At 41.6% G+C, this 72,089-nt stretch overlaps 1 protein-coding gene across 2 annotated transcripts; it reads right to left on the bottom strand.

Moving 5' to 3' along the window:
• Nucleotides 1–17,633: 17,633 nt before the first annotated feature.
• pik3r3b (phosphoinositide-3-kinase, regulatory subunit 3b (gamma)) lies at nucleotides 17,634–35,595 on the bottom strand. Of its 2 annotated transcripts, none has more exons than XM_085775239.1 (9): nucleotides 35,321–35,595; nucleotides 26,312–26,489; nucleotides 25,008–25,106; nucleotides 23,394–23,574; nucleotides 22,291–22,416; nucleotides 21,019–21,338; nucleotides 19,692–19,766; nucleotides 19,406–19,576; nucleotides 17,634–18,265 (listed from the first exon to the last, which is right to left on the bottom strand). In XM_085775239.1, exons 1-9 carry the CDS (start codon nucleotides 35,439–35,441, stop codon nucleotides 18,058–18,060), a joined length of 1,479 nt encoding a protein of 492 aa, XP_085631365.1. In that variant the 5' UTR covers nucleotides 35,442–35,595; the 3' UTR covers nucleotides 17,634–18,057. The 2 variants fall into 2 exon arrangements, with proteins under 2 accessions (XP_085631365.1, XP_085631366.1); XM_085775240.1 differs by lacking the exon at nucleotides 35,321–35,595 and adding an exon at nucleotides 31,014–31,207.
• Nucleotides 35,596–72,089: the final 36,494 nt, after the last annotated feature.

Genomic DNA, 72,089 nt, shown 5'->3' with positions numbered 1-72,089 from the left:
AAACATTTAAAAAGAACAACACAAAACAGCATAAAAACAAAAAAAAAATTTAAAATGAAAAAAATTGTAAACATTAAACATATAGACGCTTTCTAATAAAGCTGGGTTTTTAATTGCTGTTTCAATCAGTTTTTTTTTATTACTACTACTCTCCTGCATCTTTTACTGACTTATTCTCTCTTTCTTTGGCCTTGAAGATGCTTTTTTAATAACGCTGGATTTTTACTGTAAAATGCTGCTTATTTCAGGGTGTCACATCCCACTCCGAGTTTGACCAATCAGCGCCGGGAGTTTTTCAGGGCTGATCTGAGTACCTACCCCGAGGCGGGGACTCCTTTCAGCCCTGTAAAAGTTACAAATCTCTCTTCCCTGGTTCTTCAGGGGAAGTTCCTGCAGTGGAAACGCAGCTATAGTGAACAGTTCATCAAGAGGAAGATGAAATGATCTCCAAAAGACATAAAGTTACAGATGACACATTCCCTTTACATTTTAAACAATATCTATATTTTATTTCCATCTTGTCCATGTTCAAACTGACAGGAAAGGAAAAGGTCCCTCAGCAAAGGTCTGGGCCCCCTGCTATTAAGTAGCTAGTAGTGTAAATAGTAAATATCTTGTCTGATACCTTGGTCAAAGTTCTCTGAGAGCTCAAGTCTCCTGGGTTTCCCATTATTTTGCAGGCTGCTGCTTTGTTTCCCTTTTTCACTAATAATACACTGATATTGATTAAAATATTGAAATAAAAGAGTGTTTCATGTTTAACTTTATGTCTTTTGGAGATAGTAAATGGACTTGCACTTATATAGCGCTTTTCTAGTCACTTGGACCACTCAAAGATCATTTCATCTTCCACTTGATGAACTGTTAAACACATTAACACATTTTAAACCAGGAATGCCCAAACTGTTGCATCATGCCACTGTGCATCTGTCAGATCAATGAGATCGATTAGTAATGAAGCAGAATATCATGGAGTGTTTTCAAGCTCAGAGTCTGAGAGTGAAACAGTCAACACCTGGTTTCTATACAGATGTAAATGTGTTGTTGTTTGACCCTTTGACCCTCAGCTCCACTGAGGAGGAGGAGGTTGTTTTGTCTTGTTTTTGTTTTGCCTTTTGTTCCTTTTTTAATTTATTTCTGGGAATTTCGGGGGGTTTAAATAACGTTTGGGGGATTTTTAAAACCCTAACTATCAGGTTTCTGAGGCTCAGGGTTGCAGTATTTTTAGTTGTAGTATTTTTCCACTATGACTCAGGAGAATTTAATTCCTGGCAGCGTGGAGAGAAGGCTCGATTTAGATCTCATGTTGGGAAATAAAACAGCAACTCTTGACTCACAATTTACTTTTGCTGGAGAATAAAGTTCTGTTGTTTAAGTTTGTGTTTGGTTCAGATGAGTCGACGTGACTCAAACACAAACACAAAAGAAAGGAAAGTCACATAATACGGCATTGAAACGATTTGATGTATCTCAGGTTTGTCCATTAATGACACAGCAATTTAGAGAATTTCAAACTGGCTCATTCTACGGTGGCCCTGAGGGGTCAACTCACCGCAGCTCCACAAAACAACTTCATCAGTTTGACAGAAACTCTCAACACAACAACAGAACATGTGAATCATGTGATATTGACGTTGTATTAAACCAAACAAACTCAGCTTATTGTCAAACAACTAACAGGAAGCTGTCGCACAACTTCTAAAGTCAAGAAGAGGAACAACTAAAGGGCCCAGACCGGTCCCTCACTTTATTGACCCTTTGCAGACATGTCACAATTATCACGTGACACGAGAGGCGACGCCATGACAGACGGCAGAAAGTGCTCAGTGATAATGTACTGTCTATGGGTGCCGTCCAACAATGTGGCTCGATCACTTCACACTACAACCTCACAGCATGATCACTTATTTAAAATAGAATATCTACTCATCCGTTGCAATATTCTGTTTGTTTTTTTGTTATTTGCCGTAGAATATCTCAGTTTTCTGTGCTTTTTCCACTGCTAAGGAGTTAACGTCAAGTCAGAGCCACACTCCCCATACAGCAGCTGCTGCTAACTACAGTTAACGGACCTGGAAATTAAAACCTGGTCCGATCCGTGGGTGTTGAAGACCTGACCTGACGTCTGTATAATTAGTGATCATTCTCTGATTAAACCCGGCTGAAAAATAAAAGAAAACAGGCAAGGCAAGGCAATTTTATTTGTATAGCCCGTTTTTACAAACAGTTTGTCTCAAAGGGCTTCACATGGCATCATAACAACACCCTCTGTCCTTAGACCCTCACATCCACTGAGGAAAAACTCCATGGAAAACCCTTTTAACAGGGAAAACCAGGAGAAACCTCAGGGTGAGCAACAGAAGCTGTCTTCGTTGTAATCGCCGCGATCCGCCGGCGGCAACTACGTTGTGACGGTGCTATGTTTAATAGGAGCGTTAGCTGTTGTTAGCCACAGCATGTAGCTCAGCTAGTTAGCTTCAACTGTGTTTACATCGACTACACACTGTAGATAAACTAACTTATAATGGCATCGATAACGTGTCTGTATATCTTCACACTGGTCCTGTTGCTCATGTAACCCCGCCGCCAGTGGCCAGCCCCCAGCCCCCGGTTCTTAGCTCTAGACCAGCAAGGAGTTGGTGCTTGGGACCAGTTTTAAGAACCAATAACCGGTTCTTAAGCGGTGGAAAAGCAAAGAACCGGTGCTAGTCAGGCTCTGGCTCCGAACCAGCACTCGAACCAGCTCAGTGGAAAAGGAGGGGAAACCCTACAACCACGGTATGTTCTTTTGCCGTCCATCATGGCGTCCGTAGCTACCGCGAGTGGAACGTGACGTCACGTGCAAGGGGTCAATTGTGACTGGTCCCTCACTTTATTGTGTCCCCAGAAACACTCTCTCTGCCTTGTGAGTTGTCTTTAGCTCTCTGAGCTGCCGTTCTGAAAGCCAAGCTTGGCCCTGAACAGCCTCTACATTAGACATTAACTGCCGTAATTAAGGGAGTCATTAGGATGTTAATTAACAGCTCTTTAAACACACACAGTGAACTCGGTGTTAACAGTGTGAGACTCTGGGAGGAAAAACGTGTCAGACAGACAGACAGACAGACAGACAGACAGACAGACAGACAGACAGACAGAAAGCCGTCACAGTCGTCTCCACGGTGAGAGAGAGAAACAAGGAACAAGGAACAAAGCCCCGGCAGCCGCAGATGAAGAGCAGAGTTGGTTGTTGGAGGTATGTGGAGGTCTGAGTGCAGCAGATAACAAGGTTCAGCTGGTGGAGGAGCAGCGGGAGGCCACTCCAGCCGAGCCGGGAAGGATCCAGGGAGCAGGAATAATGAGCTGGAAACTTTTATTAAGTGGTGCGACGACGTGCGCTCCGGCTAAACAGAGAGCTGCAGAGCTGAGGGAGTTATTTTAGTTCAGGCTGCTGCTGCTGCTGCTGCTGAAGCCTGAGTCATCAGCACAAAGACATGAACCAGTGTGTTAGTTAGAGAAGATCTGGAGCTGCATGTGATCAACTCAACTCAAAGGCTGCAGAGGGAACTCCCAGGGTGCATTTCACCATTTCAACAACAGCCGTCACCAACCTCACGAGCTGTAAATGTGCAGAGCTGTTACCAACAAGGTGAAGCTGGGTTTAAAAATACACTGCAAAAACTCAAAATCTTTCCAAGAGTATTGGTCGTATTTCTTGTCAAAATGTCTCATTTCTAGTCAAAACTAATCTCTTTCCACTTAAAATAAGACTCATCACCTAAAAATGAACTTGTTTTTAGATCATTTTCATTTGTTTCAAACAAATTTTCACTTGAAATAAGTAGAAAAATCTGCCATTGAAAGCAAGTTTTTTGTGCTTGTAATAAGAAAGAAAAACTTGATCCCCTATCAGATTTTTCTACTTAATTCAAGTAAAAATATGCTTGAAATGAGTAAAAAAAAAAAAAAAAGTGTCTAAAAACAAGCTACTTTTTATGTGATGAGTCTTATTTTAAGTATAATGAGATTTGTTTTGACTAGAAATTGCATTTTGACTAGAAATAGGATAAATATTCTTGGTAAGATTTTGTATATGTGGCAGCTGCTACAGAGAAGAGAAGAACTCAGACTAACAACAAAATATTTCACAAGTAATGATTAAAAAAAAGAAATACTGGTACAGAGCTCTCAGAGATACGAGAGTGTTTGTTAGAATAACTCAGCAGGTAACGGTGCATCAGGAGGAATCAAGTCAAACACTTGGCAGAAATCTTCCCTTTGTAATAAATAAAACACGTTAGCTGCTTAAATATTAAAGATGGCCGCCATTTATTTCTTGGAAAGAAAGTTACGCTCACCCACATTATTCTCCTGTAGTTATCTGTGCAATATCTATTTATTTTATTCAGTCCCTGGTTTATTCATCACGTACCTGAGTTGTTAGTTTGATCATTTATTATTTTTCTATCACTGAGAGGAGCTGCACTAAAAGCTCTCTGACTAATGTAGTTCACCTTGTTTACACTTAATCTACATTTTTCAAATTAAAAGTCCTGCTGATGTTGGACAAAAAATTGCAGGTGACTGACCAAAAACCTCATCAGCATAAAGATAATTGTAATAAATCTCATCAATCTTAAAGTGCAGACCATGCACTTTAATTATTACATTATTTATCAGTATTAACTGCATGCCTTTTAAAATGTCTTTCTGGTGTTTGTATCTATCTATCTATCTATCTATCTATCTATCTATCTATCTATCTATCTATCTATCTATCTATCTATCTATCTATCTATCTATCTATCTATCTATGTTGTAATAGAGTCTGATACTTTGCTAACTTTTGCAGACTTTTGACATGACGAGTGAACGACATGAGAAAAATTGAATGAATCCAAAGCGTGTTTGTCTTTGCGGACATTATTGCTGCAGGTTTGATGTGGACGTGCAGTGATTTACTAATTCAGCCTTGTGGATTTTTTTTTCATCTCCACTTCACATTATGACAGAGATCTGGAGCTCACAGATGGAGGGTGGAAATTAACGGCTGCACATCTTTGTCTGCTCGTCTCTTCACGGAGCTGCAGACGTCTTGATGAGGCTCTATTGTTCTCTGCCAGCTGTCCTGGACCAGATCTGTAGATTACACTCATTAATCTCATCAAACAACGTAGCCTACTACCTGCAGATATCTCACTCTGGTGATGCTGCGGATGAAGTGTCTGTCTGCAGCGGCTCCCGATCCCTCTGAAGCCCCAGATAAAGCTCCGTTAATTGACATGCTAATTGGATGTGTGTCTGTGGTTTCAGTGTGATCAGTGCAGGATGAGGCTGAGAGACGTGATTAACTTCTGCGACGCTGCAGACTGGAGACAAAAGGAGTCGGTGACCGGGTCTCGGACCGTGTGCGATGACATTCACGCACGGTTTGGCAGTGAAACGCTTTGTTTGTTTATAAAGATGATGAACGACACGATTCCACTTCCTCCATCTGCACAAAAACAAAGCCAAAATGTCGGAAGCAAGTCTGCACCAGAGAAGTGACCACTGGCCACTGGGATAGTTCACCCAAAATTGAAATGTCCCTCATTATCTCCTCCCCCTCATGTGGACTAAGGGCTGGGAGAAGTTTCAGAGTCCTCCGTGGCTTCTCTGAGTTACAGGGGGTCTCGGTGTAGCAGTGCATGTCCATGCAAATGGATAGCCTACTAACTGTCTTCGTAACAAAAAGACACACCAAAAAACATCCAAATACCTCCATGCTGCTCGTATGTAATGTCCGTCTTGTATTGAAGCCCTGAAAAAAATTAAATAAGTCTATTTTTCAAGCTTGTTTGTAGTGGAAGCTCCTTTTCCCGGTTCGTCCAAGAGGAGCTTCGAGAAGCTTCCGCTACAAAACAAGCTTGAAATATAGACTCATTTAATTTTTTCGGGACAATTTTGCATTTCGGGGCTTCAATACAAGACGGACATTACATACGAGCAGCATGGAGGTATTTGGATGTTTTTTGGTGTGTCTTTTGTTACGAAGACAGTTGGTATCCATTTGCAACCGTTATATGGACATGCACTGCTACGCCGAGACCCCCTGTAACTCAGAGAAGGCACGGAGGACTCTGAAACTTCTCCCAGCCCTTAGTCCACATGAGGGGGAGGAGATAATGAGTGAGCAATTTCAATTTTGGGTGAACTATCCCTTTAAAATCAGACATATCAATTAAAGTCCCAGAATGTAACTAATTTGTCTTTTTATGATCAAAAGTCAAACCTGTCTTTCATAAATCCGTATTTGACTGAAGGTGAATCACAGCTGCTACAAAGTAAAGCTTTCTGGTTCCTTAGAATGAGTTGTTACAAGTCGTTACAAATACATAAGTGGGCGACGCACCGAACCGAGGCGGCCATGTTGCATCGTGACCGTAGGTAACCACGGAAACGGCCTGTTAAAACTGTCACCACTGTGTAGTGTGAGGAAGGACGGAGGCACCGGTGTTGCATTCAGGTGCAGTCAGGCAGACGGCCGTCGGCAAACCAACCGGATGTCATTTTACTCCACCAGAGAAAGACGGTAAAAAACAATACCACATCACCATGACAACATGTTGTCACGCCTGTATTGTTTAGCTTCGTGCTGGCGGACCACTTGTTTACATAGACGCTTGTTTATCCTGTTACATGCAGCGTCTGTTGTCTGTCTGACGTCTGCCCCATTTCACCTGAATGCAACATCAAAAATTCGTTCAGATATGCAACCGCACCGCTAGATGGGGGGAATTCCTACGTACTATACCTTTAAATGAACGCTCGAACAACCTGAAACAACAGGACTTTGTCCCATTTATTACAGTAACATGGAGAAGCCTGTACTGCTGCAGTCGGCCACCAGGGGGCACCGGAGACACTTTGGCTTTAATTTACGGAAGATGTCGTCCATCTTTACTTACAGCTATCGGTTTTTATTATTATCGTTATCATTATGATTATCGTTATTCTTCCGACAGGGTCTGATTTTGTACGATTATATAACTGGTGATTCTCAGTGTAACTTCATTGTCATAGATGTTAATGGGGATTTAGAAAAACTGGCATATTTTACATTAGACTAGGCTAGGCAAGGCAATTTTATTTGTATAGCCCATTTTTTACAAACAGTTTATTATTAACAGAATATGGAAAAAACATGGAAATGGTTAACAAAATGGTTAACATTAAACAGAATAAAGACAGAATTTATTTATTTATTTGAAGGAACAAATAACAACAGTCACATCTTCTGCTTGTTGTTTCCGCCACAGACATTTTTCTTTTCTTTTTCACTTTTACTCAACAGTTGTTTGGGTTCTGTTCAGTTTTTATATTTTATTTTTTACAGGATACAGCATCAATAGCAAATTAAAGAGCATACGATTTGAAAACAGGGAGATGTCCTGTTGGGAAAATGATGTAATACATTTAAAACAGTGTGTGTGTTATGATGTTTGTGACAGTGAAGCTTCCTGTTCCTCCACTTTTAACAATGTGAATATGGTTAAATGATAATAATCTAATAAGAGAACGTTCTGTAATAGAGAGCATCTGTAATTTCAGTGTTTTATTATTAATTTGACTTGACTAAAAGATTTTATCAATGCATCCAACAGCACTAATGTAAATTAAAATAATTCATCTTCAGAGGGAGTGTCTGCTGTTGAATCTGCAGTAATACTCAGTATATTGCTCACAACTCTTTGTATGAGTGTGTGTGTGTGTCTGTGTGCGCTGGAGTGATTTGATTGACACGTGTCTCACTCGTCCGTCATCGAGAAGAATAAGAAGAAAAAGGAACATTTACAGCGTGGCGATCCATGGCCTGCCGCTCTGTTTAATGTCTCACCGAGATCTAATTACGGCCACTCCGACTCTCACTCACTGCTTTTAATTAACACGACCCCCCCACCCCCTCCCCAAAAAAAAGAAAGAAAAAAGAGAAAGAAAGAAAAAAAGAAAGGGAAATGGAGCAAAATGTAAAATTAATTGAATGGAATTTGTAATTCAAAGAGCGAGAGTGAGAGAAGAAGGAGAGCAGATCAAATATGAGTCCAGACTTTTAAGAGTCGGCTCCCGCGGGGTTTCCTCCTCCTCGTCCTGTGTTCTGTGTTATGAGTGTGTGTGTGTGTGTGTGTGTGTGTGTGTGTGTGTGTGTGAGTGTGTGCGTCGCGGCCACGGCAGCAGAATGAAGCTTTATATAGAGCAGAATATTGATGTGGACTCCTGCTGAGAGAAATAGTCTTTTAATAAGAGCGGGCCACTCCACAGGCTGCACAGGCTGGATTAATGCAGCAGGCACCAATCATTTATAGAGGAATCACTCAGCCTCACACACTATTGATTCTACCGAAAGGCTTCACACACACACACACACACATGCACACACACACACACACACACATGCATTTACACACAAGTAAAGCACTTCATTCCACTGCCTGCTGAAAGAAAAGTCAGTTTGGAAAAGAAAAGACTTTCTACCAGAGTTATAACAAACTGACCTGAACAAAAGAGTTCACAGACTCACACACACTAAAACAGCTACAGTGTGTTTGAAACATGAACATCTGGTTGTGCAAAAAAGAAACAAAGCATGTATGTATGTGTAAATATATATGTATGTATGTATCTGTAAGTACTTATGTATGTATGTATATTAACGGATGATTTATGATCTGTTTTTCTCTTTTCGATGTAAGTTCCTTGGAACCCAGGAAGATTAGCTTGTGCCATTGGCATCAGCTAATGGGGATCCTTTTAAAGAGATAGTTCAACATTTTGGCAAATTGGCCCATTGCCATAATCCCTATAGTCATAGCAGTAGGTTCATTACCTTTAATTGTCGGTGCAAGCTACTTTTAGAACGGCGGAGCAGAGCCGTGAGCTGCTCAGAGCTACGCTACGGAGGCTCATTATGGGATTTCTTGGTTTACCTCATCAAACTCATCAAATACACAATCCAACAACTCCACAACGCTCTGGTGGACAAGTTGTTACCTGCACATGTCCCTGAAGGCAACGCGCATCAGCGGTTTTGCATGAATTTCCCTCTACAACAACTCTGTGTGGTAACGTTGTGTTATTATCTCATAGTGTGGTGAATGTGCAGGTCACAACTTGTCCACCAGAGCGTTGTGGAGTTGTTGGATTGTGTATTTGATGAGTTTGATGAGGGAAACTAAGAAATTCCCTTAGCCTCCGTAGCGTAGCTCTGAGCAGCTCACGGCTCTGCTCCGCCGTTCTAAAAATAGCTTGCACCGACAATTAAACTGCTATGACTATAGGGATTATGGCAATGGGCCAATCTGCCAAAATGTTGAACTATCCCTTTAAATAAATGAATAAACGGAGGTCCGCGGGTATAGCCACAGTCACGAGGTACCAGTACTAAGGAGAAGTGTCAACGTGTGGCGGTTAGCGGTACTGAAGTTAAACTCACTCGCCCATTAAAAGATGTGCTAACCCACTTGCCAAGTGGTCATTGACCTCTTGGCGAAAACGGTTAGCATCGTCGCCCACGGTGTGGGAGAACCCACTCAGGGCAGGTCGGACAACATCGGTCACATATGTGTAAGTATATATGTACATATGTACTGTATGTATGTATGTATGTATGAGTTGTGTATGCATCTGTAAGTATATATATACTGTATATATAACATTCACTTCAACTGGTAGCAGTCTGGTAGCTCTTAGTTTTTACTCAACCATTGCTTTATTTTTGTTATGTATTTTAATGATTGCTATTGCTTGTGCTGTTTTTCCCTGCTTGCCATTGCATACTGTATATAAGTCTATATATATATATATATCAGGGGTGGAAAGTAACGAGTTACATTTACTCAAGTTACTGTAATTAAGTAGCTTTTATGTGTACTTGTACTTTTTTGAGTAATTTTTAAAATCAGTACTTTTACTTTTACTTGAGTACATATTGTTGGAAGAAATTTACTTAGTTACATTTTAAATAGCTTAAGTTACAAAGTAAAAAATATATAACTCTGTGTGGGTTGTCAAAAGTAGCTACGCTGCTGCCGCCTCTCTCTCTCTCTCTCTGTCCCTTCACAGACGCACACAGCAGCAGCAGGTACACACCTCTTTCCCCCTCCCTGCTACGGGAGTTTGTGCATAACAGGGCTCGTCGCTATGTTGTCGTCTTAATATTAGCCATTAGCCACAGCTAGCGGTTAAAAGCTGACGTTAATGATTAAAGACAACGTTATCAGGCATGTCCATGTATTCGGCTACGTTTATGGTGACCGTGCCAGACACACCGGGGCTGAAGGCCGGACCGGCGGTCCGTTGAGTTAAATGTAGGAGCCCAGTCAGATCCATGGCCATGCTCAGAGGAACAGACAAGCAGCCCACTGCTTCAGAGCAGTTACAGTAAAGAGGCAAGAGAGAGAGAACCTACAGTAACCCCCCCCCTCCTCCTCCTCCTCCTTGAGAGCAGACAGGAAAGACAGTAAAAAAAAAACAGGTGTGTGTGAGTGAAAGAGGGAGAGAGAGATTTTTCTTTTCTTTTTTTTATCCATACTGAAAATGGTATTGAGTATCGGATATTTTCCTTAATATCGATATTGAGTTGAAAATGTTAGTATCATGATCATGATCGTGACAACCTTAGTGCCAGTAACTGTAACTGTCCATCTGATTGGCTCTGGACAACTGCAGTGTCAGAAGGTCAGAATCAAGTTGGTGCCACAGGAGCTAAAAGATGATGGAGACCAGTGTATCCATGGAGAAGGGACAAGTTTGAAACACAGAGACATGCACGGAGAATGTTAGGCCAATCTCTGCCCCCCCCCCATCCCCCCCCCCAAAAAAAAAGTAACTAAGTAACTTGTACTCTGAGTAAATTTTAAATGAACTACTTTTTACTTTTACTTGAGTAGATTTTTACACCAGTACTTTTACTTTTACTTGAGTAAAATTTCATCAAGGTAACTGTACTTTTACTTGAGTAGATTTTTTTGGTACTCTTTCCACCCCTGATATATATATATATATATATATATGCATATATATAAGTATATGTTATATATATATGTAACAATGTATGTGTAAGTACATACCGGTATGTATGTATATACCTATGTATGTGTAAGTATGGGTTAGGGTTAGGGATGCATGCATGTATGTATGTGTAAGTATGTGTATTAATGTATGTATATATGTATGTGTAAGTATGTATATTTAAGTATGAATGTATGTATATGTATATATACATCTAGTTGTGTAGAAGTTCAAGTAAACATATAAATGCGCAAGTATGAGTATAAACAATTTTATACTTGTATAAGTAAGTCTAAGTGTGTATGCATTGTGTGCATGTAATTCAATGTGTATTTACGTGTGCTTGTATGAGAATGTGTATTCATTTGAATGTATTTGCATGTATCAATGTATACGTAAAATACAGTATATGGCCTATTCAGAGCACAATAACATACCGACACAGAAAAATGTGTATTTGAAGAAAATATTTTCTTTATTCTGCAGAGAACTGAATATGGTGGCGCTCCACTGATAAACGTACATGAGTTCAGCTCATAAACAAACGGAGAATCTACAACCAACAAACTATTGCAACCGATACGAGAAAGTAAAGAAACGAACCGTGATGTGATGGGGCCAAAGGACCAGAGAATACCGAGAGAAGCTGCAGCCGGTATGTCCGAGGGCAACACTGAGGAGGGGGCCGGATGCCACAGATTACAATAATCATCAATACTCGTTTGTGGGTTTTTTTTAAACTTATTTTATTTTCATTTTTATTTCTAAAGGGGGAAATGTTCCCCAACTCTTAGAAAACGTGACGTGTGAAATCAGGACATGTTTCAAATAACGAGGACAGAAATATTCATACATTGTTCAAATCAAACATCAACATCGGTCTCTTTCTCAGTGTTGCGTCGTCATAGCTTTTTGTACAAGTGACACAAAAAAGACTGGAACTGGTTTTAAGCTGTAAAAGCAGTGATGTTAAATCTTTGCTATATTAAATTCAGATTTGAATACACCATGAACAGACAAATAACAGTTGTTTTTTTTTCAAAGACATCTTTTTTAACCATTTTTCTTTTATACACAAAAAACAACAGTCAAGAGTACCAAATATGCATGCTGGATCTGTACGTATGTCAAAAAGGGGGGAGGTAAAGGGGGACGGGGAGGGTGTCATATACACTTTTTAAAATCTTTTTGTTCTTTTTTAAAGTTTGTTTTTCTAAAAGTTGTTCTTTCATACACACATATATATATATAAATGTATATATATATATGTATGAAGCTGTCTCTCCTGGAAGCTGTGCTGGGTACTGTGATCAGATAAGCAGTGGTAAGAACACAACACGACTCCTCTGTGAGAATCACAAACATATTCAAACCTGGCTGCAAATAAAACTTTGCAGGACTGCTCGGGGGTGAGTAGCAGTAGCAGTAGTAGTAGAAGTAGTAGTAGAAGTAGTTGCAGTAATAATAATAATAGTAGTAGTAGTAGCAGAGGAACAACAGACAGTTGCTATTTTAACAGTCCTGGGTGCTAGTGAGTAGAAACAACTCAGAGAAGAAGGTAACAGTAGGCTTTATTGTAAGTTTCTGCACCTTTGAATCAGAATGTACCTTTGTTTTTGTGAGAGCTGAAGAAGCTCCGCCTCTTTTCTGGAGTTTATTCAAGTCGAGTTTTGTTTTTTTTTCTCTCCAGAGAGAAAAAACTCGACGAAACAGTCGTTTAAAATAACAAACAAGACAAAAATGATAAGAGATTTTGGTTTGTCCCACTAAACCTTTCAACTGCTTTTACTTTCACCACTTTTTAGTACTTAACTACACGCAGAAGCCCCGCCCCTTTTAGGAACAACAACCTGTACGGTGTATATTTCTATATATATGTGTGTGTGTGTGTGTGTGTGTGTGTGTGTGTGTGTTCGGGGGGTTTGATGCACCTGAAGGAAAACAGTCATCCCTCCATAACAAGACATATGGAGGGAAATCTTCTGCAGAAACCTTACATCTCTACAGTATTGACATATCAGAAACATTGGAGGAAAAAAGGCCAATCAATCAATCAGTCAATCAATCAATCAACAATCAATCAACACGCTAAAAATGTTGTTCTACAAAATTTTTGAGCTTCCATAAAATTTCCCACTTGAGCGTTTTACCTTCGCGATGCCCGTCATGGTTTTGAATTAGAATCTGAAACAGTGCAAAATGAAATAGTAACACTCCTGTTTAAAAAATGTACGGTGTCCCTGAAGTTCCAAAAAACAAAGATGCAAATCTTGTGCATAATTATTATTGTTATTATTATTATTAAATACCATAAATTCTGTGCAGACATGGTAACATCTTGTGTAAAAAATAAAATAAAATCTTGTTTCTTCGGGCAACGGAAAACAAAATATACATGAAAAAAACAAATCAAAGACATTTTTTTGTCTGACTTTGTCCAAATACAAATTTTCATGTAGTTGTAGTTTCTACAGGACATTTTCATCACAGAAACAGAAACGTTTCATATCAAAACTCGAGCTGTGGTCAACGTATACGTGTGCAAATAACACGAAGCAGTGTGAGCGACGACACGACACACACACAAACCGAAGGAAGTTAAATCTTGATTGGTTCGTATCATCGGGACATCATCGAATCACGTTACAGGGACACGTTAGTTAGTTACACTTCCTGTTTTTGACCAAACACAAACAAACAAACCGACGAACCAATCGGACACAAACTTCGCTGAGACGTCCCTTTCTAATCGACAACTGAACGATGAAAGCCACAAACTGAAATCTTTGGTCTAAATGGACGAAAACGGTCAAAGGTCAAAGGTCAACGGGCGACTGCGACGACTCCAAACTGTTAATATCCTTCAGCATATTTTTCTATATCTCAATATATATATTATTATGTGTGATAGATATGACATCATCTCTGTGTAAATGCGACTCAGACGTCACAGGTAAAATATGAACACGAGTCTCTTTTTTTTCCTTCTTGTTGTCGGTCGATGTGCAAGTTCAGACGAGCCCTCGATCTGCGAAGGAACCGATTCAAACGTTATCTCTGAGAAAAGTTTCGCCTCCCGCCTCCTTAAAGTAGCTCTGATAGGTTACGTTATCCTGCAGTGAATACTGTACATCTGTCGTAATAAAACTCTACTAAACAAACCTGCACCTGCACCTGCTGCCGCTCACCATAAAACAAAAGGGAACTCTTCGTTTTCCTTTTTTTTTTTTTTTTTTTAAATCTTAACTTTAATAATAAATGTATATTTTCCATATAAAGACATTCAACAGTGAGCAATGCAATGCAATATTGTTCAAGTAATAAAGAGTTCGGGAATTTTCTGAGTTCCCTCTGCAAAAAGTCGAAAGCGAATAAAAAAAACAAAAAGAAAGAAAGAAAGAAAGAAAGAAAAAGTTCAGACTGTGGCGACGGAGGGGAAGAAAGGACACGCTACAGGAAACCGTGAGGGACAAATCTTGTTGAAGTGGGAAGTGGACGGGGGGAGGAGGAAGGGGGAGGAGGGGGGGGTGTAGCTTAATCGACTGAGAGTGATTTAAGTATCAATGAAAGAAAAAACCCTGATTTACGTCTTTTTGTTTCGTTTTTTTCTGGTCGCTGGCTTCGCTGCTGTCGTCGTTTCTACGGTAAACTTTGAAAACACCTGAGGGTTCACGACTTTGAGACGGAGAAGTCTGTCCAATCCAACGGAGGTGGGAGGAGGGGGGGGGTAACAGTGTCCGATAGCACCTGGAGTCAACGGTGCATTCACAAAAAAGAAAAAGAAAAAAAAAAATCGAACATCAACAGAAGAGGAAATCAGTTCTGGATGGATTCGGTCGCTTGTTTTTTATAGTTTTTTCTTCGTACATTCAAGATGATATCAACAAACCGTCGTCCTGTCCCCCCGGGGGGAAAAACAAAAACTGAGGAGAAGTCCTGAACCTGAACCTGAGCACAGACGGACGGACGGACCGATGATGACGTCATCACAGCTGGACAGGAAGTGAGTCAGGACGAACGCAATAAAAAAACAAGAACAAAAAAGAACTTCGTGGGTCAATTTTTCTCCCATAAAAACACTGTAAAAAAAACCCAGTAAAACAAAACAACAAAAAAAAGCTTCAGTCTTTGAAAGAATCGACGCGTTCCTCTCAGCAAACATCCAGCTGTGTTGACGCCGTCTCGTCCGTCTTCCTTTCGCACTTCCTGTCTAGTAGCGTCGCCGGGACAACGACGGTCCAGACCAACTCTGTATTTGTCCTCTCCTTGTTTTATTTTGTGTTTTTGAACACATCACAGACATGGAAGTCGTCACCAAACTGTTTTTATAAAGAAAAATAAAAAAATGGAGACGTTGCCATGGTGATAAAGTCCAAAAAAACTCGTGAATTCGTTTCGTGAACGTGACAGGAAGTGAGGTTCGGTTTGATCTGGACCGTCGTCGTCGTCGTCGCCGACCGACTGTCAACGGCTTCCTGAGCCTCGCTGGTCCAACCAATCAGGATGGACCAATCAGAAAGAAGGGGGCGGGGCCACAGTGGGGAGGGTGGGGATGGGTGTAACCGTGACAACAGGGTGGAGGAGGGACATGGAGACGGTGCAGATAAAGAAGAGGTGGGTACAACCAAGGTCGTATCATTCACTCACAACCTGACACACACACACACACGCACACACACACTCCTCACATGCACAAACAGTGTGTGTGTTAATACGTGTATGTGTGTGTGTGGGTGCTTTGTCTTGACTTTGTAACCAGCGTCGTCCTGGTTTCCCACTTTTTCATTAGGACCTGAACACATCACATCAGTATATTATAACAGAAGCAAGACAGAAGCAGCCAATCAGCAGCAAGTAGAGAATTTCCAGGAAGAGCCAATGAATCCAATGCAACTGGTCGGTGTTTTTCTCTTCAGCTTGTGAAGATCATTGGTTTTTATTGTTATCAATATTTTTTTATTATTATAATTATTATTATTATAATTATTATTTATTACTTTTTAAATCTTTGACAGACAAAACTCTTCCACTGGTTAGAAAGTCGAGCACCGGGTCAGAAGATCTGAGTGAAAAACAACAAAACAAAAAGAAAAAGAAAAGAAAAGAAAAACAGACTGTGCACATTGATTATCTCTCTCTCTCTCTCTCTCTCCATTCAAACGAAGCTCGATTGCACGTTCGTTCAAGTTTTTTCTTCTAAAGCCTGAAGTCGGGACGAGTTTAAAACTTCTCCATCTCCAGGGATAGTTCAACATTTTGGCAAATTGTCCCATTGCCATAAGCCCTATAGTATTAGCAGTAGGTTCGTTACTTTTACCATCATGCTATGAGATAATAACACAACGTTACCACACAGAGTTGTTTTAGAGGCAAATACAGAGACTGCTTGATGAAAAACTGTCCCTGAAGGCAAAACGCATCAGAGGTTTTGCATTAATTTCCCTCTAAAACAACTCTGTGTGGTAACGTTGTGTTATTATCTCATAGCGTGGTGAATGTGCAGCTCACAACTTGTCCACCAGAGCGTTGTGGAGTTGTTAGATTGTGTATTTGATGAGGGAAACCAAGAAATCCCATAATGAGCCTCCGTAGCGTAGCTCTGAGCAGCTCACGGCTCTGCTCCACCATTCTAAAAATATCTTGCAGCACCGACAATTAAAGGTAACGAACCTACTGCTATGACTATAGGGATTATGGCAATGGGCCAATTTGCCAAAAATGTTGAACTATCCCTTTAAAAAAAATACAATAAAACTGGTTGAACACACACTCCTTCATCTCTCTCTCTCTCTCTCTCCACACATAAAACTGGTCTCAGTTCAGTTGTGACCTCACTGGTCCGCTCAGATACAGTTCCCTCTGGAAACAGTCTGGTCACAGTGAGTTCCTGTTCTCTGGTTTCATCCAAATTTAAATGGTGGCGGCGGCTGCTTTAAGTGCTTCATACTCGTTTTTTTTTTGGCCCTGAAACTCCAGTTTTATGTGTGGCCTCAAACGCACCGTTCACTACAACTCACACTGTCCTCTCCCCTCCTCCTCCTCCTCTTCCTCCCCCCTCCTCTTCCTCCTCCCCCACTTTGGTCTCTGGTTCTAATCTGTCGTTGCCTTTTACACATTGGCAAGAAAAGAAACAAGAAAAAAAAACAAAAAAACAATATAAATCAAACCTTTTTGTCCTTCGTCGGACTAAAAACTGTTTCCTGTTGTTTGCCCCTCCCCCTCTCCCTCCCTCCCCCCTCTCCCCCCCTCAGCAGCAGCAGTCTACATGGAGGAACAACAGGAAGCGTCCGTTGTCTTGTAATAATGCTACATCTTTTTTTGTTGCTTCTCAAACGGAGAGAGGGACAGAAACAAGACACTTGACATCATCATCATCATCATCATCATCATCATCATCATCATCATCATCATCTTCATCATCATCATCATCATCTTCATCATCATCATCTCCTCTCCCATTTACCACAAACAGAAAAGAAAAAACTTCGGGAGAAAACAAAAAGAAGGAGAACAAACATCTGAGACATGAAAACGACTCCAGAACAAAAAAAAAACAAAAACTTGTTTCCATGGGAATGTTTCGTTTGTTTCGTTTTCGTCGTCATTCGTGTGTTTTGTTTTGTTTTGTTTGAGTTTCTGGTGAAGAGTCTGAGCTGGAGTTTAGGTAGCAGCGCGGTCAACCTGAAACTCTGAAGTTGCCTACTCCGTTTCCTTCCTTCTTTCCTTCCTTGCTTCCTTCCTTCCTTCTGTCGCGTTTATGTTTTTGTCATGGTTTTGTAGGTTTTTTTCACATTCACAAACATTTAAAACTTCCTTGTGCAAATCAAGCAGTCTTTAGAAAGAATGCCCTCCGAAATTGTTCTTGTAAAAATATATATAACTCCAAGGTGGCTGATGTGTGTGTTGCAGCAAAGTGTTTTTACTTTGTTTCTCTTATCGATCTGACGGGTTTGATCCTGTACGTCGTCAACCACAACGTTGGTTTGTAGTCTTGTCTCTCTGTGTGTGTGTGGCGGTGTGTGTGTGGGGGCTTCATCTGCGTCCAGAGGAGGGCATCATCATGTGTGCGTAGACGGGGAAGGCCAGGCGGACGTTGAGCGAGTCGTTGTGCTGCACCAGCGAGGTCTGGTGGTAGTGCAGCACCAGGTCCTTCAGGCTGCTGTACAGGTTGTACGGCTCCGCGAAGCCGAAGCCGCGCGGCGTGCTGTAGATCACGCAGTGCTTCACCTCGCCCTCAACCCTGACGGAGGAAATGGAGGAGACAACACAACACTGGTTAGTACAGCAACAACATTTACATTGGTTTCAGTCTGCTTTGTTTACTTTTAATGAGTTCAACAAGTGATGAAACAGTTTAGTTTAGTTTTGAGTTTTGAGGAGTTGACTAGTTTTTATTTAGTCTTAGTCTTAGTTGTAGTTTTCCAGGTTTTAGGAGAAAGCCTCTGTCAGACCTCTGAAGATGAACTTTTCCCCTTTTAGTTGCATCCATCCCATAATGTTCCCATCAGTCCTCATCAGGTTCCATTCACTTTTATCTACCTGTCGTCCCATCTCTAAGAAAACTACAACTAAGCTGATGTTATCTGACTCTACTTTACTGCATTTTAGCATCGAGACCTGGAAGTCGGATTTAGTTAAAAAAACAAACACAGAAAACAGAAAAAATGTTTTTTAATTTTTTTTTAATTTCAGTTTACTACATTATTTTTTCACTGCCAGTCTTAGTTTTAGTTAAGTATAATAACCCTGGAGGAGACATGGTGGGCGTGGGGGCCAGCCAGGTCACATGAGTTGAGACAGTGAGGAGACAAACTGCTCTGATTGGTTCTGACCACATGGGAACAGGAAGTCGTTAGAAACTCTGGACTCATTGATTAACTCTACGTGTGGAAACACAATCGACTCGTTTCACTGACGAATCACTGACAGGACGTTTTTGATGGAACTTGAACCTTTAATTCTTGAGAAATCTTTTTTTTTTTAAATCCAAAATGACACAACAGGAAGTGGAAACTGAAGCTACCGTAAAATCCTCAACCAGACTCTGGTCTCCTGGACTGGTCCGGGTCTTGATCCAGGTCTTAGTTAGAAGTCTGAGCTGCTATTGGAGGGTTTACGGTAGCTACATAACTAACGAGCTGCTCCACCTCTGTCACTGACACTGACCTGGTGACATGTTCACTAACAGCTCTGCTCACTCTCTACATGTGTCCTGTCCTGTCAGATTGTCAATAAAGGTTCATTTGAAAGCTCTATAAACCTGTTTAGCATCAATGCTAAGGAGGCAGAAGAAGCTCCTGGACCTTGATGGAGGAGGAGGCAGAACCAATCTGACCTCCAGTGTTTCCTGTGTGTGTGTGTGTGTGTGTGTGAGACTCACATGACGGAGCAGGCGTAGCAGCCCTTCTTGCTGCTCTCCCGGATCAGGAAGGCTCCGTCCGGTTTCCCTAGCAACAGCTCCTCTGCCTGAGTCCGGTTCAAGTCGCCCACGAACCAGCTCTTCTCGTCGTAGTGAGGAAGGTTCTCGTCTTCCTCGCTCACAAAGTAGCCTCTGCACCGGAGAGAGAGAGAGAGAGAGAGACAGAGAGAGAGGTAGAGGATGAGCAGGGACCAGACCAGACCAGACGTCGTCATGGCGTCCAGCTGCAGCTCAGACTGAAACTCACTCGTCTGTGTTGTCGTTCTTGATCCCCAGCCAGTCGTTGATTCGTTTCTGTCGAACTCCTTTGTGATTGAGCCAGCTGGAGACAGAGAGAGAGAAGAGCCAATCAGAACCATCGTCATGTGAGGATGTTTAGCAGATTATCTGACTGGTGTTGATAATAAATCAAGATTTAAAAAGACACTAAAGAAAGAAGTTACAGCTGTTATTAATTATATTTTGAGTAACTTATTACTTGTTTTTAATAAACCAGGTTATTTTAAAGGTTTTTCATCCTATTGTTTGACCTAATTATAAGGGATTGTTGTTGATAGTGTGTAGTTAATTATTCGATTATTTTGATCGTCTTGTGATTTAAAGTTGTTTGTCTTTAAACAGACCACATGCACATAAAAGCAAATAAACAAATACCGATCGATCACAGCTGATCGATTGGGCGTGGCTTCACTTTGCTTCACAAAAAAAAGAAAAAACTACAACTCTAGTGTGAAGATGCGTTTAAAGGGATAGTTCAACATTTTGTCAAATTGGCCCATTGCCATAATCCCTATAGTCATAGCAGTAGGTTTGTTACCTACAGCTCTGTTGAATAAACAGCCCGTCCCTATTCATTATTTGGAGGAAGCGTAGCGTAGCTCGAGTTTTTACTGTTGCAAATTTCCTTGACCTTAGGATCTTTTAAATTCCTTTATTTGTTTTTTACCAAGCAAAGCTTCTGTCCTTTTTACTTTACACCTCTCTTTTAGAACTGATAATGCCGACTACTATGGTTCTGATGCTGCAATGCTGCTTCGTCTGTATGTCTATTGCTTGTAAGTCTGTCACTGTACTTATTGTATTGTTGCTATACGGCTCTATGCGCACTTTTGCCCAAGACAAATTTCCCCTTTTGGGGACAATAAAGTTTATCTAATCTAATTAATTGTCGGTGCAAGCTATTTTTAGAACGGCGGAGCAGAGCCGTGAGCTGCTCAGAGCTATGCTACGGAGGCTCATTATGGGATTTCTTGGTTTCCCTCATTAGACTCATCAAATACACAATCCAACAACTCCACAACGCTCTGGTGGACAAGTTGTGAGCTGCACATTCACCACGCTATGAGATAATAACACAACGTTACCACACAGAGTTGTTTTAGAGGGAAATTCATGTAAAACCACTGATGCGCGTTGCCTTCAGGGACAGTTTTTCATCGAACCTACTCCTAAAACTATAGGGATTATGGCAATGGGCCAATTCGCCAATGTTGAACCATCCTTTAAGGACCGGTCTGATCGGTGTTTCTGGTGGTCTCCTGATTTTAAGCTCCGCCCCCCCAGTAGCTACTTACACGAGGTACTGGTCCCTGATCTTGCGCAGCTGGATGAGGTCGGGCTTCAGGCTGTTCATCTTCTTGTCCGTCTCGCGGTTGTCCATGGCCTGCGTCTTCAGGTCGGCCTCCAGCCGCTGCTTGCTGTCGTGGATCTCCCCGAGCCGAGACTTGAGCTTCTCGTAGTTCATCATGATCCTCTCGATCTCCTTGTCGTTGCCCTCGCGGCGGAAGCGCTCGATGTAGTCTTTGCTGTAGCGCTCCTGGGTGTGGCACTGCTCCTCGAAGATCTTGATGGTCTCGTTGAAGGCCTCGATGGCCGTGCGCTTCATCTGGATCTCCTGAGAGGAGGAGGAGGAGGAGGAGGAGGAGGAGGAGGAGGAGAAGAGAGTGAGTGGACGGAGGAGACGCCTGGACCTGTGTGTGTGTGTGTGTGTGTTGTTATAGTCTAATGGACATTAAAATGTTTTCATTAAGTCTTAATTATGAAAAACAAACAACAATCAGTGTCAGGACCTTGAGCTCAACTCTGTACACGAGAGAGAGAGAGAGAGAGAGAGAGAGAGAGAAAACTGAGAAAGAAAGAAAGTAAGACAGCAAAAAAGAAAGAAAGGAGGAAGGAAGGAAAGACAGAAAAGAAAGAAAGAAGGAAGGAAAGAGAAAAGAAAGGAAGGAAGGAAGACAGCAAGAAAAAAAGAAGGAAAGACAGAGAAAAGAAAGAAAGAAGGAAGGAAGACAGCAAGAAAAAAAAGAAAGAAACGAGGAAGGAAAGACAGAAAAGAAAGAAGGAAAGACAGAGAAAAGAAGGAAGGAAGGAAAGAGAAAGAAAGGAAGGAAGGAAGACAGCAAGAAAAAAAGAAAGAAAGAAACGAGAAAGGAAGGAAAGACAGAGAAAAGAAAGAAAGAAAGAAAGAAGGAAGGAAGACAGCAAGAAAAAAAAGAAAGAAACAAGGAAGGAAAGACAGAAAAGAAAGAAGGAAAGACAGAGAAAATAAAGAAGGAAGGAAAGAGAAAAGAAAGGAAGGAAGGAAGACAGCAAGAAAAAAAGAAAGAAAGAAAGGAGGAAGGAAGGAAAGACAGAGAAAAGAAAGAAAGAAGGAAGGAAAGAGAAAAGAAAGGAAGGAAGGAAGACAGCAAGAAAGAAAGAAAGAAAGAAAGGAGGAAGTAAGGAAAGACAGAGAAAAGAAGGAAGTAAGGAAGGAAGGAAGGAGAAAAGAAAGAAAGAGAGAAAGAAAGAAAGAAAGAAAGAAAGAAAGAAAGAAAGAAAGAAAGAAAGAGAGAGTGTGAGCGTACCTGTGAGGTCTTGGTGTACTCCTCGTACAGCCGGTCGTACTCTTTGCTCTTCTCCTGGTACTGGTTGTGATATTCCTGTAGCTTCTTCCCCACAGCGTCGATGTTGTCTTCCTTCACCAGCTGGTCCTGAGCCCAGACCGGAAAACAACAGCGTTAGAAACTAACACAACTCTTTTATTTACATCTAAACGTTACTGTTTCCCCCCCGTTATGACGCCGTTATCGACTGTTACTGACATTAAAAAGCAGCGTTACTCAGCGAGTGAAGTGAATCTGCAACAGAACGGGACCCAGAGCGGGAAAATTGGAAAACGACGATGCAGTGTTTTCATGCAGACGCCAAAACAAACACAAAACAGCTGATTAAAGTGTCACATCCAAATTTTGCCCCTAAAATTTGAGACAGTGCAAGTAAATGTTTCATCTACGTGCACATGTGCAACCAGTACATTTTGCTGAGGGTTTTTTGTTTGTTTTGTTTATTTTTTAAACTCAAATAATCTATAATCTGTCATTCCAGGTGTCAGGTCAAGGTTTGTGAGGATCATGAATGAAAAGGAAATGTTACTATTTGCTTTGCAAGTCGATTTTCACTCCTAAAATGTGAAGCTAGGAGCCATTTTGATCCTGGTAAAAGTAAAGGTTCATCATCAAACTCATCAAACTCATCAAATACACAATCCAACAACTCCACAACGCTCTGGTGGACAAGTTGTGAGCTGCACATTCACCACGCTATGAGATAATAACACAACGTTAGCTCACAACTTGTCCACCAGAGCGTTGTGTTATTATCTCATAGCGTGGTGAATGTGCAGCTCACAACTTGTCCACCAGAGCGTTGTGGAGTTGTTGGATTGTGTATTTGATGAGTTTGATGAGGGAAACCAAGAAATCCCATAATGAGCCTCCGTAGCGTAGCTCTGAGCAGCTCACGGCTCTGCTCCGCCGTCTAAAAACAGCTTGCACCGAAAATTAAAGGTAACGAACCTACTGCTATGACTATAGGGATTATGGCAATGGGTCAATTTGCCAAAATGCTGAACTATCCCTTTAAATCAAGCCAGAACAACCTGACAGCGTGTGTGTGTGTGTGTGTGTACCTGCTGGAAGCGGGAGATGGGGTACATGAGCTTGACGTCCAGCTTGGTGTTGTACTGAGCCAGAGACTCGTGTCTGTAGTGGCTGATGAGCTCCACCACCGAGCCGAACGTCAGCGGGTCCGAGAAGCCGTACTTCCCGTCGCGGTGGTAGATCTTTATCAGCTTGTTGTTCCCGCCTTTCCTGGAGGGAGAGAGGGAGAGAGGGAGAAATTAACACATACTTAATACAGAAAACAAATACAGAAAACACATACTTGATACATACAGTACAAACAAAACATCCAAGACGAACACCTAACATGCATTACCAGCTCCTACATTGAATCACTACACAACAAGGATGCCAAGACCCAATTTACAGATATATTAATGGTCAAAATTACGATCGAAATAATAATCTCTTAAACCCTATTCGCACGGGATTAGTATTACCTGAGGACGTCTGGTGATTTGTAAATGACCCCCCCACGTCGGATAAGTGAAGTCTGTATTTTTACTCGAATTTACTGACGTTAAGGCTCCGATATGACGTCAAAGCTGCACGTCGTAACATCCGCTTCCATGTGCGAAGCAAATGTAAATAAAATGGTCAAAATTACGATCGAAGTAAAGTTGTTTACAACAGAAAACCAGCATAAGAACAATAGTGACGGACGAGAGTTTCGCTATATCTAATTTTTCATGTCACTCTATCACCGTTTAGACTAATCTGATGTTTGTAAAGTTTATAAAACCAATGACTGGACAAACATTACTATTTATGTGTGCACATTTTTGTAATTAGTCATGGTTATCATAGATTAGCCGGGCTAACGGTTAGCTACCTGTTTAACTTTAATAACTCAGTGGCTCAATAAACGCTCCATGAAAAAATATTTTCTCCAGCGGATATCTGAGTTCCAACATGACTGAGCTAACTGGAGTAGTTTCATGTCCCATAACGGGAGGGTTTTAACAGCTGACGTCCTGATGCTAGCTTAGCTACTGCTGTTAGCTTTGTACCGCCGTTAGCTTAGCTGCCATTAGCTTAGCTACCGTTAGCTGTCCCTGTCAGCTGAGCCACTGATGCTTTCTAGACACTGTGATTCCCCCAAACTGAATAAATACAACACATAACAACACAAAGCACACACACAGAAACAGTGATGTTTCTTCAATCATTTCAGATTTGTCTAAACGGTGATAGGGCGTGAAAAATATGATATAGCCTATAGCTAAACTCTCCTTCGTTACTATTGATCTCATTCAAATTACGTGCTGGTTTTCTACCCGGAAGTAGAATGTAAACAACAAGGTGATTCGGTCTATAATCTCTTAGTTTCATTTTAAAACTAACCATATTTCTTTGTTGTATAACATAATTTGGATGGTCATTCCACTCCTTCATAGCTCTACATAAAACTGGACACTGAGAAAGTAACCTCCAGCAGCATGTCCAGTTGAGGAATTATGTCTGTTTGCACTAAAAGATCATTTTCTATAAAAAATATATGGCATTTTAGTTGTTACAGTGAACATCCAATCAGACAGCTCCTTGTCAGCTGATTGGTCAGTGAGTATGTGTACCTCAGAGTGAGTGTGTAGTGATTGGTCAGTGTGTGTGTGTGTGTGTACCTCAGAGTGAGTGTGTAGTCTCCCTGCATCTTGGTGGAGGCGTCCCGCACCAGGAAGGTCCCGTCAGGCATGTCTCTGAGTTTATCATTCACCTCTTCCCTGAAGGAGAGAGACGGAGAGAGGGAGAGAGGGATGAGGTCACTGTGTGTGTGTGTGTCTGTGTCTGTGTGTGTGTGTGTGTGTGTGTGTGTGTGTGTGTGTGTGTGTGTCTAGTAGATGTGTTGATCATGTGACTGAAGCTGTTCACTCTCTACTGATACAGATCACAACAGGAAGTGTTTCTGAGGACAAGATAATGCTTTACTTCCTTCCTTCTGTCTTTCCTCTTTTTTCCTTTCCTTCCTTCCTTATGTCTTTCCTCTTTCTTCCTTTCCTTCCTTCCTTATGTCTTTCCTCTTTCTTTCTTCCTTTCCTTCATCCTCTCTTTCCTTCCTTTTGTCTCTCCTTTCTTTCCTTCCTTCCTTCTTCCTCTCTTTCCATCCTTCCTTCTGTCTTTTTTCTTTCCTTCCTTCCTTCCTTCCTTCCTTCCTTCCTTCCTTCCTTCCTTCCTTCTGTCTTTCTTTATTTCCTTCTGTCTTATTTCTATCATTCCTTCTGTCTTTCCTTCTTTCTGTCTTTCTTTCCTTCCTTCTTCCTTCTTCCGCTCTTCCCTTCTGTCGTATTTCTAGCGTTCCTTCTGTCTTTCTTTCTTTCTTTCTTTTGGTCTTCCTTTCTTTCCTTCCTTTTTCCATTCCTTCTGTCTTTCTTTTTTCCTTCTTCCTTTCTTCTGTCTTTCATCCTTTCCTTCCGCCTTTCTTTCCTTCTTCCTGTCTTTCTTTCTTTTCTTCCCCATTTTGTTCCTTCTGTCATTTTTCTTTCCTTTCTTTTCCCTTCACTCTTTCTTTTCTGTCTTTCCTTCCTCTTTCTTTCTTTCTTTCTTAATTTCTTTCACAATAAAGTGAGAGACCAGTCAAGGACACTTCCTGTTGAGTTTTTAGTTTTTTCTTTGAGTTTGTAGCATGTCTTTGTGTTTTCTTTAAGCTGAATACTGATTTGTTTCTGTTTCTTTCTTTCTTTTCTTCTCCCTTTCCTTCTTTATGTCGTTCATCCTTTCCTTCTGTCTTTCCTTTCTTTCTACTGTCTTTCTTTCTTTCCCAATAAATTGACGGACCAGTCCGGGAACACTTCCTGTTGTGTTGTTGTGGAGTTTTTGTCAAACTGATGCAGTTTGTAGGATGTCCTTGTGTCACTTTCTTTAAGCTGTATAATGATTTGACCCTTCAGAGCCACCGTAGTTCTCTCTTTCTTTCTCTCCGTCCTCTCACCTGGATATGTCTCCCCAGTACCACTCGGCCTCCTGCAGCGAGGCCCCGGCCCCTCCCCCGTCCTTGGCACCGCTGTTCCCCCCTCCTCCTCCTCCTCCTCCTCCTCCGACCCCGACAGACGAAGAGGAGGAGGACGAGGTCGTCGTCTGCTGGGGCTTCGCCGGCTTCGGAGGAAGAGCTGGAAGAGAGGAGAGGAGAGGAGAGGAGAGGAGAGGAGAGGAGAGGAGAGGAGAGGAGAGGAGAGGAGAGGAGAGGAGAGGAGAGGAGAGGAGAGGAGACGTTAGGACTCGACTGAGCACAAACAGTTGGAGCAGGAAATTAATTAACTTCATTGTCGAGACGTGTGAACGAGCTCCGTATGTAAATATCTGCAGCTACAGAATCTGTTTCTGTATCTGCAACACGGTGCCGAGCGCGTTATTAATCACAGTGACAAACACAGCTAGGCCATACATCATCACAGTAATTACTCTGTCTGTCACACACACACACACACACACACACACACACACACACACACACACACACACACACACACACACACACACACACACACACACAGAGAGACACATAAACACTGTCTTCTTGTGCCGACGCTCTGTTTTCCCACAGTTTTCTCCTGTGTTTGAACTCATCCTCCCCCTGAGTTCGTCTCATTATCATCACTGCTGCTAAAATGTTATTTTTAATTCATGGTTCGTCCTCAAAATCAAAACTCTTGTTACTGTTTTAATTTCAGCAATAACTGTCAAGACTTTCATTATTTACAGTAATCATTATTTGTACCTCTGGGTAATTAATTTAAGAGTTTTGTACCTCTGCATTTTATTTTGAAAAAGTCTGCGTGTTATTTTGGCAGAAGCACACGGCCCATTTGATTGATATATATTTTAAAAAGTCTATGTTTTGTTTAAAGTAAAAGGTAAAAGGTATTGTAAAAAGTAAAAATAGCTATTTAAAAGTTATAATTTCATGAATATTATCATATGTAACCTGTTATATTTGGTTAATCATTTCAGACCTGTGGTCACCTGTGGTCATTTTGTAATAAAAGTAAAAGAAGACCAAGGACAAAACACGAGTTATAGCTTCAGTGTGCTTCCTGTCAAGCCTTTTCAGAGGGCTGAGAATTTTAAAATCCAAACAATAACCAATAATAATCAATAACAGATCAAAAAAATGGCCGCTAACTTTGCAGAAACTTCAGCTTTAAGTGTGTAAACCTGGTTCACACACATACACACACACGCAGCAGCAGCAGACCATGGTTTACAGGTCTCCAGTCACATCTGGATACAGTTTAAAGAACAGAGGTGTAATTACTAGAGAGCTCCTACATCACAGTCAACCATCACACACACACATACGCACACACACACACACACACACACACACACACACACACACACGCTGCACTGTAAAAAGTGACAGGCGGTTAAATGGTTAACGTTGACCAGCTGCACAGAATAACATGATGATTTCAATATTCAGCTGTCTTCAGTGTTTCTAATCGCTTCATTTAAAATGTGTAGAAATTAGAAAATAAAATAGAAATGATATAAAATTCATGAACACAAGTCAACATCAACTTCTAAAACAGAAGTTAAAATGAACTTTTCAGGTCTTTGTTTATGTCTTTCTTTCCTTCCTTCTTTATTTGTTGCTGTCTTCCTTCCTTCCTTTCTTTTCTCTTTCCTTCCTTCCTTCCTCCTTTCTTTCTTTTCTATTTCCTCCCTTACTTCTTTCTTTTCTGTCTTTCCTTCCTTCCTCCTTCCTTTCTTTCTTGCTGTCTTCCTTTCTTTATTTTCTCCTTCCTTCTTTCTTTCTTTCTTTCTTTCTTTCTTTCTTTCTTTCTTTCTTTCTTTCTTTTCTGTCTTTCCTTCCTTCCTCACTTTCTTTCTGGCTGTCTTCCTTTCTTTATTTTCTCTTCCCTTCTTTCTTTCTTTTCTGTCTTTCCTTCCTTCCTCCTTTCTTCCTTCCTTTCTTTCTTTTCTCTTTCCTTCCTTTCTTCTTTCTTTTCTCTGTCTTTCCTTCCTTCCTGCTTTCTTTCTTTCTTGCTGTCTTCCTTTCTTTCTTTCCTCTGTCTTTCCTTCCTCACTCCTTTCTTTCTTACTGTCTTCCTTTCTTTCTTCTCTCCTTCCTTCCTTCTTTCTTTCTTTTCTCTGTCTTTTCTTCTTTCTTGCTGTCTTCCATTGTTTCTTTCTTTCTTTCTTTCTTTCTTTCTTTCTTTCTTTCTTTCTTTCTTTCTTTCTTTCTTTCTCAGTTTTCTCTTCCTTCCTTCTCTCTCTCATGTACAGAGTTGAGCTAAAGGTTCTGACACTGATTGTTGTTTGTTTTTCATAATTAAAACTTAATGAAAATATGTTAATGTCCATTAAACTATAACAACACACACACACACACACACACACACACACACACACACACACACACACACACACACACACACACACACACACACACACACACACACACACACACACACACACCTGTTTAACCCTCTGATCAGTGTGTGTGTGTGTTGTTCACTTCCTGCTGACGAGCCGTCGTCACAACACAACACACACACACACACACTGGACACACACACACACACACACACAGTCCAGAGGAATGTACGGAGGCAGCTCGTCTTCCTCTCCCTCCTCTTTGTTCTCCTCCACCCTCCTCTACCTCTCATCACTTTTTCCTCTCCCACTCTCCCCCCTCCTCCTCCCTCCCTCCCTCTCCCCTTCTCTTCCCCTCCTCCCTCTCCCTCTCTCACGTCACCATGGCAGCCAGTTGCCACGGCCAAAAACTGTCATTCTGCAGCTGCACTGTTCCCCTCCGTCAGCACTTTACACACTCTCACACACACTTATAGGCTACACACACAGTTATATACACACACACGTGTACATGTACATGTGCGCACACACACACACACACACACACACACATGCACACACGCACACACACTGTGGAAATTCACTTTATATTTTAATAGAAACTTTTGCAGCAGTAAACAGAAGAGTGAAGAAAGTTAAAGAGAAAAACTCAACAGTGTGTGTGTGTGTGTGTGTCTGTGTGTATCTGTGTGTGTGTGTGTGTGTCTATGTGTATATGTGTGTGTGTGTGTGTGTATGTGCATGTGTGTGTGTGCATGTGTGTGTGTGTTACACCTGGACCACACAAAGGACACGGCAGCATCACACAGGACAATAGGTCCGTCACCGCGGCTGCAGCATCACAGTCGCCACTGATTCAAACTCATCAGATCTTTATTGAATCTGCTGCTTAAACCACAATGTGACTAATGTGTGAAAATGCAAAAAAAGGAACAAAGCCACAAGATAAACAACTAAAAGTTTTGCACATACACACACACACACATACACGCACACACACATACGTCCTTTGTTGCAAAGCTCCATTGACAAACTTGAGACGTTAAATAACAAATAAAACCCTCCTCTGACGCTGGCATCAATACTTCTGATCTGGCTTTTATTTATTTATTCATTTATTTATTTATTTATCTATTCATTTATTTTTAAAAAACATCTGTCCATCTCCGTGACAACCGTCCGTCCACATCCACACAAAGAAGAGAAGAGGAGGAGGACGTGAAGAACTGGTCATGTGACTCCAGCGTAGTGACACAAATCTGAGGAAAAATCACGAGCAACTACAGCGAAGGCGACGTGAACAAAGGCGACCGTCAGTGCAACTCCCCCCACCCCCTCCTCCTCCCCCTCCTCCCCCCGCTCCTCCTCCTCCTCCTCCTCCTCCCTCCCCCTCAGCAGACAAAGGAGCAGCGCTCTGCCACACACACACACACACACACAGAGCGATATCACTTGTCATCACACACACATGCAGAAACACACACACTTTCCTGAACAATGACCATTAGCACCAACTGACACACACATGCGCGCACACACACATGCATGCACACAAAGCACCAGTGTGAGTCTCACATCCCATCCAGCTTTAACAACATGAACAGAAGCCACACGTGCACGCTCCAGCTCCAGCTGATCGTCACATGCAGGCAACAACAAAGATCTTCGCTGCAACAGGACGAGTTCCCACTCTGCAGCGACAATAAAAACTCCACAAAGAGAAACGGCTGCTGTTTCCACAACAACAGCTGCTGCTGCTGCACATCTGGATCACATCAGGACCTGCATGCATGCACCAGAGTGTGTGCATGTGCATGTGTGTGTGTGCATCTGCAGCATGTGGGTGTGTTTGATTGTCACACACACACATGGAGACAGCTGACAGCTCCAGGTTTCTCTGACACTCACTATACAATCATTGTTTTAAAGAAAAACTCAAAGTGACAACATGTGGAAACAGCTGCACATGTGTTGCGTTGAGACTTTCTGACTGTTGGAGCTCAACAACTACACAACAACAACTATAACTACACAAAAGCATCAGGGAAACAACACACACACACACACACTGACACACACACTGTGCAGACTTTAGGTCATGTGCCGTGAACTGAATAATGACAGAGCACAGAGCTGCAGTGACAGGACAAGAGGGAGGAAAGGAAGGAAGAAAAAGAAGATAAAAGTGTAAAAAACAATGTAACTAGATGGATGCAAACTGGAGGGAAGAAGAGGAGAAGAAAGAAAAGAAAAGAAAAGAACAGAAAGAGACAAAGAGAAGAAGGAGAGCAGATCTGTCCGGTTCAGTCTCTTACCGTCCTCGAACATGGTGCTCTCCGTTAACTGCATGGCTGCCACTCGTCTCTCAGCTGTTTCCCTCCTCCCTCCTTCTCTTTCTCTCTCTCTTTCTCTCCCTCACTCTCCACTCTCTCTCTCTCCTCCTCCTCTACCTCCTCCTCCACTGTCGCCGCCTCCTCCCTCTCTCCTGCTCTCCGCGCTCCGTCGGACTGAAGACAAGAGCGAGCGAGGCTGATCCTAAAAAAGACGAGCACGACGCTCTAACTAATCCCTGCACGGAGGCACGCCCCCTCGGCCAATCAGGAGGCAGGAGGGGGGAGGAGGAGGGGAAGAGGGGAGGGGGAGGAGGAGGAGGAGGAGGGGGTTAGACCTCACAAGAGAAAGAAAGAAAGAAAGAAAGAAAGGAGGAAAGAGAGGAGGAAGGTGGAGTTACAGTGCAGCAGCATCAGTGTTGTTAACCCTCCTGTTGTCCACCTGGGTCAAGGAAGGAAGGAAGGAAGGAAGGAAGGAAGGAAGGAAGGAAGGAAGGAAAGAAGGCAGGAAGGACAAAGGGAAAGATGGGAGGAAAGAAGGAAGGGAAAAAAGGAAGGAAAGATAGATGGCGGGAGGGAACAGATTGGGTCAAATAGGAAGGAAGGAGAAAGGGAAGGAAGGAAGGAAGGAAGGAAGGAAGGAAGGAAGGAAGGAAGGGGAAAAGGATTGTGGAAAGAAGGAAGAGAAAAGGAAAGAAAGAAAGAAAGAAAGAAAGAAAGAAAGAAAGAAAGAAAGAAAGAAAGAAAGAAAGAAAGAAAGAAAGAAAGAAAGAAAGATGGAGGGAGGGAGGGAACATATTGGGTCAATTGGGTCAAAAAGGAAGGAAGAAGTAAGGATGAAGGAAGGAAGGAAGGAAGGAAAAGGGAAGGGAAAAAGGAAGGAAGGAAAGAAAGAAAGATGGAGGGAGGAAACAGTTTAGGTCAAGGAAGGAAGCAGGAAGGAAGAAGGGAGGAAAGAAGGAAGGGAAAAGGAAGGAAAGAAAGACGGAGGGTCAATTGGATCAAAAGAGGTAGGAAGAAGAAGTGAGGACGAAGGGAAGGAAGGAAGGAATGAAGGAAGGAAGGAAGGAAGGAAGGAAGGAAGGAAGGAAGGAAGGGAGAAAGGAAGGAAAGAAGGAAGGAAGGAAGGAAGGAAGGGAACAGGAGGTTTAAATCAACAGGTCGCAGCTCAGTGTGTGTGTGTGTGTGTGTGTGTGTGTGTGTGTGTGTGTGTCACAGCAGCTGAACTATCATTGAAACAAAACAACAACAACAAAAAAAACATCCAGGAATCAAATCTGAGTCTCCGTGACAACAGATGCGTCTCCACGACAACGATGCCCCTCCTCCTCCTCCTATCTGATCTGATGACTTCAGTGACATCATCACCACACAGCCACCTGTCAATCAAACCTCTGCACCGTCTCTACACTGCTTCCTGCTGCTCTGCCTCTGGATTAGTCACATCATTCATATTATGGGATATTGATTATTGATTATTGATTATTGATAATTTATTATTGAACTGCGTGAACTGCAGAAACAGAGACGTGTGCAGAGCAGCGACGTCTCACTCCTCTGCTTCTCTGCAGCTCCTGTTGCATAACGAAGCAGCAGAGAGAGAGAGAAAAAAAAAAAAAAGTTGCACGGGAATCAAACACAGAGATCGTATCGTGTCATCAGGGAGGGGGGGGGGGTGGGCGGCGTTTGCTGTTTTCACGCTAGAACAAAGTCATGTCCACATACCAAACACTACAACACACACACACACACACACACACACACACACTCCTCTAACGGTGACGATGCCTCGGTGGTTTTCCATTGAAAGATGAGACTCATCATTAACACACACACACACATGAAGTTGCCCGTGGAAACGCTGGCGTTGCCCTCCTCCCCTGGGGGAGAAGAGGGGAGGGGGGGGATGTGGTGCCACTCCACCTGTGCTAATCACCCTGCACACAAAGGCAACACACACACACACACACACACAGACGGACAGACGTGCACTCTAACCGTCACCGAGCCGCTCACGTTTCAATTCCAGTGTAATAAATATTATAATGAACATCTGCAGGACGCTCTTTCTTTTTCTTTCTTTCTTTCTTTCTTTCTTTCTTTCTTTCTTTCTTTCTTTCTTTCTTTCTTTCTTTCTTTCTTTCTTTCTTTCTTTCTTTCCTTCTCTCTCTCTCCATCCCTCCATCTTTGCCTCTCATAGCTTCACACAGATGAACTGTCAGGTGTCAGACAAAGACTCACACACTCACACTCCTCTCTCTCTCTCTCTCTCCCGCTGCATGATGATGATGATGATGATGATGATGAGACAAAGACATGCAGAGAAGCTGTCAGTGATGTAACCGATGACTGGTGAGTTTGCACACACACACACACACACACACACACACACACATAGATATTTAAAATGCATGTAATATCTAACACAGCGTCCACAAATGAGACGAGTGAAAGCAGCAGAGTGATGCTCTCAACTTCTCACACCAAACTCCTCACACACACGTTCACTATGACACACACATCCATATTATAATATTATAATCCTGTCAGTTTGTTTGTAAATGATACATTTGTTCTGTAAAACATTTTATCTGGATAAAAAAAGAAAAAAGATGAAATAAAAAGGTTAAAAAATAAAAAAAAAAGCAACACACTTGACTGAGTTAACCAGCTCTCTGTCTCATGTAGAAGCTTCAGAAGAGTCAGTGGCTCTGAGCAGAAGTCAAGGTCCAGAGGCTGAACCACACCGACACAGAGCACAAAGTGTGTGTGTGCATATGTGTGTGTGTGTGTGTGTGTGACATCATCATAAGCATCCACCACTGAGTCCATTCAGGAGAAGAAAGAGAAGAAAAGAAAAGAAAAGAAAAGGTGTAAAGTTCAACTGAAGCTGCTGCTGCAGAACGACTTCAATGATAAACCTGACGACACCGAGAGGACGCACAACTCAACCTGAGGGAGTGTGTGTCTGTCTGTGTTGTGTGTCTGTCTGTGTGTGTGTGTGTGTGTGTGTGTGTCTGTCTGTGTGTGTGTTTTATTATCTATGCCACAGCTGAGACACAATAATAAAAACACAGTGACTTCATACAGTAAGACATCTGAATGGACAGATGGAGAGAAGAGAGACAGAACAGAGGAGAGAATAAATGGAGGGAGGAGGAGGAGGAGGAGGAGGAGGAGGAGGGGGTCAAATGACAGTGGCACAATTGCTGAGGAATGAATGAATGAATGAATGAATGAATGAATGAATGAAGCAGCAGTATTCAGACAGTTGGAGTCATAAAGGAAACACAAAGAATTAAAGAGTTATGGCTGCGTGTCACTGACGGCCGTTATGGGGATAAAATGCTCCGGAGCTTTTTATTCTCATTACACCCCCTCACCCTCTCACCCCCCTCTGGATGGAGCCGTTTGTATTTCAGAAAGTCAGTCAGTGGGTGTCAGATGTTTTATTTAGAAGAATAAAAAGCAGGAGGAGAAGAGAAGAGAAGAGAAGAGAAGAGAAGAGAAGAGAAGAGAAGAGAAGAGAAGAGAAGAGAAAACGTGTCTGCAACTGTGATTTCAATAAGTCCGGCTGTGTTTAATGTCATGTTTCCTGTTCATTTCTCATGTGAAATCATTAGCAGATGTGCACAGAGAGCTGAGCTGCTGCTGCTGCTGGTGGTGGGTAGCCTACTTCATGATGGGACTGGGCTATTGTCTGGAGGAGGAAGAGCTGCTGCAGCTTCTGAGTCAAAACCAGAATAAATGACAATAGATAATAGATGGTTTCAGCTCAGGTTACTGTCATGTCATCATGTCATGAACTGACCTTTTTTATTCTCAATGGTTTCTTATTTCTAATGGACCTCTGTTTGGGATGTGCCTTTAATAAAGTATCTATCTATCTATCTATCTATCTATCTATCTATCTATCTATCTATCTATCTATCTATCTATCTATCTATCTATCTATCTATCTATCTATCTATCTGACACACAAAATGTCACTAAATCAAAGGTCTTTTATGATTATTATTATGATTCAACTCCTCAGTTTTCCTGCTGCAAGACCAAAAAAAACAAAGAATACAAATAAAGCTAATGTCAAACACACTAAAAAAGGGTTAAAAAAATGTCTCCATGAATGAGCAGACAGACAGACAGGAGGGGGGAGTGTGGGGTTTTCTTTTTTTTAGCAGCAGCAGCGAGATTTGCGCTTTTAAAAAAAACTTTCCCCCGATTTTTGAACGAGACCCTGAACACAACACCTCCTCCTCCTCCTCTCCTTCCTCCTCTTCCTCCTCTCTTACCTGGCGGTTGGTCCATCTCCAGGTAAAATATGAGCTCAGTGGAGTAGGGCATCATCACCTCCCTCCAGTCTCCTCCGTCCTCTCCGGCTGAGTCCGCCGCGGTCCACACCGTGTTGTACATTAGTATTATAGAGGTGGGTTTACAAAATAGATATAAAAAAAAAGACAAAAAAAATCTTCCTCCACAGAGAAAAAAAAGCTTATATATAAAAAAAATAAAAAATAAAAGCCAGCGTAGCGTAGATAATAAACCCGTGTGGATCTATCTGTCTACTCTGAAGTCCTGGATCTGAATTCCTGCTTCAGACTGGAATAAATAGACGGAGCACCATAATAATAAAAACCTTAATAACTTCATGAAGGCTCTCTGTGTATATACATATATATATATACATACATATACATATATATATATATATATGTGGTATATAGCGTCCTGGAGAGTAGAAACCAGCTCTACATCTCAGCTCCTCTCGCTCCGTCTCCTCCGCGGACACCGGCGGCTCGACAGCGGCATTTTAACTAGAAGAAGGAGAAGAAGAGGAGCTCCGACACCGAGGAGGAGGAGGAGGAGGAGGAGGAGGAGGAGGAGGCTGGACTGGACCATTCTGCTGCAGCACGCAGGGGTGCACGCAACAGTGACACAGATTTTTTTTTTAAAGAAAAGAAAAAAAGGAAAACACGTATTTAAAATCCTAGAGAAAAACTCACAGGATGATGATCAGTGTTTTATAACTCGAAGAAGGTTTTAATTTATTATTTGATGCTCTGTTTCTGTTTCTAACCGTGTTCATGTCGGATCGTGTCACCCCCCCCATCCAGACTCTCTCCGGCCAACCGGCCTGTCTGTGTGCGCATGCGCAGAAGCGGTGAATTCTTTAAAAGCCAGTAGGGAAATGAGCAGAGACTCAGAGAGGTTGAGTCCGGTCAGGGCTTCACCCAATGAACTGCACCACACACATGAAGTTTACCTCTAAACTTTAGGATGGATGGATGGATGGATGGATGGATGGATGGATGGATGGATAGATAGATAGATAGATAGATAGATAGATAGATAGATAGATAGATAGATATCTGCCATTCTATCTATAGCCTAAGTTTAACTATATTCATATTATATTATATAAACTTCAGATTGATAGAACAATGGATATAGAATGATAGAACAATAGATAGATAGATAGATAGATAGATAGATAGATAGATAGATAGATAGATAGATAGGATGATAGATAGATTCTAGATAGGTAGAAGTTATTAAGTTATTATTATTTCAAATGTCATGTAAAGAAGTTTGGACATCCCAATAAATACTTAGTTCTTTGTTAAGAAATAATAATAAATCTTCTATTTATAGATAAAGGAGATGTAATTGTACATCCTACACAAACACATCAATCTTTTAGTTTTTGCATAATAATATGATAAGCACTTATATTCATATGTTAGTATTTCTAAATAAAGAACCATATATTTAATGGGGTGTCCAAATGTTGTCACATAACTGTATATATAGATGTATAATATACAATATATTACATTTGTTTGTGGCTGAAGGTTCATCATTTACAATGATGTTGGAGTTGACCAATTAAAGTCCAGAGGGTTTATTTTAAAAAAGCTGCAGGTGGACGCTGCAGAGGAGCACATCAAGAGTTTTTAGTATTTATTGTATGTTTTCATCAATTTATTCCAAAGCAGACTTTCCTTTTTCTTTTCCAGAGAACACCTGAGTGGTTTCACATGTGTGGATGAACTTCCTCTGCCTCACACACAGACACGCTGGCGTCTCTTCATTTCCATACAGGTATGGAAATCAGCAGCTTGAGGCAGGGAGCTGAGTTATGTAATCCATCGCTGCTCGATGACCATGCTGGGTTTAACTCATATCTGCAGGAGGAGAAGGCTGCTGAAATGATAAAAAACTAAAAACTAAATATTCATACTTTGAGCAAATCACAAAATAATAATCTTTATTCAAGGAGCAACTTTTCAAATAACAAGTAGAGAAATAAAACACCTGAGGAGAGGTCGAACCACAACCAGCCTCGGGGTCTGATGGCAAACACACAAAATAATAATACTAATATCCGATTCCTCAACGATCGTCCTAAAACAACATCAGGTCGATGAGCCAGACTGCTGCTCCTTCAGGCGCCGTCTTCATCCGCCACTGAAAATAGTTCCCAACAAATCCAATATGTCCACGTTCGCTAAAATCCGCTGTGCCTAGCTTAATGGTAGAGCCAAGATGGCCGCTCCGTACTTCAACAATGAAGAAAAGCCGAACATTGTTGTTGTGTCATTAAAGGGACAGTTCAACATTTAGTCAGATCCTCCTCTCACCATAATCCCTACAGTCACAGCAGTAGGTTCATCATCACCTTTAATTATCGGTGCATGTTGTTTTGAGATCGGCAGGGCAGAGCCGTGAGCTGCTCAGAGCTACGCTACAGAGGCTCATGGGATTTCTTGGTTTCCCTCATCAAACTCATCAAATACACAATCCAACAACTCCACAACGCTCTGGTGGACAAGTTGTGAGCTGCACATTCACCACGCTATGAGATAATAATAACAGCAGCTTATCTTCAGGAGGATCCAAAGGGTTCAGGACCGATGCTGCGTTCAAGACAACCAGATCAACCAGAACTCTGATTTTTCCGACCTCCTACTTGAAAAAGTGCGTTTGAACGCCTCCTCATGTCGGAGCTTTCACTCGGGGAAAAAAATCTACCCCGACTTCTCCAAGAATCAGTCATCTGATGTCACACAACAATCTGCACCCGTACAAAACGACAACCACCATCAGCGGTAAAACATTAATTAAAATGCCTTTTAAATGCCAAAATACATTAAAACGTTTGAAATATCCAATATTTACTTACGGTTACAGATTAATCTACTGATAAATTAATGTTGTTATTTCTCTTTGATTTTAAATGATCTGTTTCATTATTTTAAAATGCTTAAAGGGACAACGAGGAGTTTCTCCGTCGGCAGAACGAAAAATTCTGCGACAATAAAAAAGTCTCATATTAATGTGGATGAATCTACGTTACCACTTGTTAATGGCTCCATTTTAGATAAATCTATGGTTTTGTCTCTATGGTTATTTTGTTATTATTAGTGGTGGTGGAAATGCTGGGCGAGCCGACCAGCGTTTCTTTACTTTCGGTTTTGTGGCGAGTCATGAGAATAACGCCGCCGAATCTCCGTTTATGGTGGGAACTACGACGGTATGTGATCGTCTTCCAGCCTCTGACTTTAATTCTTGATGAATGAAAACATGAGTCTGTCTTGCGCCGGTCAAAGAATTTCACGGTGCGGAGGCTCATAAATGTAGTGTGAAAACGCTTCGCTTTTCCAAAACTCCTCGTTGTCCCTTTAAATGGTCTGTTTCATTATTTTAAAGTGCTTAAATTGTATTGTGCCCTTTGTAATGTTTTAGTGTCTTAGGTGAAGCACTTTGAATGCAAAGTTTTTGGTTTTTGTGGCGTGGGGCGTCTCGAACGCTTTGTTGGAAGTTGGAAATCTGAGTTTTTACTAACTGGGAGATTCCAGATTCCGAGTTGTCTGGAACGCAGCGTGGGAGCTGCAGACCGGGTGGAGACAGACTCGACACTGACGGTTTCTGTTTGCTCATGGTCCATATGAAAAATACAGGAAGTGGCAGCCACACACAACATCTCTGGCATCAACGGCTCGACTCTCAGACACACAGATCACACAAGATTCAAGTCTCTTGTTCCGAGTTGATTTTCATATCGTAGCGACACAGAGACTGAACCACCTGCACCGTGCCCTTTAAAACAATAACACATTCAAACTAAAGCAGCTTTGTTCACATTTTAAAGCGACCAAGGGGAAATGAATTCTCTTTGATGGCTGCAGATCGAGATGCGTTCGTGGACCTGCAGTTTGCAGTTTGTTTGCTCATCCAGCTCCAGACGAGGAAGAAAAAAGGTGCGACGGACAGTAGTGGAGTATAAGCGCAGCTCCAGTAAATGATATGGAAGCTTAAACTATGAGTTTAGAGAGCTGCAAACATGTATTTAGGAAGCCTATAATACACAGGATTACTGCACACTCACATCCAAACACACACCTGCTGAGATGGATGCTGTGGATTTACAGGATTGTCTGTTTCCTCTCATAGTTTACAACGAGCTGCTGTGATCTACATGTTTTATATCAACACCAGGTCAGATGAGTCACAGAAACAGACACATGAACTCCTCGGGTCAGGAACAGTCTGGATTTAAACTGTACATACATGTCCTGTTCACTGTTTGCTTGTCCGGTTACGTCATATTAGCTCCTGCTAGAAGCTCATTATGTTTGATGCCATCGTTGCTATGTTTCATCTGTTATTATGAGCTTTTTACAATGTAAAATAATATGTAATCTATTATTTTAATGCATTTTTTACGTAATTGGTTGCCTTTAACATCTGGTCTGGGAAAGTAGAAGAAAATAAGCCTTATTGCTCGCTCACAGTTTTTATACACTGTTGAATAGTGTTGCATTGTCCCTATTCAATAAATAAAATAATAAATATACCATAAAACTGTATGTTACGTAGAGTTTAATTCTTTTATTTTGAAAAGTTGTTGGTCCAGACTTTAAATTGTGTTGCTAAACTATTTATTCATAGTTGTGTGTCGATCTTAAAGGGATAGTAGCATTTTTTTTAAAAGTGGGGTTGTATGATCTCCAAATAGCCCCTAAGTACTTTAATTGCAGTAGAAGACTCTCTGCACTCCTCCCGTTAGCAACGCCAGCCCATAATAGCCCTGCCCAGAGATTTACAACATACAGTGTTGTGAATGGACCCAAAGAAACGGCCTATTTTCACGGCCTAAAAGAGGTTTTACCTGAAAAAAATACACAGTTCCATTGTTCGCTATAATATAATTTTTTCCAGCCCTTTAAAGTGCAGGAAAAACACAGTTTTTATTTGGACCTAACCAACTCACGTATCCCTCCGCCCAGGGTTAGCGCCCCGCCGATCAGCAGCTTTTAGGCCGCGAAAATAGGCCGTTTCTTTGGGTCTGTTCACAACAATGTATGTTGTAAATCTCTGGGCAGGGCTATTATGGGCTGGCGTTGCTAACGGGAGGAGTGCAGAGAGTCTTCTACTGCAATTAAAGTACTTAGGGGCTATTTGTAGATCATACAACCCCACTTTTTAAAAAAAAAAATGCTACTATCCCTTTAATACTTAATTAGACAGTGGACTGTGATCATGGCACAAAGCTTCTGTGTAATAATAAAATGTAGTAACAGTAAAATTGTCAGTGACAGAAAGAACAATGGCCTCATGATGATGATGATGATGATGATGATGATGATGATGATGATGGTGCAGACCCAGACTGGTCCGGACCCCCCAGCCGGTCCTCCACATGCTAATCTCCTCCTAACAGCCTCATATCAATACTATACCCTCAGATGAGTGTGTGTGTGTGTGTGTGTGTGTGTGTGTGTGTGCGTGTGTGTGTGTGTGTGTCAGCAGCCACCAGTGATTCCAGCTGCTCCGTCTCTCTCTCCGTCTGACCCGTGTCCTACTTCAGGGAGGAACAATAAATGAAATGTCTGCTCCCCAATCTGCCATCTACCCCCCGTCCTCCCTCTACACCCACTCATCCCTCCATCCATCCCTCCATCCCTCCATCCATCCATCCATCCATCCATCCATCCATCCATCCATCCATCCATCCATCCATCCATCCAAAAATAAAATAACAAATAAACCAATAAAACTGCACGTTAAGTAGAGTTTCATTCTTTTATTTTGAAAAGTTGTCGGTCCAGCGTTAAAATTGTGTTGCTAAACTGTTTACTCATCCATCCATCCATCCATCCATCCATCCATCCATCCATCCATCCATCCATCCATCCATCCATCCATCCATCCATCCATCCATCCATCCATCCATCGGTGTAGTCTACTATGTGATACTTAGGTATACCAACTGAAAATACATGAATATTTCAATACCCACTACATATTTGGTCGACCAGCAGAACTGAATCAGACCCAACTCTGAGCATTTCTAAATCCAGGTTAAAACATTTCTGTTTCCATGTGCTTATGGCTGAGCTCTTTTAAAGAACTTTAAACCTAATCTTGGATCTTAATTGTTTTAATACAAATCAATATTTCATGCTGCAAACTCATATCTTAAGCTCCATTTTAGTCTAGTTTTTATTCTTACTTTTTTTGTTGCTATATATTGTATTTTGAGTTTTATTCTAATTTTTTTTATTGTATGTTTTTATGTTTGTTTTTGTTTTCTTTTTCCAGTTCTTACTGTTAAATATTTTGTTTTTATGTAAAGCACATTGAGTTGAAATGCGCTATATAAACAAAGCTGCTCTGCCTACAACAAAACTATCTAACTATAGTCTATGTGATATTATGTCAATGTCAATGTCAATTTTATTTATATAGGGTAAGTAAAAGCACCTTGAACTGATTTTGAATGTATGCGTAGTATATTGAGGAGCGATTTACATGAAGGAGGGGGTCCACAGGTATGAACAGTGGACCCCCTCCAACAAATTAGACTACACTACTGCATCCATCCATCCGTCCGTCCGTCTGTCCGTCCGTCCATCCTTCCATCCATCCATCCATCCATCCATCCACCCATCCATCCATCCATCCATCCACTCATCCATCCATCCATCCATCCATCCATCCATCCATCCATCCATCCATCCATCCATCCATCCACCCACCCATCCATCCATCCATCCATCCATCCATCCATCCACTCATCCATCCATCCATCTGTCCGTCCATCCATCCATCCATCCATCCATCCATCCATCCATCCACTCATCCATCCATACGTGCGTCCATCCATCCATCCATCCATCCATCCATCCATCCGTCCATCCATCCATCCCTCCATCCATCTATCCATCCATCCATCCATCCATCCATCCATCCGTCCATCCATCCATCCGTCCATCCATCCATCCATACGTGCGTCCATCCATCCATCCATCCATCCATCCATCCATCCATCCATCCATCCATCCATCCATCCATCCATCCATCCATCCATCCATCCATCCATCCATCCATCCATCCATCCATCCATCTATCCATCTATATATCCATCCATCCATCCATCCATCCATCCATCCATCCATCCATCCATCCATCCATCTATATATCCATCCATCCATCCATCCATCCATCCATCCATCCATCCATCCATCCATCCATCCATCCATCCATTAATCAATCAATCAATCAAAAACTTTATTTATCCCCAAGGGGCAATTAAAAGCAGCATGTACAGCAGCAAGCTTAAGTTAAAAAACAATTCATCCATCCATCCATCCATCCATCCATCCATCCGTCTATTCCTTCCCCTCCCTACACTCGTCTGTCGCGTCTGTCCATCACAGGAGAAGAAAAGGAGGACACCCCCCCCCCCTCACCCGACCCTCGTCTCCAAAAAAAGACTGAGGGGGCCGGGGGAATGTCAGTGAATGAAATCTATTTAAAGCTGTTCACACACACACACACACACACATGCATATTGATTGTGTGTGTGTGTGTGTGTGTGTGTGGTTGTTTCACAGATGGCTCATGCCGGACACACACACAGCCCAAAGCCCGTCTCTGTCAAGTGTGTCAAACAGGTTTAATTGCTGCCGCTGCGTGTGTGTGTCTGTGTGTCTGTGTGTGTGTGTACGTGTGTGTGTGTGTCTGTGTGTGTGTGTGTACGTGTGTGTGTGTGTGTGTGTGTGTGTGTGTGTGTGTGTGTGTGTGTGTGTGTGTGTGTGTTGTGCGTGCAGCCGGGCAGATGGATCTCTAACAATGACACAGGAACTGACTCTGCCCCTCGTCGTACAAAAGAGAAAGAGAGAGGAAGAGGGAGGGGCAGACGGAGGAGGAGGAGGAGGAGGAGGAGAGGATGATGGGAAACGGTGGTGGTGGTGGTGGTGGGGTATGAGGGGGTGATGGGGGGGGGGTGGCGGGGCAGCGGGGGGGTATTAATCTGAGCTCCGTCCCCCGGCCGTCAGCTCGTCACCTCCCCATTTAACCTTCCCAACAATAGAGCAGTGTGGCATCAAGTGGCCTATTTGCATAGCGTGTGCATAATCACATATGAAGAAGCTCAGACACACACATGATCCAGCTCTGCCCCCCCACCCCCACCCCCCCACTGCAAATACCCCCTCCACATTATCATCTCATGTCCCTCCACCTGGTTAAGGGACAAGCTGCAATTTGCATATTCATATATGTAGGCCTATATAAAAAGAACATTTAGTGGCAAATAAAAACTTTTCTAGAAGCAATAATACAAATTTAACTAGAGAATGCATTTCCTGAAGGAAATACAAGTGCTGCATTCACATGAAATTGGGCAGACGTCAGACGGATGACAGCCGCTGCACGTAACGGCATAAACAAGCCTCTATGTAAACAAGTGGTCCGTCAGCACGAGGCAAAACAATAGACCGAATCGCCTTGTTGTTTACATTCTACTTCCGGGTAGAAAACCAGTAATTTGAATGAGATCAATAGTAACGAACGAGAGTTTAGCTATATGTCATATTTTTCACGCCCTATCACCGTTTAGACAAATCTGAAATGATTGAAGAAACATTACTATTTCTGTGTGTGTGTTTTGTGTTGCTATGTGTTGTATTTATTCAGTTTGGGGGAATCACAGTGTCTAGAAAGCATCAGTAGCTAAGCTAACGGCGGTAGCTAAGCTAACGGCGGTAGCTAAGCTAACGGTAGCTAAGCTAACGGCGGTAGCTAAGCTAACAGCAGGACGTCAGCTGTTAAAACCCTCCCGTTGTCGGACACGACATGAAACTACTCCAGTTAGCTCAGTCATGTTGGAACTCAGATATCCGCTGGAGAAAATATTTTTTCATGGAGCGTTTATTGAGTCACTGAGTTATTAAAGTTAAACAGGTAGCTAACCGTTAGCCCAGCTAATCTATGATAACCATGACTAATTACAAATATATGCACACATAAATAGTAATGTTTGTCCAATCATTGGTTTTATAGACTTTACAAACATCAGATTAGTCTAAACGGTGATATAGTGACATGAAAAAGTAGATATATATAGCGAAACTCTCGTCCGTCACTATTGTTCTCATGCTGGTTTTCTACACGGAAGTAGTTGTAAACAACAAGGAGATTCGTCCTATTGGAAGATAACAAACTATGCTACAACTTAAGAAAACAACCAGGAGTGTTTCTGGGGGAAACAATAAAGTGACGGACCAGAAGCTCCAGCAGCGGAAGAAAAAGAAGAAAATGACCAGCAGAATAAAGACTGAAGTCGTACTGTGAATCCTTTCATCAACACTTCCCAGAATCCTTTGCCCAAACTGAGCTCGTCCACATCTACCTGTGGTTACGTCTCTATCTACCTGGCAGCCCAATGACCTGATAGCCCCGCCCCCCTCAGAGCGCCCCCTTCAGGCTCGACGTGGAAAAAAAGGCGAGTTCATCATCAGTCACTTTGTGCTGAGTTTCAATTTCACTGAGAGAAAATGAGTTTTTCTTCCACGGCAACAAACGGGCACATGAGCAGTTTCCAGCTCTGTGTTTTATAGGTTTAATTGGTCCCCAGAGTGTGTGTCTGTGTGTGTGTGTGTGTGTGTGTGTGTCTGTGTGCGTGCGCGGTGTAATAGAGCAGTGATTCAGACAGAGACACAACAGAGCTGTATATCTCCCTGGTGTCACAGAGTCACTACTGTACAATCTATCACACATGTGGTTAAAGCTGTTTCTCCTCTGGAGGAGGAGGAGGAGGAGGAGGAGGAGGAGGAGGAAGGAGGGAGGAGGAGACTTTAGACTTTATTTATTTGCACATCTCTCTTACTAGTGAGAAAGAAGAAAAAAATGTGCATGTGAGGTCTGAAACCTGAAAGGCTGAAAACATGACCTCACCTTGACCTAACAAATAATTTAAATGAAGTAGAGAAATAATATTCACATACCTTATGCAAGGTAGAGAAATAACAAAAGAAAAAAAAGAGAAAAATAAAAAAATAAATGAAGATAAGGGAAAATGATGATTGTAAAAAATAATAGTAGTAGTAATGATAACAGCAATAAATACTGAACTAGAAAATTTCCTCTCGGGAAATTTTGAATGGGCCACGGGAGCTACTGCGGGTTGTGCCATCTCTGTCAACATGGGAATCAAACCCACGATCTTAAGGTCAAGACAGAGCTGATCAGACAGACACATGATCATCTTTCTATAAGCACTGATATGGAGGAGCTGTAACCACATTAGGTTACCTGTGTGTGTGTGTGTGTGTGTGTGTGTGTGTGTGTGTGTGACTGTAATCACATGAAGCTGGCTCTAGAGTCTGTGTGTGTGTGTGTGACTGACTTGTCACATAGTTAGTTAGTAGCTGCATCCTGTGTCAGTCTGATTTAGCTGTGTCTGTGTTTATAAACATTTAAACGAGCGCCAGGTGGATTGTTTATGAAGTTAACGAGCCCTGGCCTGAGGATCAAAGAGGTTACCACGGCGATAGGGGCCCCCGCAGGCTGAGACAGACAGAAATGTGGAGAAAAACAGCCATTTTCTGCCTCTAAACCGGCCTCACAATTAGGCTTAGCATGACAAAACGGTAACTCCTATCAGAACAAAACACAGATCAATGTTGCTCTAAGGACTTACTGAAAATTTCGGTACGATTTGGTGTTTCTACAGTAAATATTTTGGCGACGCTGGCAGTTTTAAAACATCAGGCCGTTCTGCTCCTCTCAGAAAATATTTGTATTGGACTCAATGAGGAGCAGGGACAGACGTGGCCGCACTCAGAGGCTGATTCTGTAAGTTCTGTAAGTCTCTCTGATATTTTGAGCACATGACATGAGAGATAACAAGTTTGTCTTACAAATTCTGAAAAAATTATGTCTGTAGAGTGTAAATTGTGGCCGTGGTGGCAATTTATCCAGAAAAAATACAGAATGTTTCTTCACTCTCTCCCACTCTAACCGATGATGTCACGCACTCTGACACGAACATTCCATGCAATACACACCCATTATAAACTCATAATTTCTCCAAAAATGATCATGGTCATTGATCAGGGATTGATCAAAAACTATATGACCTATCAAAACGTGGAGTAATACGACAATACACAAGACTTGTGTCTACTGTTTAAAGTTTAAATGGAGTCTCTAGGTGAAAGTATGCCTGAGCAGTAGACTTTTGTTAAACTCCAATGATTGGTCTTTTTCGCTCTTTTTTTTTCGCCCGTCCCATTGACTTACATGCAAAATTTTTGCGCAGTTTTTCGCGACTACGTCGCGAAAAATTCGTAAACAGTTGAGAAAAGTAATAGCACCCCGATCCCGATCAAACCGCACGTTTTGATATATAATTTGTCCTGCAACTCTTCGAGTTGCAGGACTAGTAGCGAATCGAAAATCGTCCGGAAGTGGAAAAATAACTAGAAAAAACATTTCCAAGAATGGAAATGGTGTGAATGCTGGAAGCAATGCTGAATGAGCTGAAGAAATTGTTGAAAGAAAGAAAGAAAGAAAGATTGAAACAAGAGAGAAAAAAGAAAAGGACAGAAAGAAAGAAAGAAAGAAAGAAAGAAAGAAAGAAAGAAAGAAAGAAAGAAAGAAAGAAAGAATCAAACAAACAAAGAAGTAAAAAGACAGAAATGGAGTGAAAGAAAGAAAGAAAGAAAGAAAGAAAGAAAGAAAGAAAGAAAGAAAGAAAGAAATGGAGTAAAAACAAAGGAAGAGAAAAGGAGAAGAAAGAAAGAAAGAAAGAAAGAATCAAACAAAGAAGTAAAAAGACAGAAATGGAGTGAAAGAAAGAAAGAAAGAAAGAAAGAAAGAAAGAAAGAAAGAAAGAAAGAAATGGAGTAAAAACAAAGGAAGAGAAAAGGAATAGAAAGAAAGAAACAATCAAACAAACAAAGAAGTAAAAAGACAGAAATGGAGTGAAAGAAAGAAAGAAAGAAAGAAAGAAAGAAAGAAAGAAAGAAAGAAAGAAAGAAAGAAAGAAGGAAAGAAAGAAAGAAAGAAAGAAATGGAGTAAAAACAAAGGAAGAGAAAAGGAGTAGAAAGAAAGAAAGAAAGAAAGAAAGAATCAAACAAACAAAGAAGTAAAAAGACAGAAATGGAGTGAAAGAAAGAAAGAAAGAAAGAAAGAAAGAAAGAAAGAAAGAAAGAAAGAAATGGAGTAAAAACAAAGGAAGAGAAAAGGAATAGAAAGAAAGAAAGAAACAATCAAACAAACAAAGAAGTAAAAAGACAGAAATGGAGTGAAAGAAAGAAAGAAAGAAAGAAAGAAGAAAAAGAGAGAGGGGGATGATAGATAGAAAGAGGTAGATGGATGGATGGATGGATGGATGGATGGATGGATGGATGGATGGATGGATGGATGGATGGATGGATGGATAGAGAGGGAAGGATATAAAAAGTTACGTAAAATACAAATGAAGGAGTAGAAGAAAGAAAGAAAGAAAGAAAGAAAGAAAGAAAGAAAGAAAGAAAGAAAGAAAGAAAGAAAAAAAAGGAGACAGAGGGGTTAAAAAATAGGGAGGGGTATAGATAGATAGATAGATAGATAGATAGATAGATAGATAGATAGATAGATAGATAGATAGATAGATAGATAGATAGATAGATAGATAGATAGATAGATAGATAGATAGATAGATAGATAGATAGATAGATAGATAGGACACATGTTAAAAGCTGCATCCTATGTCCCAGGCTCCACCTGTAATTGTACTACTATTAATAGAATTGGAAAGACTAAACGTCTGAACTTAAATTCATGAGAAAAATATAAATTGTTGGAGATTAACATCAAAAGTATAAAATAATTGAGAGCCTGATGAATTTGAGCTGAAAACCTGTGTGTGTGTGTGTGTGTGTGTGAGTCTGACGGTCTCTCTGTCTGCGTGTACATGTGCAGAAAGTAAAACTGTTAAGCGCCACAAAACTCCTCTCTCCCTAATGATCTGATTGATTGGCAGCCTGCCCTCAGAAGTTGCCATGACGACTACCATGCTTACATTTTACTGTGTGGAACAGTGTTGTGTTTGTGTGTTTGTCTGTTTGTGTATGTGTGTGTGTGTGTGACTGTGTGTGAGCGTCTGTGTGTGTCTGTCTGTGTGAGTGTGATGCCTGTGTTTGTGCGTGGACATCCTCTGTCAGTCTGGTTTATCATGTGTGTGTGTGGGGCTGTGTTTAAAAACATCTTAACGAGCGGCCAGGCTGCACCTGACCTGTTCTATTAATAGACATGATAACGAGCTGGCCACTACAGCTGGACCAACTGCACACAGAGCAGAGCAGAGCAGAGAGATTTGAGCTCTGAGCAGCTTCCCAAAACAGCCCATAAAAAGAGAACCGTACCTCTTATTAGAATGTGGTCCTCCTGACCATCTGGGCAAGCAGACCTTCCTGAGCACATTGATGTGCATTAAATGTTTGTAGGGCAAAAACTTTTCTCAGGGTCGCAAGGTAGAAAAGGGGGGCATTTCTGCTTTTCTAAAAAAATCAGCTCCTACTTTTATATAGAAGTGGATGAGCCACTGGAGCGGGTCTAGCTGCACAATTAGGCTCACTGAGACAATTCTGTAAGTCTGTCTGCTGTTTTGAGCACATTAAATGAGACACAACAAGTGTGGCTACAAACCGGTGAGGAAATCATGTGTCTAGAGTTTAATTTGTGGCCGTGCTGGCAATTTATCCAGAAAGAATCCTGAATGTTTTTTCGATCCCTCTCACTCTAACGATGATGTCACTCACTCTGACCCAACCCCATACACACTCATTGAAAAGTGTGAAATTTGTCAGAAATCCTCATGTGCTTTTAAAGGATTTATCTCAAAAACGGTACAAGCTATGAAAAAGTTGTAAATACAGGATGAATACATTAGAAGTTTGTCTACAGCTCAGAATTTGAATGAAGTCTCTAGCTGAAAGTATGTGGACGCTTTAAAGGCTGAAAGAAGTAAGAAGATTTGAAGAGTTTCAAGACTGTTCCAATGCATTCTCTATGGGGAAAAAAAAATCAGAAATAGTTGAATATTGCAAAAAGTATGAATAGTTGAAAAGAGAAAAGACATAGCACACCTGTCCCGAAAAGGCTGAACATTTTGATATTTGAATTGTTGAAATAGCACAAAGTATGAAGGACTAGTTACATGACAAAGAAAGGCAGAAAATGGCCGAACCGAATAACAATAGTGTGAATGCTTCCAGCATTCACACTAATAATAAGAAGAAAAAATCCACACAATAACAGTAGTGCCCGGGCTTTGCCCGGGCACTGGTCCCTGCAGCTATTTCATAGCTGTTGGGACCAGTGCCCGGTGCGATTGCCCGTGGCCCTAATAAATGAATGTAAAAGGGTGAGAGAAGAAAGCAAAAAAAGACAAAGAAAGCCTAATACAGATGAATAAAGTTCAAGTAATCACAAAAAAGAGAAAAGAGAAATGAGGAAGGAGGAGGAGGAGGAGGGAGGAGAAGAGGAGTAGGAGGAGGAAAAAGAAGAAGAGGAGGAGGAAGGAGAGGTAGAGGAGGTAGAGGAGGAAGAGAAAGAAGAGGAGAACCAGACCAAAGCAAACGATGGAGGAGCAGAGACAGAGCTACTTCTCTGAGTTTGATCCAGGACAGTGAACGTGTCGTGGATTTAGGAACCGCAGCATTACAGTAATGTGTGTGTGTGTGTGTGTGTGTGTGTGTGTGTGTGTCTATGTGTGTGTGTGTGTGTGTGTGTGTGTGTGTGTGTGTGTATGTGTCTGTGTGTGTGTGTGCGTGTGCGTGTGTCTATGTGTGTGTCTCAGAGCTGATGATCCTCAGCTCTTCTCATCTTGTGTCTGCTGCTGTAACAACTAGAGTGGAAAGTACAATTTAACTGTAGACACCAGTCTGCTGCTAAACATAGACACACACACACACACACACACACGTTATGGTTGCATAACACGACGCGGCACTTTTCTATATATTATGTATGAGTGTTTTTGGGGGGATTCAGACACAGTGTGTGTGTGTGTCAGTGGGGTACACACACACACACACACACACACACACACACTGCAGTGATCCATGCAGAGACGCCATATTTGCTGTTATAGCTGCATATGGTCACTGAGACACTGTGGAGAAGCTCCACACCTCCTCCTCCTCCTCTTTCTCCTTCTCTTTCTGCTCCTCCTTCTCCTCCCTCCTCCTCCTCTTTCTCCTCCTCCTCTTCCTCCTTCCTCCTCCTCTTTCTGCTCCTCTTCCTCCTTCCTCCTCCTCTTTCTGCTCCTCCATCTGAAGGATCCATTGTATCCCATTTTATATTTCAGATACATAGATAGACAGACACATAGACAGATAGATAGATAGATAGATAGATGGATAGATAGATAGACAGAACGATAGATAGATAGATGGATAGATAGATAGACAGAACGATAGATAGAACGATAGATAGATAGATAGATAGAACGATAGATAGATAGATAGATAGATAGATAGATAGATAGAACGATAGATAGAACGATAGATAGATAGATAGATAGATAGATAGATAGATAGATAGATAGATAGATAGATAGATAGATAGATAGATAGATAGATAGATAGATAGATAGATCTCTTTCTCTCTGTTCAGCTCGTTTTCAGACAGAAACTGAAACCATCTCTCTCTCTCTCTCTCTCTCTCTCTCTCTCTCTCTCTCTTTCTCTCTCCCCCTCTCTCTCTCTCCGTCGCCCTCGGTAACGGTGATGTCATCCTGCAATGTGAGCGTCCCCTGTGGTTCCAGCTCCCATGATGCAACACTCTGGTGACACTGTGAAACAGGTTGTTGCTGCTGCTGCTGAGTCCAAAACTGCTGAGTCGCCTCTTCCCCTCCGTCTCCCTCTCTCTTCTCCTCCCTCCTTCTCTCCCTCCCTCCTTCTCTCTCTGTCCTACATTTCCATTGTTTTCTTTTTTTCTTTTTCACTCCCTCCTCCTCCTCCTCCTTCTCCTCTTTTGCTCTTTTCTATATTTGCTCTCTACCCACACAGACCCCCCCCCCCTCCTCTGGTTGCCATGGCAGCAGGGCACCATGGCTCAGCATTATTCATGCAGCAGCAGCAGCAGCTCAGTCGGTCAGACCGGCCGGCTGCCGGGCTCGGAGCCAGGCCCTGAGCTGAGCCGGATTGACCGGGTCCAGGAGAACACTTAACCCCTTCCTGTCCGAAACACTGAGATGAACAGTGTCACATGATGACTTCCTGCTTTGTTTTCATGGACAACGATCCAAACAACTACAAGAAGGAAAAACAAACTGAGACTGAGACACTGACTCACACACTCATTCTCACACTTTCTCTGTGTTTGTGTAAACGAGGCCGAGACGCCTCCAAAAACCCAACACCATTAAAATGTGTGTGAGGAGACAGAGGAACGTCTTCACTGTCGTCTGGTCGTTGCATCATAAGGTGTGTTCACATGGAGCCAAATATTCAGATTAGAATAACCACCGAATAAACAGCCCAAACCAAAATGAAACTTCATTCAGTTTCAGGGAGCTGGAATAAACCTTTTCTTAAATCGAAAGAAATGAAAATTGTAATGGTGGACAAGTTGTGAGCTGCACATTCACCACGCTATGAGATAATAACACAACGTTACCACACAGAGTTGTTTTAGAGGGAAACACAGAGACTGCTTGATGAAAAACTGTCCCTGAAGGCAACGCACATCAGCGGTTTTGCATGAATTTCCCTCTAAAACAACTCTGTGTGGTAACGTTGTGTTATTATCTCATAGCGTGGTGAATGTGCAGCTCACAACTTGTCCACCAGAGCGTTTTGGAGTTGTTGGATTGTGTATTTGATGAGTTTGATGAGGGAAACCAAGAAATCCCATAATGAGCCTCCGTAGCGCAGCTCTGAGCAGCTCACGGCTCTGCTACGCCGTTCTGAAAACAGCTTGCACCGACAATTAAAGGTAACAAACCTACTGCTATGACTATAGGGATTATGGCAATGGGCCAATTTGCCAAAATGTTGAACTATCCCTTTTAAAGCAGTACTAAAGAACTTTCAGTTTTGGTTGAGTTTGGCGGCACCAGTGGCCCCAAGCAGTAGTGTTTTGCCTGAAGGAAGACTCCATTTCCCATGAGCACTAGCGCGTAGCGCCGTGAACATCCTGATCTCCTGGTGCATGGAAATTAACAGAACACGTCCAAACTAAGTTTCTGTTTCCAGCGGATCATTTCACAGTAAACACACATACACAGTCCGAAGGAAAGGTGCTGCACTGCTGCTCCCTCCTCATCGTGACTCGCGAAAGTGAAAGTGAAACTTAAGTGAGAGCCGGGTTCCTACCATGCTCCTCAAAGTTGCTTAGTGCCAGTGAAGGCGATACAGACCATAATGATACAGACCCCCTCAGGCCATGACAGAGGTGTCATTCAACCTGTTGTAAGTCGATGTACCATCACAAAAGTTATGAAAATATTATATGAAGGTTGAAAAGTCCCTTAGTGTTAGTGTTGGTTTAAATCGAAAGAAATGAAATTTGTAAAGTTGTGAGCTGCACATTCACCACGCTGAGATATTAATAACACAACGTTACCAGACAGAGTTGTTTTAGAGGGAAATTCATGCAAAACCGCTGATGCACTAGAATAAATGGTCATTCTATCCCCTGTTTTAGCATCTATCCTCTATGGGGGTTCCTCAGGGCTCCATGTTGGGCCCACTTTTGTTTAGCATCTATGTAAACGATTTGCCATCTGTTGCTGCAGAGTTTAAGACACAAATGTATGCAGATGACACACTCACATACGTACACGCAAAATCTAAAGGCCTTCTCAGTTATTCAAAATCAATCCTAAACAAGTTACAACAGTTTTCTTACAGGCTCAGTATTTGGCAAGATCAATTTGAATATGAATTAGCTAGCTTAATTAGTAGTAAACAACAACTTGATCTTGCCAAATAGTGAGCCAGCGTCAGTGTTACGATTATTTATATACAAGTGTTAACGACTGAACTAATCCATTTAATTAGAAAACACTGATGAATCCTACTGTGAATTTGTTACAGTGAACTGAAGCGGTGAACTGCAGCTACTGTGTGTGTGTGTGTGTGTGTGTGTGTGTGTGTGTGTGTGTGTGTGTGTGTGTGTGTGTGAGACGGTGATGTAAAGAGTTCAGATTGATGAGTGGTGAAAAGCTCAAAGATCAACGGCAGTAAAACGGTTCTTCAGAGCTGCAGGAATAAAGAAAAAAAACCCTAAGAGGGAAAAAACGCAAATAAACGTGTGTGTGTGTGTGTTTGTGTGTGTGTGTGTGTGTGGTCTTGTGTTATCAGCAGCAGTGATGGAGCAGCACTGAGATCACAGGGAGAACAAACAGCTCCTTATCTGATCTCTGGTGCAGTCCATCAGTCAGCAGCTCGACCTCCGTCTTCCTCCGTAGAGAGAGACGGATGACATCACCACGGAGACTCATGATGGACGGCCGTCATGCTAATCCATCATCTAGAGCTGCAACTAACGATTATTTTCATTATCGATTAATCTGTTGATTATTTAAACGATTAATCGATTAGTTGTTTGATCAATAAAATGTTTAAAAATGTTGAAAAACGTCAGTCAGTGTTTCCCAAACCACCAGACGACTTCCTCAAATGTCTTGTTTTGTCCACAAACCAAAGAGAGACTCAGTTTATTGTCATAAAGGAACAAAGAAACCAGAAATATTCACATTGAAGAAGCTGGAATCAGAGAATTTGGGCTTTTTTTCTTAAAAAAATAATTGTGCGATTAATCGATTAACTGTTGCAGCTCTAACCATCAGGTATCAGGTAGCATCTCTGAAGGACCGCCCACTTTGCATCGACAGTGAACAATAACTTCTTCTCTTTATATAAATCTTAAATTGTACATAGTATACATTATGTTTTAATTTAAAGGGATAGTTCAACATTTTGCCAAATTGGCCCATTGCCATAATCCCTATAGTCATAGCAGTAGGTTTGTTACCTTTAATTGTCGGTGCAAGCTGTTTTTGGAACGGTGGAGCAGAGCCGTGAGCTGTTTCCCTCATCAAACTCATCAAATACACAATCCAACAACTCCACAACGCTCTGGTGGACAAGTTGTGACCTGCACATTCACCACGCTATGAGATAATAACACAACGTTACCACACAGAGTTGTTTTAGAGGGAAATACAGAGACTGTTGATGAAACACTGCCCCTGAAGGCAACGTGCATCAGCGGTTTTGCATGAATTTCCCTCTAAAACAACTCCAGCGTTGTGGAGTTGTTGGATTGTGTATTTGATGAGTTTGATGAGGGAAACCAAGAAATCCCATAATGAGCCTCCATAGCGTAGCTCTGAGCAGCTCACGGCTCTGCTCCGCCGTTCTAAAAATAGCTTGCACCGACAATTAAAGGTAACGAACCTACTGCTATGACTATAGGGATTATGGCAATGGGCCAATATGCCAAAATGTTGAATTATCCCTTTAATCTATTTTATTTGATCTTATATTTAAATATTTATTTTAACGCTTCCTTCTACTATTTTTTGTAAACTGACCTTCACCGCTCTTGGCTGAGTCTTCACAGACTGGACGGGAAAAAAGACAACAGAAAAACAGTGTGTGTGTGTGTGAGAGGAATCAGTGGCAGGTGTACAAACAGATTCACCCTGAGAGCCAACAGGGACGGACAGAGCCAGTGTTTGTCACGCACACACACACAAACACACACAAACACACACTGCTGTGGGGACAAAGGTGGAGGGTCACAGCACCACGGCAACCACACACACCCACAGACGCACACACACACACACACAGTTACTGTATTTCCATGACAGCCACTGTTCTCACTAAACTAAATGAAACACGTCGGTTTGAGCCAAAGTGACCGACAGAAGACTGAGACGAGCAGCAAACACAAAGAGAACAAAACCTTCAGGGCAAGACAGGAACTAGTAGGAACTAAATTATTAGCCTTTAAAATCTTTGCTCTGATTAACAGCACTCGGGAAATACTTACAAGAAAGTCAAATTTTCATAGAGAGGGGCTAATAATTTCATCCTCAACAGTTAAAAGGGTTTAATGAAGGTGCCAACTGAAACCCTCGGTTTATACTGTATGTATTAATGGAATAGTTCACCAAAAAATGAAATTCAGTCATGCTGTTTTTTATTCCTCAAAGTGCATCTGGAGACCCGTGAGGCCGGTTCCTAGTCCAACGAAAACTTTATATGAGAGTAATAGGGCCTGACACAAAAACGTCCATAAAACTACACAACAACCATTTAATATTCCTCCACACTGCTCGTCCACTGCAATCCAAGTGTCCTGAAGGGAGATAGTCCAGAGTTTACTTGAAACAATGTCATTGAGGCAAGTCCAGTCACGTCTGCGTGCATAGCGTGAACAAATTCAATACAGGACTGTTTAGGCTGTAAAAATGTCCTAAATGACGTTGTCAATGAAATGAATTTCATTTTTTGGTGAACTTTTCCTTTAACCTGCAGATCTAAAGACTGTAAGGCTGCAGCTTCCAGCGACAACAAAGTCACAACAGGAGTGCTGTTAAAGACAAAGTAGGCTAATCAAAGTCGCAGAATGAAGTGTTATGTAGCTAGTGCACTGTCACCACTGTAAATGTTGTGTTGCTACGGAGACGTAGGCTACTGGACAACAAATCATATTCTAAAGAGGTAAAGACCCAACAAACATCACAGCATCAAGGCATCAGGTTTTCTTCAGTGAACATAAAAAGTGAAAATGATCAAATAACAACTAGACGCTGTTCAAAGTCTGACTCTGAACTGGTTTTAAAGAGGAACTATGCAAGTCTGATCGCTTTTCCGCTGTTTTGCTAACCCTCCTCCTGGCCATGTGCATTTGTTTACAACGAAGCCAGTGAAAAACCAATACATTGAGCGGTGGATAATGTTATTTATCATATATAATGTTACAACGTATATGTTTGTGTAGTCTTAACTGTCTAACATAAAATATTACGGGTAACACTCATACAAAATGTAGCGTAGCCACGGGAAGAATCCTGCGTAGTTTCTCTTTAAATCCGAGGAGTCTCTTCCCACTGTGACTGGACGTGACTGCAGTCCTGTCTTCAGGGTTTCGGAGAAGTCCGTCATCTCTGCCAACACATTAGTCTGAGAACTTAATCTGCTGACAAGATAATGGTGGGACGTACTGGATTAATGAGATTGTTGGAAAGCGGCTGAGCTCTGGATGAAGTTTGTTGTTGTTCAGAGACGTTTTTTTATTGTGTCCAACAGTTTCTGACCTTAACCCTGAGAACTTAAATAAAGAGTAAAGAGCTGCAGTGGGAGCTGTATAGTGGGAGCTGTACTAAATGGATGGTTTAGCTAACGGGCAAATGCCTCGGTCCACTCAACCCGGTTACATAAGCTCTCCATAAAAGTTACTTCACAGAGCCCGTGGAGAAACTACAGCAGCGAGGTCTCATTCCTCCAGGTTCAGTCCGGGACAGCCGAGGCCGAGCAGAGCTAATCCAGGTGAGCCTGTTAGTTCAATAGCTCATCTGATCCACACAGTCATGAATGTGAAACACGTTCACAGACAGAGCAGAGCAGAGCAGGCTCCAGTAATTAGAGCTGCTTCAGGAGGCTTTTACCTCTAATGGGATTTTACAGTGTCCTCGCTAAGTCTGAGGAACCTCACGGTGACCTCGCAGGGCTCCACCGGATCTTCTCTGGCTTCGATTTGACACAGAATACACTCATCTTCTATATGCACTCATCATCTATCTCTGTGGTTTCCAACCTTTTCAAACTCAGGGCTTCACTTGAAAATCTCCTTGGCCCACATCCGACCACATGAACAATACGGAGGCCAAATAACACGTTTTCTATTATAATGATATGGATAGAACATCAGGACTGAAGCATGAAGCCCCACAGTCACTGAGAAGTTGAAGGTGTCGCTAATTCTACACTGCAAAAACTCAAAATCTTTCCAAGAATATTTGTCTTATTTCTTGTCAAAATGTCTCATTTCTAGTCAAAACTAATCTCTTTCCCCTTAAAATAAGACTCATCACCTAAACATTAACTTGTTTTTAGATAATTTTCACTTGTTTCAAACAAATTTTCACTTGAAATAAGTAGAAAATCTGCCGATGAAAGCAAGTTTTTTGTGCTTGTAATAAGAAAGAAAAACTTGCTCCACTGTCAGATTTTTCTACTTATTTCAAGTGAAAATCTGCTTGAAAGAAGTAAAAATGTCTGAGAAACAAGTTGCCTTTTATGTGATGAGTCTTATTTTAAGTAGAATGAGATTTGTTTTGACTAGAAATGAGAGAAATATTCTTGGTAAGATTTTGAGTTTTTGCAGTGTAGTAGAGAAATGAATACGAGAGCCCGACCATGAACACTCTGCAAGTTACAGGAGCTGAGACGAAAAGTCTCAACTCAATGGAAATAACAGTAGAGAAACAACTTGCTTGATTTTTATTTTTTAAATTATGACATTTTTTATCTTTTCAACAAAAATCATAGGCTGCTATTTTGAAAATGATTAGACGATCCAATCCCAATACCCACAGGTTGGGAATCACAGATCTATGGGATGATGAAGGCAGTGAGATGCAGCTGAAAGAAAATGAACCTTGAGTTCAGATGATTTATTATGTCAAACAACTATAAGAAGTTCAGAAGCCTACAGATGTTTGTGCAGTAATATTTGAGTTTATGTTATAAAAACACAAAAGTCAATATGTGATGTAGATTCCATGAGGTTGTCGCTGACTGTCACCGCTTGAACAACGACGACAATGTTGTCTGAATTATGAAGATTTGTGAAGAGCTGAATTAAGATCATTTTTGTCTCAGGCAGAATCAACAGCTCCAAAGAAATCCAGGACTTTTTCTGCTCATTAAACAAAACTCAGACACTAATTATTACATGCAAGATGGCGAGTTAGCTTTACAGTTTTTCTCCATCAGTTTGGCTCATTTTTCGAAACAGAAATTACATTCTCAAAACATCATGGACAAACCTCCAAACCACTTGGCAAATGTTCACAACATAATTGTATTTCTCATTCATGTCATCAAATTGCAAATGTCTTCGTACATCTTTGCAAATGATTAAGTAGAGGTAGCCTGCAGATAGCACAATGTCCAAGAGAATATATTTTATTGATCTAAACTGATGCATTTTGGGGGCACTGACTATTTGTACGAGAAGGAAATTTAGTTTTGACACATGAGTGAACTGTTTTGAGAGAGAGATGTACTTTTGCAAGTGATCTATGGTGTTGTGCTGAACTGTAACACTGTTTTGCCAAATGATCTCAGAGTTTTGAGAATGTAATTTCTGTTTAGAGAAATGAGCCAAACCAACTGAGAAAAACTGTAATATTGTGAGCGTGTTTAGTATTAAATAGTTCTTCAACCTCTGGTCCCATTGAACTTGAATACAAAGCTTTGAAATGTTCCTGTCTGAAGTCTGGAGATGACGAAAAAGCAAAAGAGCCTGAACAGCATTTTCCTCCTACGACATAAACAATCGTATCGTCTGCATAAAAATGTACATTGATGCACTCAAATGGGAAGAACAAGGGACCCAACATGGTTCCCTGTGGGACGCCTGGATCAGGAATTTGGGGATTTTGACTTAAAAACAAAGTGTGCATAGGAAGTGCTAGTGTGAATTCTTATAAACTGCATCCAGGTGATGCTGGAAAGTCAAGTTAAGTCATTTATGAACTTTATTTCTAACATCCGTCCACTGGATCCAGGTTTTTACCTCCTAATTGATCCTGGTTTCAGAGGCGACATGGAATCACCGTGTTATATTACTGACCAGTGGTGGACAGTAATGGAGTAAATTTACTTGAGTACTGTACTTGATTGATTGATTGATTGATTGATTGATATCTTTATTTCGATCATGTAAACGACAATGTAAAAAAAATAAAATAAATAAGATAAAATAATAATATAATAAGGAAATAAGTGAACAGCAAAAATGTATACACAAAAAAAGTATCATCTCATAAGCAACACAGTTTACATGAGTGAAAAGGAGTAGGAAGAAGTATAAACTTATCTAATCCTACCCCTATAATTTTAACTATATGTTCTAATTAAACATTTTACACATTACACATTTTAATCCAAATAGTAAGTAAGCAAAAACCTTGTGTGAATTATTCAATGTACCTCTGGAGAATCATTTCTTTATGTCTCTTTTTTCTTTATGTCTCTTTACTTAAAGCAGAACTATGCAGGATTTGGGCTGTAATTATTGTGGCTCAGAGTCACTGTGATGGTTGAGTGACCTGTTATGAAGTGAATGGGGTCTAGGCCAATGCGCTCACCCCCCCACTGGCTGAAAACCGCACTTGCAAGATCAGTCGTCCGTCTCGGTGTTACAAATCTCGTCAATGGATAGAAGTATCGCGAGAAACTGCTTTACGGCAGTACGAGATAAGAACGCATATGACGTCATGCATGTCATGAATCGTGATTGGTTTGAGTTCGGAAAGTCGGAGGAAACCATGGAAACATGAAATGTTTACTGATGAAGTTCAGCTTGTGGCTAACAGGGAGCTAATGCTAACACAGATACACACACCATGGGTCTTTTATAAGATAATGTAATACATCATGACACACACACACACACACCTTCGCGTTTTGGAACCTTTATTCCTGTGTGTGTATGTCTGTGTCTTTGTGCCTGTGTGTGGCTGTATTAGCGTTAGCGCCGTGTTAGCATTAGCTCCGTGTTAGCATAGCGTTAGCTCGGTGTTAGCATTAGCTCCGTGTTAGCATTAGCGCCGTGTTAGCGTTAGCTCGGTGTTAGCAGGGCTTAGCAAACAGCAGTAAACACAAGCACGTGTAGGGGGGGTGGAGGAGGTGGCGGCGGCGAGTTTTTTTTTTTTTTTTTACGACAGTGACATGTGCCTACCAGAACTGTGGGGGAGCTCCGGAGAGGGAAAAAAAGAGAAACCAACGAAGGAGCGAGCTATTTCCGGCCGAGCTGCATAGTTCTGCTTTAAATACATATCCAGAGGATTTGTACTTTGCTTGAGTATTAGATTTCTTTGGTACTTATTACTCTTACTTGAATACATTTCCAAGACAAATATTTGTACTTTTACTGGAGTTAATTTCTAGGAAGGCTGAAAAGTACTCGTTACTTTCAGGTCTTTTTCTAAAATCCTATTGGACACAAGCTGTGTTTGTCAAAGAAGGAAACCCTAACCCCTAAAAGCAGCACATCAGTGCAGCTGCTTTCAAAGAGTTAAAGGGACAACGAGGAGTTTGTATTTGGTTATAAAAAAGTCTCATGTTAATGTGGATGAATCTACGTTACCACTTGTTAATGGGCCCATTTTCTATAAATATATGTTTTTTTCTCTATGTTTATTTTGTTATTATTAGTGGTGGTGGAAATGCTGGGCGAGCCGACCAGCGTTTCTTTACTTTCGGTTTCGTGGCGAGTCATGTCATGATCGTCTTCAAACCTCTGACTTTAATTCTTGATGAATGAAAACATGAGTCTGTCTTGCACCGGTCAAAGAATTATACGGTGAGCGCGGAGGCTCATAAATGTAGTGTGAAAACACTTCGCTTTTCCAAAACTCCTTGTTGTCCCTTTAATTCTCAGAAACAAGAGTTAAAAGCTCCTTACATTCATTTAGAAACAATTATAGTAATTCATTGATGTTGATACTCTCACTCTTACTTTTACTTAAAGTAAATTTAAAAGCAAGTACTTTTTTACTCTTACTGGAGTAACATGTGGACTGAGCTACTTTTACTTGTAATGGAGTAAATTTTGACCAGTAGTATTTGTACTCTTACTCTTATAAGTACTGGGGTTGAGTACTCTGCTGTCCATCTGTGTTACTGACCTGAGCCCTGGTCTTTCCCCCTCCATCCCCCTCTTCTCCCTCCTATAGGACCGAGAGGTTTCATGTGATGAGATGAAGCAGCTACAGTAAATACCCCCCCCCTCCTCCTCCCCCTCCTCCCCCTCCTCCCCCTCTCTCTGACATACATTCAGCCTCTGCTCTTCCTCTTTGTGTTGCTGTGCTCCTCTTCTACTTCTCCTTCTCTTTCTCCTCCTATCTAGGCCAGTCCGTCACCCACATGTCGTCTGCTGAATAATTACGTCCCGGCTGTGGCCCGACACTGACGGCCACAAATCCTGAGCGGACGCAAATTAAAAAAGACAAATGTAAAACCCGCGGCACGCACCGGGGGCCGGACCGCTTCATCCTCCCGCTCCGCAGCATTCATATTTCATGTTCGTCCGCCCGACAAATCTTAAAACCTGGAAGGAGCAGCAGCAGAAGCAGAGCGACTGACCCGAGGATTCACATTTCTCCTGCGCTGTTTAAAAAAAAAAAGACTCAAACATATAGTGTTGTGTTGTGTTTCATTGTCCGTTATATGATGAAGCCAGGCAGTTTTTGTTTCAGAAAATGCAAAATGTGAAACCTGAGTTGTTTTGGGCTGATGATGATGAGGTAAAGTTGGAATGGTTCTTCAGAAAAGAAGTCTTTACTAGAGCTACTTTCATAAAAAGTGCCTGGTCAAAAAGAAAAAGTGAATTATTTATGTGAATTCCATGTGGTTTTTGTTTTGTCTGTGCTCTGATGATTTTGTTTGGTGTCTAAATATGATGATAATGTGTCTTGTATAAGCCCTCATAGGCTGGGCGCCTTAATTGGTGCACGACACGTAAATAAATATAAATTAATTAATTCAATTCATTCATATAGATTGGGGGAAAATAAGTATTGGACCCCCTGCTGATTTTTATATAAGTTAGTCTAAACAGAACTACAGAGGTTTAGTGTGAAAGTTAAACATCGGCTTAAGCAGCAGCAGAAATGTGAACATTAACTTCTCACAAGTCGCTGTTAATACAGCACTTTACTAATGTTTAATGCTAAATTTAACTTGTTTTAATCTGAAATGTATACCTGCAGCTGTGTTTATTTATTCATGGTACCAATTCACCGTATTATCCACTGTATTTGTATCATTGCATTTATTGTATTCAGTATATTTTATCCTATTCTAAAGCCTTGATCAGGGACAAAGACTGCAACTTAGCTGAAGCTAGACGTCTCATATCCATCACAATTTCCCATTTTCTGTGGCAATCTTGTATGTATCGTCCCTGTTACTGTAAATAAACATTAAAATAAAATAAAAATAGTTTTTATGGTTAGTTTTTCATTTTAACAGAGAGAGACAGAATATCAACAAAACATCCAGATATATTATCATCATATAAAGGTTATAAATTAATTTAGATTTGATTTGAAGTGAAATAAGGGCAAAAATCAGCAGGGGAGCAGCTTTCATGGAGGTCATTCACAGTCCAGGATGTAAAAAACACATAAATAGGCTACTATATGTATATATATATGGAAACATCACTCAGACAAATTCCTCACACCTTTTACTCCTCTTTTCATTTCAACTACAAGTGTAAACATCTGGACCAGAGGTGAGTCAGATTTTTCGACGCCAATTTCAACAACAATCCCTCAAATTTCTGACTGCATTTTCACAGAAGCAGTTGAACCATATTTACTGTAAGTGATATTCTCATTAAACATCTGTCAGCTGCAGATTCAATATTCAGTGTTCCAGCTCCTTAAGATGTGATCAACTCATCAACCTGTTGGTTTCCAGTGGAAGAAAATGACTTGTTTGGTTTTGAGAGAAAAAACAAGGATTATAGGAATTAAACTGTGATAAAAAGACAAAGAGCTTTGCAGCGTGTGTGGCCGACAGGGTCGAGGGTCCTTAAAGGGATAGTTCAACATTTTGGCAAATTGGCCCATTGCCATAATCCCTATAGTCATAGCAGTAGGTTTGTTACCTTTATTTGTCGGTGCAAGCTATTTTTAGAACGGCGGAGCAGAGCCGTGAGCTGCTCAGAGCTACACTACGGAGGCTCATTATGGGATTTCTTGGTTTCAAACTCATCAAACTCATCAAATACACAATCCAACAACTCCACAATGCTCTGGTGGACAAGTTGTGAGCTGCACATTCACCACGCTATGAGATAATAATGTGTTACCACACAGAGTTGTTTTAGAGGGAAATACATGGAAAACCGCTGATGCGCGTTGCCTTCAGGGACAGTTTTTCATCAAGCAGTCTCTGTACTTACCCTGTATTTACCTCTACAACAACTCTGTGTGGTAACGTTGTGTTATTATCTCATAGCGTGGTGAATGTGCAGCTCACAACTTGTCCACCAGAGCGTTGTGGAGTTGTTGGATTGTGTATTTGATGAGTTTGATGAGGGAAACCAAGAAATCCCATAATGAGCCTCCGTAGCGTAGCTCTGAGCAGCTCACGGCTCTGCTCCGCCGTTCTAAAAATAGCTTGCAGCGACAATTAAAGGTAACGAACCTGCTACTATGACTATAGGGATTATGGCGATGGGCCAATTTGACAAAATGTTGAACTATCCCTTTAAACGCACCGTACCGTGACATGTCACTAACAGAGAAGTCGTCTTGAAGTTTCCTGATCGTTCACGTCGAGTCCAGAGAGACGAGACAGAATAAAGATCTGAGCTGTGATGATTGGTGCTGCCTTCACATGTTTCACAGATGTTTGTGTGTTTTATTTTAAAGTTGTGTCGTCTGCTTTAAAAAAAAGAAAAAAAGAAATCAAAGTTAAATATGAGTCAGTGAATTTTGTGGCTTCGGTCTGAGTCGTTAAGAACAATGAATGGATTTCATCCAAACGGCTCGTCCATCAGTGTGTGTGTGTGTGTGTGCTACGAGCAGATTGTGTAATAAGATTAGAGAGGTCAGCTGTAACATGTATTAATCAGGCTTTACACAGAGAGACGCCATGCACAGTGTGTGTGTGTCAAACACCCCACACACACACACACACACATGCTTGTTTTCTGTCTAATTACTGTTAATTCTCTTTCATTTACTTCATTAATTCACTTTCCAGACGCTCCGTGTTTGTTTGTTTTTCCCTCCGTTTATTGACACAACATCAGTTTAAATAAAGTTCATTTTGGATGCATCACGTCCTGGTGTCTCGTCCTGCACACACACACACACACACACACATGCACACACACACACACACACACACAGATCAATATTCACCTCTTCACTTCATCCACTCTGAGTTTGGAGTTTCTGAGCCCGGAGCACCGAGCAGGAAGATGTGTTAATCTAGACGCACATGATTTGAAATGGACTGTAACGTGTGTGTGTGTGTGTGTGTGTGTGTGTGTGTGTGTGTGTGTGTGTGTGTGTGTGTGTGTGTGTGTGTGTGTGTGTGTGTAGCAGGTCTTATCAGGTGCAGCAGCTGCAGAGCCGGACCAGTGAGTGGCCACCGGGCAGAAACAACACGCATGTGGACATAAGTAACAGAGAGATCATGCTTCACTTTGTGTGTGTGTGTGTGTGTGTGTGTGTGTGTGTGTGTGTGTGTGTGTGTGTGTTGGGGAAGGGGGGGGGGGGTGAAGTGTGTATGTGTGTGTGTATGTGTGTGTGTGTATTTGCAAAGTATGCACTTGTGTGTCCGAAATGATGGATTAGTGGTGGAGGTTTGGAGGATTGGTGGAAATGTAGCATGAAAGCTGTGAAAGCTCTGCTGCATGCCCCGGGGCGGAGACGCTGCTCGCAACTGGTGACCAGCGTGTGTGTGTGTGTTATATGTGTGTGTGTGTGTGTGTGTGTGTGTGTTGTGACATTTATGCTGCAGCTCAGTCGAAGCATCTGTGCTTCCAGATGAACTGACCTTGAAAAACACGACACACTTTCAGAGAGTGAGAGTTTGATGCTGTCGACAGGAACACACAACATATATAAATGTTTTTATAAAGTCACTGTGGTTCGTAGCCAATGGGACGAGAGAGTGCAGCTGTAGGGAACTATTTTCTGTGGCGTATTGATTAAATGGATTTAATGAGTCCAGTGAATCAGAGCGTATAGAAGTTCACAGGACTCAGAGTCTGTCGCCACGTTTCCATCTAAAGAAATCTGAATCCTGTGTGTTTCCATTAAAAGTACCGACAAGTTTTTATGTTGTTATGTCCGCCATGTTGTTGTCTTGTGAGTGAACCACAAACACCGGGAGCAGTTGGGGTGAAAGTGCGCTATGTAACACTTAATTCGAACACACAAACTGTTTCCATCTCTTTCAAATCAACCAAAACCTGGTGTTAGTGAGCGTGCTGTAGTTTGTGCAAATCACAAATTACGGCGTTTCCATCATAATATTCCGATGCGATACTTCTAGATGCATCTAAACGCGCTGATGGAAACACGGCTTTCTCATTGTAAGAGTCGTCAGTCAAACCATCAAACATAATAAGACATCTAGCCTATAATTACGTTGTTTATTTATTGTCAGTTTTTTTTCTTCTCATTATTACATGTATCATTATTGTTTTGCATTAATTATTGTATGTATTTTTCCTTTTTTTTTCTATTTTCACTTCATAATCACTAACTTTTTTCGACTTATTTTTCATTATCATTTAATCATTTCCTATTTTCTCATCTTCTACTTGTAACAAATGTGGTTTTTGAATATGTTCTTCATGGGTGACGTTTTCATAGAAGTCCTTTGGGGTTTCATACCTCCCCTTTGCACATCCCAATCATAATGATTGTTCATACTATTTTAAATGATGTAATGTAATAATATTTGTGAAAAATAAAAAATAAAAAATGCTCTCTGCCTCGCTGCCTGACCTGATGCTCATATTAAACAGCTTGTTGAGCCACGGTTATTTGATGAGTAAAAAAAAAATTATGTAGGTAATGTGGTTCGGTGGTGTGTAGCGTATATCAAATAAAACAGCTGGTTTAACATGCTGCTACATGTTTGCTGTTTGTTTCTGCAGGTCGGGAGGAGGGAGGGAGTTCTCCTGCAAATCTGTCCAATCAACGAGCTCCGTTTCAACTGTGTGACGTTGTTCAGAAAGTTTGCTGCTTCAGAAACGGCAGCGTGAAGCAAAACCAAAGTGATAAATGCAACAATGTTACAACTTCAGCTTAAGTTGCATGTACAAACACGCACACAAACACACTAGCATCAACTCACACACACATGCTCACTCAAAGCAACGATTGCTGAATGAAATTGTCAACACACTAATCTGAAGAGAATATGATATTAAATTTCTCAGAAGTGAAGCTGTGAACCCGTTCTCTCTCTCTCTCTCTTTTTGTTGTTTCGGCCCCAAAATGGATTTCAGTTCAGTTCAGTCGGATACTAACGTGGTTATGAGGAGAAAAGGAAGTTAGTTCTGAGTATTCCTGTAACCCCCCTCCCCCCGGGGGCTTTAAGCTCTTTCATTTAGGTATGTTGAGGATTAAAAAACTGTAAAAGCACAAATCTGCTCTGAAACTCCATGTCCCAGCATGCATCAGGCTGCAGCTGCATGTCGACATGTTGAGGCCGTGCACTGCAAAAACTCAATATCTTACTAAGTATATTTGTCTTATTTCTAGTCAAAACTAATCTCTTTTCACTTAAAATAAGACTCATCACGTTAAAAAAGCAGCTTGTTTTTAGACACTTTTTACTTCTTTCAAGCAGATTTTCAAGTAGAAAAATCTGATAGTGGAGCAAGTTTTTCTTTCTTATTACAAGCACAAAAAACTTGCTTTAACTGGCAGATTTTTCTACTTATTTCAAGTGAAAATGTGTTTGAAACAAATGAAAATGAACTAAAAACAAGTTAATTTTTAGGTGATGAGTCTTATTTTAAGTGGAAAGAGATTAGTTTTGACTAGAAATGAGACATTTTGACAAGAAAGGAGACAAATATCCTTGGACAGATTTTGAGTTTTTGCAGTGTGGCTCCTCCTGTCAGATCTCCTCGTGGCTCCTCTCTGAGCCGTGAGGAGGCTCTGAGCCGGCGCCGCTCCTCCGTCCAGACGGCCGTGAAGAGATCTGACAGGAGGCCGCACGGAGGAGTCACAACTCTGAACTCAGGCAGGACTCAGGGTGTAATCTGATTAGATCAGCTGGAGGAGGCCGGGCAGGAGGTGCAGGAAGTAAAGGGATTGCAGGAGGTGAAGGTGGTGCAGCAGGAGGTGCAGGCCTTTAAAGCCATGATAGTAGATATTTAAAACCAGTTAAAAGGACTTGAAGGCATTTCACCATTTCACACTTAAAGCAGAAGTAAGTGATATATTTGTGTTAATATAAGTCTTAAATAGTTGTATCTTCCGACAGCAATCACTTCTATAGAGTGTTTGGTCTGAAACACGGGTCTGTCAGTCACTCTGCTCTGCTCTGAGCCCAGGAGAAAACTTTCCTTGTATCCTACAACCTTTATCCAATGAGGAGAGAGAACGGCATAAAGGGGCAGTCCTCTCAGTCCCTCTGCTCTGCTCTGAGTCGAGGAGAAAACATTTATCGTATCCTACAGTTTTTATCCAATGAGGAGAGAGAACGGCATGCAGGGCTGTGTGTGCAGCCAAGGAACGCCGTGAATGTGGCGACGTAGCGACGAGGACTGTTATGGTGCGTTCAAGGAAACTCGTATTTTTCCGACCGTGAAGTCGTACCAGTTCGATCTGGTACGAGTTCACGGGTCAGAAGTTACGAGTGGCCGTTATAGTGACTTTCACAGGTAAAACAGGTCGGAGAAACACGAGTGGGTTGCCTGAAACGCTACAAAGTCGTAAGTCGTGACTTGAAGCTGTAATTAACGATTTCAAAAGCCTGCCTGGAACGCAGCATTAGCCAAAACGACCGGATCACTTACTTCTGCTTTAAGTCACAGGACATGACATCACAGGTTCCCCGTCAACATGGCAACACTGTCAATCAACATGACAACAGCTTCAGCCTATTTCAAGCTTGTTTGCAGCAGAAGCTCCTCTTCCCAGTTCGTCCAAATTTGACGAACCGGGAAGAGGAGCTTCAAGAAGATTCTGCTACAAAACAAGCTTGAAATATAGACTTATTTAATTTTTTTCGGGACAATTTCTCATGTCGGGGCTTCAATACAAGACGGACATTACATACGAGCAGCATGGAGGTATTTGGATGTTTTTTGGTGTGTCTTTTTGTTACGAAGACAGTTGGTATCCATTTGCAACCGTCATATGGACATGCACTGCTACGCCGAGACCCCCTGTAACTCAGAGAAGCCACGGAGGACTCTGAAACTTCTCCCAGCCCTTAGTCCACATGAGGGGGAGGAGATAATGAGGGAGATTTCAATTTTGGGTGAACTATCCCTTTAACAAAGAGATCTGACCAAGACCAGACTCTACAACATCGCCAACATCAAGAAAAAGCAACATGCAAGTGGAGCTGAAAACAGTGGAGAAGGTAAATAATGAAGAAGGAGATCAGGAGGAGGAAGAGGAGAGAGGAGAGAGGAGGAGAAGACCGCAGGGAGGAAGAGGAGAAGGAGGAGAGAGGAGGAAGAGAAGGAGAAGGAAGAGGAGAGAGAAGGAAGAGAAGGAGGAGGAAGAGCAGAGAGGAGGAAGAGAAGAAGGAGGAGGAAGAGGAGGAGAGAGGAGGAAGAGGAGAGAGGAGGAAGAAAAGAAGGAGGAAGAGGAGAGAGGAGGAAGAGGAGGAGAAGGAAGAGGAGAGAGGAGGAAGAGGAGGAGGAAGAGGAGAGAGGAGGAAGAGGAGGAGGAGGAAGAGGAGAGAGGAGGAAGAGAAGAAGGAGGAGGAAGAGGAGGAGAGAGGAGGAGAAGGAAGAGGAGAGAGGAGGAAGAGAAGGAGGAAGAAGAGAGAGGAAGAGGAGGAGAAGAAGGAGGAGGAAGAAGAGAGAGGAGGAGGAGGAAGAGGAGAGAGAAGGAAGAGAAGAAGGAGGAAGAGGAGAGAGGAGGAAGAGAAGGAGGAGGAAGAGGAGAGAGAAGGAAAAGAAGGAGAGGAGGAGGGAGAGGAGAGAGGAGGAAGATAGAGAAGGAGAAGGAGAAAAAGGAGAAGAAAAAGAAAGAGAAGAATGAGAAAAGGGAGATGAAGAAGGAGGAGGAGAGAGGAGGAGAAGAAGGAAGAGAAGAAGAGGAAGATGTTAGAGAACAATAGGAGCTGGAGGACGAACAACACAACACAACACAACACAACACAACACAACACAACACCAGGCAACAGAGGAGAGAGAGAACAAAAGCAGTGATATTATGGGATGGAGGTGAGACACAGAGGGTGGGGGGGGAGATGAATGAGGAGAAACGGTGACGGCTCGGGCATTAATAATTAAGAGTATGACACACACACACACACACACACACACACACACACACACGGTGGGTATAAGCCATGACACAGATAAAGGGTAATTCCCCCCCATATTGCTATAACTATATTGTTCTTATCTCCTGGACGCAGCTCCATTCACCATCATCATTACTTACCCCCAGATGGAGGAGAGGGGCTATTGTTAGACCGGTGTGTGTGTGTGTGTCTGTGTGTGTGTGTGTGTGTGTGTGTGTGTGTGTGTGTGTGTTGTAGATAGGGGGGTGGGGGGTGGGGGGGTCGTGGGATGGATGGTGAAGCTACAGATTTATGTCCGCCCGAGTCTCGACCTTGTGCCCTCGATGTCCATGGGAAGTGTGTGCGTATATATGTGTGTGTGTGTGTCTCTGTGTGTGTGTGTGTGTGTGTGTGTGTCTCTCTGTGTGTGTGTGTGTGTGTGTGTGTGTGTGTGTGTGAGTGCTATAACAATAGGCCGGACAGTGAGAGAGAGCTCATCACAGATGGAGCTTCAGTTCACACACAGACGGATCAGTGTTCAGTGTTTTTGTCCATCGCAGGTTTTCACAGAATAATAAAAGGGACATTTCAGAAATTTTCGAAACCGTACAGGGTTGCAAAATTACGGGAATTTTCAAAGTTGGAAACTTTCCATGGGAATTTATGGGAATATATGGAAATTAACGGGAATCCGTGGGGATTAAATATGGGAATAAATGGGAATAAATCTGAAATTTACAATATTGTAGCATAATCTTGGCTAAAACAACCAGATTTAATGCAAGTACACTTGAATATCTAGGCTATTCCTCAATCACATGCACACAGCACACTGCTTACTTTTTTATTTGGGGGGAGAAATATTTGACTCAACATTCATCATGTTTTTGTTATTCAGTAAAATAATTGATTGTTCATACAATAATTAAAAGTTGATAAAGTTCTACTCACAAATAAATCAGGTAATTGTTAATTATTTTGCATGGATGTCTGTTTATGACAAAACAAAATATTTGCATTTATGTTTGGATATGATACAGTTTCCAATTTGGAATATTTCTAAAATTCCCCAGTTTAACTTCCCATGGAAAGTTTCTGGAAATATTCCGGAAATTTACTGGAAAATTTCCACCCTTTTGCAACCCTAAGTACAATTGATATTTGCAGGTGTTTCTAGGGACGGGAACCTTTCACATTTGAATCTAAACGGTACTGATACTCTGTGCCTTTTTCCCGTATTTTTCCTGTGTATGTGTGGTAATTAGAGATAATTTTGACTATAAAAGAAATAGTAAAAATTCAGAATTTTGAATATTTATTTCTCAACAACATCACAACTCCTCAGCCTTTTAGTATTTTATGTTTTAGGGATGATAAATGATTTTCGAATAATCAAATAGTAATTCAATGAAAAACTGTAAACATCCCTTTTTACTGTGGCAGAAGGAGAAACATGGAGAGACTCCTATAGCCTCAGAAAGGTCTGTGTGAAACTCTGCAGGTGAAATAAAAAAAAACAAATGAAACTGAGGAGCAGCGCAGATTCAAATTCTACAAGGAGCCGATTTTAGAGAATATTCACATATTGACGAGAGGAGACTTCGTCCTCGTTTAGATGAGCTCTCATTACGTAACGAGGACTTAATTGAAAGATGCGAAGTGGTACCAATATCTTCTGGCACCGAAGGAGTTTTTTGTGAATGAGTCGTAACTCTGGTAAAGTCTAGTGTGGCGACTGCAACAGGAGGAACTATTGTTTGGTTATTCACAGGGACGTGTTATTGTGTAACACCGCCTGAGATGAATGATTGGACCTCGCACGACAAAGTTTTATTAAAATAACCCAGTTGGGTGGAAACGGTCGACGGGACGGGACGACTCAAACCAGACGTAGAGAGAAGAGAAACAGAAAAACATGGCCGACGGGATCAGACCTGGAGATGAGAAACAAGTGTTTCCATCACACTTTGATATCGACGCGTCTGAAAAAAAACGTCCTCATGAGAGCGTTAAAATGTTTAGTCGATATCTGAGAGGTTTTTCATAAACGTAGGTGTTTCCATTACCTGTTTGTTATTGTGATATTTAGGTTTTTCACATTTGGGTTAATGGAAAAACACCTAGTGTATCTGACTCTGACCCCCCCTGTTCAAGTGCTGGTGTTAGTTGGACAAAGAGAGGTGGAATAAACCTTTTCTTAAACCCAAAGAAAGTGAAACTGAATGTTTGTCGTCTGGTTCTGTTCTTTCTGCTCCGTGTCGACGTAAATGTGAAGCGATGTTTCTTTACTTGCAAATGTTTGAATGAAAGAGTCAAAACTATGAACAACCACTGATCTGATCAGACCACAGACCTCCATATTTGATCAGAGTTTAATATCCAACTGGACCGGACCAGCGGGTGTTGAAGCCCGGACTTGACGCGGCTCACTAGCATTAATTCTCGGCCTGAACCCGACCAGACTCGGCCAAAAAAAAAGAGGAGAAATGAGCCGAGTCATTTCTATATGATTTTTGG

The sequence above is a fragment of the Trachurus japonicus genome, chromosome 4, assembly GCF_045865225.1.
Source record: "Trachurus japonicus isolate A0001 chromosome 4, Traja_1.0".
Lineage (NCBI taxonomy): Eukaryota > Metazoa > Chordata > Actinopteri > Carangiformes > Carangidae > Trachurus > Trachurus japonicus.
This window is presented reverse-complemented; position numbering and strand designations above follow the sequence as displayed.

Coding starts and splice junctions, on each gene's coding strand:
- pik3r3b (XM_085775239.1), bottom strand. CDS start 35,441: ATGTACAACACGGTGTGGACCGCGGCGGACTCAGCCGGAGAGGACGGA. Junction 23,575..25,007: donor GACTACACACTCACTCTGAG/GTACACACACAC, acceptor CTCTCCCTCCAG/GAAAGGCGGGAACAACAAGC. Junction 22,417..23,393: donor CCATCTCCCGCTTCCAGCAG/GTACACACACAC, acceptor GTCTGGGCTCAG/GACCAGCTGGTGAAGGAAGA.